The following is a 72089-nucleotide window of genomic DNA, read 5'->3' as shown; positions in this document are numbered from 1 at the left end:
TACAGACGATAGATGGGGCATCCATCTATTAATATCATTTTCTATTTTCTTTAATATAAAGCTATAATTAATTTTGGCAATAGCAGACACAGACGATGTTATCTGAACACCTAGATAGGTCACCTGGCTAGCTACAACAATGTCTGTTGGGAGAACCAGCTCACTTTCGTCCATATTGAGGAGCATGAGAGCAGACTTCTTTAAGTTGGTTTTGAATCCTGATAGTTTACCGAAATTGCTCAAAATATGCATGATCTCTTGTAATAAGGATTGAATATTGGATATGTAAATCAATGCATCATCAGCATACAGGGATATATAATGTTCAGAGGAACCTTTTGATATTGGATTTATAATATTATTTTGATGTATACACTGGGCCAAAGGTTCTATAGAGAGATTGAAAAGAAGGGGGGGGGGGGGAGTGGACACCCCTGACTTGTTCCCCGTTATATCCCAAATGCGTTAGCAGACACGCAGCTTGTGAACAGACAAGGCAGGCAACTGCTTCGGGCCCCCTGGCCCAGGGGCCCCCTGAGAGTCGGGGCCCGAGGGCTTATTTATTTTGTTTTTTATTGTTTTTATTGTTCTTTACCATTGTATTTTCACATTTGGAATTTAAAATGTTTCCAAGATGGCGGTGCGCACACACGCAGCGGCTCCTCTCTGTCCCGACAGAACAGTGTTTTCGTTTTTTTGTGTGTTTTAAAACAGTGTGTATCTGTTTGTCTTTAGCCCTATTCGCACGGGATAAGTATTACCTATGGACCTCTGGTAATTTGCAATTACCCCCGCACCTCTGTGTTATTGTGTGGCGCATTCGGACGGGATAAGCAAAAGTCTGTAATTCACTGAATTTACAGACATTGTGACCGGTTTTCCAGGCCACCCAACGTCAAAATCCATGAATTTGTAGTTGTGGTCAACAAGGCCTTGAAGTACAACACTATACCACCCTTTCCTATTGTAGTAGTCGGTGGGATAGTTCTGCGGAGCAATGATCGGGATGTGTGTCCCATCCAAAGCACCAACACACATGGGGAATCCGGTCTTCCTCTCGAAACAATTGATGATTCCGTTGACCTCCGGAACAGATTTTGGCCCCCTCACAAACACCTTCCTGAGATCACTCAGCGCCTGACAGACCTCCCAGAAAATGTTGCATGCTGTGCTGGTCCCAATGGCAAACAAGTTGGCAACATCGTGGAATTCCACATTACTTGCAAGCCTGTAGATTGTGAGTGCCACCCTCTTCTCAACAGGTATTGGTGCCAGCATGTTGGTGGTTTGGGGCTTAATGTGTGGGCGCAGGTGTTCACACAGCTTCTCAAAGGCCTCTTTGGGCATTCGGAAGTTTTGGTACCAGTCTTTCTCCCGAAAGTTCTCCAGTACCTCCACTTCCCAGAAGGACAGGCCTCTCTCCCTGGGTCTTCTATCAGGGTACCAGATATCAGCTATAAACAAGGTTGGGTAGGTGGTTAGAATAAAGGCGCGTTTGGCAACAATCAATACAGTTGTAGCATGTTGGAAGTACCAACATATTACTGTAGTACATTAATGGTGCATTAATAAGGTAGGATGAAAACACAGTAGGCATAAGAATAGCACTGTATCCAAATTAAGAGAGGGGAAATGCATATGATAGGGATACAGTATGTTTGCTCCACGCTCTCAAAATGAGAAGGCGGGGTCACTGCAAATGAAAACAGTCTTGAGATGACAGGCAGTTTGTGGCGCTGTTTACACATAGCCGGGTATTTTGCTAAACGAACATTTGTCTTCCCTCCGTTAACCAAAATATCTTCGTATTGCTGTGTCATGGGGGTTAGTGTGGCTCCTTACCATATGCTGCCACACAAGCCATCCAGTTGAAGATTCTTCTTACTTTCTTCTTGGAGTTCTTCTTGGAGCTGTTTCTGCTTATCTGGTTCAAATACGGGATAGGCCTACTACCACTTGCCCCTGAAATGCTGTTTATCAAAATTTCGCCCATATCCTCCATTATTCACTCCAGAAAAGTACAAGAGACGCGCCTTTAATAATTACAAACACAGACATGTGCATTCACACAGGACTTGTATTACCACTGGATGTCTGTGTTTTGCCAAAACACAGTAGGTAATTCGCGGTGGAATTATTACTTGGCAAATTACGGACATGGTGCATTCACACGGGACTAAGAACTCAGACATTCTCTGTAATTATTCTGAATTACCAGAGGTCCACAGGTAATACTTATCCCGTGCGAATAGGGCTTTTGTCGCGTCCATTAGTCTCAAGGCGCACATACTCCCGTGAGTTTCTGCTCGACATCCGCAGAACTATATTCATGGATATAAATCCAGTGGACATGGAAGTGCTATGCAGCTACGGTTTGCTCTGGAGGCCTGCTCAATCACCGACCCCCACTCCTGCATCCAGCCCGCAGTGGAAGCACCACAGGCGGAACATGCGGAAGCAGAAGAGAGTCAAACGCGGAGGTATCCGAGCTAGGCTAGCAGCTAGCCCTCACCGGCCGGCTATCCCTACCATCACTGTGCTCACTCTAGGACCCAAATTGTTTTAGCGAAAAGTGCTAAAGACTCAATTTTTTCTTTAGCAATTTGCAATTTCACTTAGCAAGAAATGCTAAAAGAACAATTTTCTTTTTAGCAAAGTAATTTTTTAGCAAGATATGTTATACTTCTAAATGTTTCTTGCACTGACATAATATTGAAAAATGAATTGTTATTGTAGTTTGTTGGTGTTTCAATAGTGTTTGCAAGCTTGTTTCCTGCCTTTGTCTTTCCGTGTTCTTGATTTATGTTCATAGCATGCTTATTTATTCTTGAATCCTCTTATTTTGGTCATTTCATCAACTGTATATATGTAATGAAATTGTGTGTTTAATTTAACCCGCTTAATCTGGTTTACGGAGTCCATATTTTTCATTATAATTATATCTAACATCTGGTGTGATGTGCTTTGCATTCTTTGCTATCTATGCACCTTTTAGCCCTTAGTTACCCTCTATGGAGCACTTGCATGTGACGTCACAGCCGATCCAGATTGTGACAGACGCCATCTTGTCGGTCAAACGCCATATTTCCGCCTTCTACTTCTGGTTCTACTTCTGCTTCTTCTGGAAAACCCTACTATATACAATTTTACTACAACGGCTGCGGCTACGAGCTCTCCCTACCTGTGCACGTTTTTTATGTTTTTTGTGTGTATTTTTGCGTGTTGTTCGTCTGTACCGGACTTCAATATCCACTACAACCGTATGGACTTACTGGACATTGGTTTCCAGCAGAAAATGACGGTTTGTAGCGATTTCCATCGCATGCACAACATTCCGGACGAGATAGCGAGACCAGCGGGGTCTCCGTGGATTGTTATCAGAAGCAAAGCAAAGGAGGCGGCGTCGGGAGCGGAAGCAAAAGCGAGGCTGCAGGCAGAGCCGGCCTGTTGACTAAGCTCAGAAAACAGCCACTCAAACCTCCACTGCCAAGCCTCTACCTCTCCAACGCCAGATCCATGGTAAACAAGATGGACGATTTGGAATTACAGCAGGAATTACCTTATTCTATTCTATAATCGGCTGGTCAGTGCTATACTCAATACTTAAGTGACTTACCCGTCCAATGAGGATTCTTTTCTTGTTTACAAGATGCCACATCTGAGTCGCTGACAAATCCTGAATTTCTGTAAAGATAACTGTCCAGAGATTTATAAGCATGCAGTGCTTCACCACTGAACAGCGAGGAAAAGTTAATGAGGTAATTATACACGTCTGGGTATTCCACCTCTGGCAGTTCAATATCCACTGACACGGTCGTGAAAACTACGTCCGGTAAGCCATAAGGGTCACTAATCTGTAGATCGTTTATTTTAGACATATATCTAGTTATCTCTTCATTAGAAAAATGAGCCATGTAGTCCGTCGGTTGAAATTGATCCATTCTGTACACAAGTGCAGCAGTATTCAGCTGTGTTTTTTACTGACAAGATGGCGGCTGTTAACTTTCCGGTCACGTGACTGCAAGATCTCTATAGTATGCTAACTGGCCTGTGTGGGTATGTGTGTGTGTGTGTGTGTGTGTGTGTGTGTGTGTGTGTGTGTGTGTGTGTGTGTGTGTGTGTGTGATTGAGGAACTTTATTAATCCCCAAGGGGGAAATTGAACGCCACCTGACCATACATACAACACATAACAGTAAGACAGGACAACCACATCATAAATAAAAGGAGAAATATAAATAGATAAAAATATAAAAAATAAAAAAATAAAAACAGTTCATCATAAAACTCCCAAAGAATCACAGCAATTTTCTAAAACTGCCATTAAAAGCGCAGTTGAATACTTACAAGATTAAAAGTACTTAGCAGTTTTGTTAAGAAGTCTTATCGCTGCAGGAATAAAAGACCTCCTAAACCGTTCAGTGGAGCAATTGGGTAGAAGGAGCCTTTGACTCCTACCACTCCTCACAAATAGGCTGTACAGTGGGTGATCATCTTTCAACATAACACTGTTCAACTTCCTCATCACCCGCTCCTCTAGAATTTGCTCAACTGTACTCAAACATATGCCTGTGATGGACCCTGCTTTCTTAATAAGCTTATTTAATTTGTTCCTGTCCTCCAGTGTCATGTTTCCTCCCCAGCATACAACAGCATAAAATAAAACACTTGCCACAATTCCATGATAAAATGTGTTTAAGATTGGTCTCCCCAAATCAAAAGATCTCAACTTTCTAAGAAAAAATAGTCTGGACTGGGCCTTCTTAAAAATAACATTACTGTTCATCTTCCAATCCAGTTTGTTATCAAGGTGGATGCCAAGGTATTTATATGATGTCACAACATCTACTGGGCGATCATTAATAAGTATTGTGACTGGCACATTTCTTTTTTTCCTGAAATCAATGATTAGCTCCTTGCACTTGTCAACGTTTAAAATAAGATGGGCAGCTTCACACCAGCTAACAAAGCTATCCACCTCTGCCTGGTATATTGCATAATTGTCTTTATTAATATATCCCACCAAGGCAGAGTCATCTGAAAATTTCTGAAGATGACAAGAGGAGCTACTGTGTCTGCAGTCAGAGGTGTATAAAGTAAATAAAAAAGGAGATAAAACCGTTCCTTGTGGTGCCCCTATGTTTGTCTTAATAGTCTCAGAAGTGCTATTTTGTATTCTTACATATTGCGGTCTACCTGTGAGGTAGTCAGTGATCCAACCTACAGTGGATTTGTGAAGATTAAAACCATAAAGCTTTTTGGCTAAAATGTGAGGTTGTAGGGTATTAAAAGCACTAGAAAAATCAAAAAACATTATTCTCACAGAAGCAGCAGAGGTCTCCAAATGGCTGTACACCCTGTGCAACAAATAAATAAGAGCATCATCCGTACCAACACCCTCCCGGTAAGCAAATTGCAGCGGGTCCTGAAAGGCACTGACCTGTGCCCTCAGGTGCCCCAGTATTGTCCTCTCAAAGCACTTCATGACATGGGAGGTCAAGGCAATGGGTCTCAAGTCTTTAAGAGCCTTGGCATTGGGTTTCTTAGGCACTGGTACAATACAGGATGTTTTCCATATAGCAGGGACTTTTGAGACAGACAAGGACAAGGTAAACAAGTAATGTAAAACATCACACAACTGATCAGCACATACTTTAAGGACACGTGGCATGATCCCATCTGGACCAGGGGCCTTATTTACATTGAGCTTTCTTAGCTGAGAGCGTACCTCCTCAACAGTAATGGTTACTGGAGGATAGAGAGATGGATGCCCCTCTTCCTCCTGTAAAGGTGTAATGTAATGCGCTGGTATGTGATGATCAGTTGAGTTCACAGTGCAATCAAATCTTGCATAAAAAAGGTTAGCCTCATCAGGTGTGAATGTTTCCCCATTCAGGTTGCTAGTGACAGGACCAAACCCTGTTATTGATTTAAGTCCATTCCATAAACCTTTGGTGTCACACTCCTGTAGTTTATTCTCAACTCTGTCCTTGTATTTATTCTTTCCTTGCCTAATGGCAACCTTTACATTCTTTTGTGCCACTCTGATCCTGTCCTTATTCTTACTCATGAAGGCAGCTTTCTTTTCATTAATTGCATCCTTAATGTCCTTAGTAATCCATGGCTTATTGTTAGAATAAAGTTTTATAGTTTTACATGGGATAAGCAAATCCGTACAGAATTTAATATAATCAGTAACACAGTCAGTCACACAATCCACCTCTTTAGAGTCTTCATCATAGAAAACAGACCAATCAGTACACTCCAGACAGTCTTGCAAATCCTGACACGCCCCCTTTGACCATACATGCACTGTTTTTGTAGAAACAGGCTGTCTACGAGCCAAAGTGGTGTACTTGGAGGAAAGGAGCACTAGATTATGGTCCGACGTTCCAAGTGGAGGGAGGTCAGTAGATTTGTAGCTGTCTTTAATATTTGCATAAAAAAGGTCAATAGTTTTTTCGCCCCTCGTTGGGCAGTTGACAAACTGCCTAAATGAGGGCAGCGACGCGGAGAGGGTACAGTGATTAAAATCACCATTAATCACAACGAGAGCGTCCGTTGTGTGACTCTGAAGTTCATGGACAACTCTTGATATCGAGTCAGTTGCCAATTTAGCATTGGCAGATGGGGGGATGTATGTTACGATTACAATGACATTCGTAAACTCCCGTGGAAGGAAATAGGGTCTGCAACTCACCGCCAGTAGTTCAATGTTTGGGTCACACACTCTGTGCTTTTCCGTAATGTGTCCAGGATGACACCACTGATTGTTAACGTACAGACAGACACCACCGCCTGATTTCTTGCCTGCCTTCTCAGGATCCCTATCATGTCGGATCATTGTAAATCCATCCATTTCCATATAAGCCGTAGTAATGCAATCCGTAAGCCAAGTTTCTGTAAAGCACAGAAGGCTGCACTGTCGGTATAGTCTGTCATACCTCACCAGCGACGCTAATTCATCAACTTTGTTGACTATGGAGCGCACGTTTCCCATAATCACAGACGGGAGAACAGGCTTGTGCTTCATGTGTCTGTTTCGAACCTTTACACCACTGCGTCGGCCTCTTTTCCTCCGTTTCATCTCCGGGGGTAAATCCCATTTTGGACAGTCATCGTTGATCATTGTATCCCGAATGCTGCACAACTCTCCCACAGTGTAGGAGACAACCGCGGCCGTATCAGCCACTCCGAGACATTGTATTCCAAAACGGATACATCCACTCCACAAAATAAACCACAGTAGCACACATATGTTCACCTTAAGTCCAAACATGTTGCTTGTGATTTTTGACGTTAAACAATGAACTGTGTTTGAGAAACAAGACTGACAAACAAACGATCACTCTACAGGTAGCAAGTCGCCGACAGGGCAGGCGCCATATGTGTGTGTGTATAATTGGGATCCATGTGTGTGTGTGTTTAGGGGGAGGGGGGTGTCTTTATGGGTAGGATGAAGGGAGCTCAGGGAGTTAAAATCAATGGTTGTTTCTTATAAATTAATCTCATAACCCAAATATAACAATATTCACCATTAATTTCTCAAGTGAAACTTGCAGTCAAAACTTTGAACCATGTGCGTCAAAACGCTCTGAAAACAAGGTACACTTGGTCGATATATCCTGGTTCATCTGTGAGTTCTTCCAAAGTTCTGTCAGGGTTGATATGTAGAAAATACGTCTTTAGAATGGTTATATCGTGTTTTTATCCCTAACTGAGAAAGCTAACAGAATATTCTAATGTTATCTCACTTTTTAGATAAGTTTTTGTCATACGTAAAGTCGGATAATTTATTTTAAACAAACCTCGCTATAATCTTGTTCACTAATGAGCGAGAATTGGCGACATTATCAGCGCAACTCAGAAATTGATCATTTTATATGTAAGGTCCGATGCTATTGGAAGACGTAATTTGCGGTCAACCAATAAGAAGCTTCGAAACTCGGGGGCGTTGGTTATAAATCAAAACATCAAAGATGGACACGAAAGGCAGGGCCTGAATTTCATTTTTCAGAATGGGGGGAATTCCCCCCCTCAGTGACTCAAATGGGGGGGATTTACACAGTTTGGGGGGGATTTATACAGTTTGTGGGGAACGCTACTTGTGGGCTTAAATAGCTTAGGTCTTACCTTCTGCCACTACTCAGATTGAAGATCTCTACAGTATGTAACCTTTTGTCACCATTTGAGGTATCCCTTTTAGTAGACTTTTCATTTTGATATCTCCAAATTTGGATAGCATTGTCAGACAAAGGGTGGATAAATGCAAGTATTATTCCCACCAGCCGTCTAAGATATGGACTGTTCAGTTTTGGGTGGAGGGTAGAAAACCACCACAAAATGAAAGAGATCCTTTACAGCATGGCATTGCTGACTGACTGTTATGCCATCAAACACCAATAGCCTTTTTCTAGCAGTGCGAGTAAGGCTCTAGGAAGAGTTTGGAAGGTTGTGTGCCTTTTAGTTAAGCTAATTTTACAACCTCCTTAGTGTTGCTTTACACAGCTGCTTCTTCCTCATCTTCATGCACTATTCTTTAAGTGTCACTGCTTCGTTTAATTATAAAAAAAGAAAAATAATCAGTCTGTTCTTAATAGCACTCAATGAATTTATTGACACAACAAGTCTAACTTAAAATCTAACTTAAACCAGTCTGCTGACTTTTCAGGATTCTCTTAACTATGTTTGTGTTATTTGTCTCTTCTTTTAGTGGCCATCTCTTTAATCAGTGACCTTTGCTTTTTCCTTTTATAACATTTTTATATCATCTTTTTTTTTATCAACTTTTATATCATTTTTCTATTCTCATGTCTGATCTGATCATCCCTGTCCTCTGTTTAATGTCTACAATTAAAATAAGAAAACACTATCAAACTGTTCTTAACACTGAATGAATTTACAAACTTTGTTTCAGTCCACATATAGAACGTTAACATGACAACAGTCTTTGTTGACTTTTCAGGATTCTCTTATACCATATAGCCCTGTCTCCTGTGTCATATGCCATCTATAATTTAAAAAAAATCAAATTGTTCTCAACACTGAACAATTAATCTTTGCTGAGTGCAGGATTCTTGTACATATGTAGTCTTTCCTACTCTTTCTCCTAGTGGTCATCCCTTTTGTCAGCATCAGTGTCCTTTGCTTTTCCTTGTAAATACTTTTTTCTTATCCATGCTCTGATCTAATCCCCTTTGCAACGTCGACGTTAATGTTAGCTGTCTCGTCCTGTGTATTCTCAGCAGTATTCTCAACGGTATCACTCACACTGCTATTACCACCATTGGATTCAGGAGTTTTCCTCTTAGCAGGGGAAACTTCTGCCACTGCACTTGTACATTTTAGCCAGCGGTCCATGTGTTTTACAGCGAAAGTCCGAGAGAGGAAGAGTGCGCGCGCTGTATCTGTGTGTGTGTGAACTGTCTGTGTCTGCTGTTTTTTTTCTGAGTAGGCTACAGGGGGAGAGGGGGGTCAGTCAGTAAAAGGAGGGTTAAATTCAAGTAACCTTGAGAACAGAAGGTAGTCACGCATTCACACTGATCCATTATTAGATTGACGTTGTCAGGCAATGCAGTAATGTGTGCAGGAATCTCTCGCATTAGAATCGTTAAAGGTGCGGGAATTTAAAAAAATATGCGCGATACCCGCAATCCCGCGCCCAAATTCAGGCCCTGAAAGGTACTGTTTATCTTGAGAAATCGCAATTGTTTGATGGATTTTGCTTAAACTTTAAACGACTTTCGCATAAAATGCGAATACAGATGATTTTCTTTTCGCAAATTGGAATAAAACTTCGCAATTTGCAGACGTGCGAGTAGCTAGCGTGAGCCCAGCATCACTCTGGCCAACATACGCTCGCTGGACAACAAGCTGGATTATGTCCGCCTGCTCCGCTCATCTTTTAAGTCTGTGAGTGAGTGCTGTGTCCTTGTGTTTGTGGAAACATGGCTTAACGACAGCGTCCCAGACTGTGCCATTCAGCTAGCCTGGCTAACATGCTACCGGTCAGACAGAGCGCTAGTCAAGGGGGGGAAGACTCGTGGCGGAAGACTCTGTGTTTACATCAGTGATGCCTGGTGCCGCAATGCTGTTGTGGTCTGCAAACACTGCTCACCACTGGTGGAGTTTATGATTATTAAGTGCCGGCCATTCTATCTGCCGAGGGAATTCACAGCCATATTGCTGGTAGCAATATACATCCCTCCCGGCTCCAATAACAACAGGAGTGAAGCACTGAATGAACTCTATCAGCACATCAGTGAGCAGCAGACAGCCCACCCAGATGCTTTCCTCATCCTGGCTGGGGATTTCAATCATGCAAACCCCAAAAGCGTGTTTCCAAAACTCTATGGACATATCAACTTTCCTACACATGGAAACAATACTCTGGACAATGTTTACACCATGCACAAAGATGCCTACAAAGCCCTACTCCTCCCCCACCTTGGGGTCTCAGATCACTCCACTGTTATGCTAATGCCAGCATACAGGCCTCTGGTTAAAGTCACCAAACCAGCTACAAAACAGATACGTGTGTGGCCAGAGGGGTCCTCAGAGGCACTCCAGGACTGTTTTTCCACCACTGACTGGAGCATGTTCAGACAGGCGGCCACCTACAACAACACCACAGATCTCCAGGAGAACACGGAGACCGTCACTGCCTACATGAGGAAGTGCATGGACGACATTACGGTCACCAGAACCATCTCCATTCGGGCCAATGAGAAGCCATGGGGAAGTCTATAGGCTCCTGTGGGCTCGGAACGCCACCTTCAGAGCTGGGGACGAGGTGGGCCTGAGGACAGCTAGGGCCAATCTGTCACGAGGCATCAGGGTGGCCAAGAGACAGTATTCCAGGCACATTGCTGACCATTTCAACGACAGCAGAGACACTAGGAACCTGTAGCGGGGGATTCAGACCATCACAGACTACAGACCTGTGACAACTCCACGTCTCTGCTGAATCAGTTGAACGACTTCTTCGCTCGCTTTGAGGCAGACAACAGCACCACGGCACAGAAGACCCCACCACCTCCCGGCGACCATGTGTTGGCGCTGTTCCCAGACAGCATGAGGAGAGTTCTCAGGACGACAAATGCACGAAAAGCCCCGGGTCCTGATAACATTCCTAGTCATGTCCTGAGAGACTGTGCCGAGGAGCTCACAGATGTCTTTACAGACATCTTCAACATCTCGTTGAGCCAGGCTGTTGTCCCCAAGTGCCTCAAAACCACCACCATCATCCCGGTCCCGAAGAAGCCGTCTCCCTCCTGCTTCAATGACTACCGCCCTGTCGCACTCACTCCCATCCTCATGAAGTGCTTTGAGCGGCTAGCCATGAGGCATATCAAGTCTGCCCTCCCCCCTGCCCTGGATCCTTTCCAGTTTGCATATCAGTCCAACCGTTTGACAGATGACGCCATCTCCACTGCCCTCCACTCAGCCCTCACCCACCTGGAGACAAAAGACTCGTATGTCAGAATGCTGTTCATAGACTTTAGCTCAGCATTCAACACAATCATTCCTCAGCAGCTCATTCACAAACTGGACCAGCTGGGACTCAACACCTCCCTGTGCAACTGGCTGCTGGACTTCCTGACGGGGAGACCACAGACTGTACGGGTTGGCAGCAACTCCTCCAGCACCATCACACTGAACACGGGGGCCCCCCAAGGATGTGTGCTAAGCCCCCTCCTCTTCACTCTGCTGACCCACGACTGCACACCAACATCCAGCTCAAATCTCTTCATTAATTTTGCGGATGACATGACTGTGGTGGGTCTCATCAACAATGGTGATGAGACAATCTACAGGAGTGAGGTGAGCCGCTTGGTCATGTGGTGCAAGGACAATAATCTCTGTCTGAACATGGAGAAGACGAAGGAGATTGTTGTGGACTTCAGGAGAGAGCACACCCAGCATGCTCCACTATCTATCAACGGTGCTATAGTGGAGAGGGTGAGCAGCACCAAGTTTCTGGGTGTGCACATCTCTGAAGACCTGTCCTGGAGCAACAACACCGCGTCACTGGCCAAAAAAGCCCAACAGCGTCTGTACTTCCTCCGCAAACTGAGGAGAGCAAGAGCCCTGGCCCCCATTATGCACACTTTCTACAGAGGCACCATTGAGAACATCCTGACCAGCTGCATCACCATGTGGTATGGTGCCTGCACCGTGCCCTGCTGCAAGTCTCTGCAGCGCATCGTGAGAGCAGCTGAGAGGATCATTGGTGTCTCTCTCCCTTCTCTAATGGATATTTATAACTCCCGCCTCACCCGCAAAGCCATCAGGATTGCAGGTGACCCCACCCACCCATCTCACAGCCTCTTCAGCCTGCTGCCGTCAGGGAGGAGACTGCGGAGTCTCCGGGCCAAAACCAGCAGGCTCAAGAACAGTTTCTTTCACCAGGCAGTCAGGAGGCTCAACTCCCTCCCTGTTCTGCCCCTCCTCCCCCCTCTGCCCCCTGCCACAGATTCTGCTCGCACACCCCCCTTCAGCATCTGACATGTCATCCTCACAGTTTCCCCCCCCAACACACACACACACACACACACACACACACACACACACACACACACACACACACACACACACACATATCTCATCGTTCATTAACACACTGAACTCAGGGACCACACATCTCACTTTACCTCACTCATTTGCACTATTCCGCACTACCTCATCTTAACAGCTGCTAGTTTGTTTATACTGTTTATTTCATGTTTCATGTTTACCTGCTATACCTCAAGTGCCCTTGACTGTTTGGTTATTTGAACCAATTTATGTGTGTGTGTGTGTGTGTGTGTGTGTGTGTGTGTGTGTGTGTGTGTTTAGTCTACGTCTAGTTCATATCTAGAGTGTTTATACTGTTTATATTGTCTGTTTGAGTGTTTAGTCTGTGTGTAGTTCTTATCTAGTGTTTACACTGTTTATATTGTCTGAGTGTTTAGTCTATGTCTTGTTCTTATCTAGTGTTTATACTGTTTTTTTATACTGTTTATATTGTTTGAGTGTTTAGTCTATGTCTAGTTCCTATCTAGAGTGTTTATACTGTTTATATTGTTTGTTTTTTTCAATTGGGAAGCAGCTGACAGAGCCAATACCTCTACAGGTGGGAATAAAAACAGGCTGCCCCTGGAGTGCTGTGAACTTCATCCTGGCCATCAACCAGTGGCTGAAGTGGCTCTGCCAGTGTGCACCTTCCCAACTAAGGTCCCCAAACCCTGTGCAAGGATATGCTGATGACGTCCAGATATCATCCAGGGATGAAAGTGTCATCACAGACATGCTAGCCCGCACTGACAAATTCCTCCAGTGGTCAAAACTGGAAGTGAAGCCCTCCAAGTGCGCAGCTTTATACGAGCGCCGCAGCGGTGGCAACCGCTGGTATAAATCCAAGAGCGACAAACCCCCCTCCTTTACAATCACAGGACAGACCATCAGAGTGTACTCACGCCATGAGACATACACTTACCTTGGCCACAAGTTTAACATCGCAGGAGAGTGGAGTGAACAGGTACAGGAGTTGTCCTGTGCCTATAAGACCCGAATCTCTTTGATTGATTCCTCCCCACTCCCAATTGTTATGAAAGTACAGGCCATTAGGGAGGTGGCCCTCGCAAAGATTCAACACCTGTTTGCTAATGTCCACATTCCCCAAAATGTCCTGAAAGACCTGGACAATACAACTGTGAGTGCTGTCAGGAAATGGCTGGGATTAAACACACACACCACGCGGGACATTATCCATCTGTCTCACAGGGAGGGGGGCTTTGGTGTGCCTAATGTTGAGTGGATATACAGTGCAACAAGGCTGACACATCTCCTCAGCATGCTCAACAATGATGATGCTGCAGTGAGAGAGTTAGCAAGATCCTCCCTCCTCCTGGACCTACGGAAGAGAAAGGTGCCCCCAGCTATGGGCAGCCAAGATGGCTTCCTTGGTTTCAGGAGGAAAAACAATGGGAAACTTGACACACAGGTCACAGGTTTTGGGGTCCGCTCTGACTGGCCGGACCTAAATGACCTGTGCAACAGGATGGACGTCAACCTGAAATGGACAGAGGGTATTAACAACCAAGCTGGACCACCTGACACAGTGGTCACAGACCCATCCATCTCTGTGGAGGCCTCTGTCTACAATGATGGATTACATCAAATTCTCCATACAACATCAGCGAGGAGAGTTCTCCTCAACAACAAGCAGATGTCAATAAAACAGCGCTGGGCAGGATTGAGGATGCAGGGAAAGCTGGCTGCCCTTGACTCTGCTGACCACTCTGTGTCCCATTGTATGTACAGGAACGCCTCTGTGGGGGAGGACATCCTTTGTTTCATAGTCAAGGCCAGGCTGCAGGTGCTACCAACAAAATACAACTTGGCAGTGTGGTATCCAGACCACCATCAACCACACTGCATTATGCACCCTGGGCATGACGTGCACCCTGAATCAGTTGCCCATATCATGAATGGATGCAGCATGTATAAACTGCTCTACATTGCACGCCATGACCGCATTGTGGATCTTATTGCCAGTGCTGTTGGACCACTCTTCCCAAGCAATGTTGCCATGCATAAACACTCACGCATAATGGCAGAGTGGTTCAACAGCACTGAAGATGTGTTTAATGACATCCCTAACACACCAGACATTGTGTTTCAGGATATGGACAGAAGGCAGGTTGTACTACTGGAAGTAGGTTGTGTCTTTGACACATACATGGACATGGCTTTTCAGGATAAAATGGCCAAATATCAGCCCCTACTGACAACCATCACCAGTAGTGGCTACTCCTGCAGACTTATTGTCCTAATATTTGGTAGCCTGGGGCATGTGTATAAACAAACTGTAAGTGGACTGAGAATGGTGGGGCTTCCTAAAGCAAGAGCAAAACAGCTTGCAAAATTTTGCTCAATATCAGCTGCAATAGGTAGCCTTGCTGTGTGGCGTAGGCGATGCTATTTGTACCCATGATTTCCTGTGTGTTGCCTCTGACAACTATTTGAATCCTGTATATATATTTTAAATTGTGGGTTCAAATAAAATAATTCAAATGTGTGTGTGTGTGTGTGTGTGTGTGTGTGTGTGTGTGTGTGTGTGTGTGTGTGTGTGTTTAGTCTACGTCTAGTTCATATCTAGAGTGTTTATACTGTTTATATTGTCTGTTTGAGTGTTTAGTCTGTGTGTAGTTCTTATCTAGTGTTTACACTGTTTATATTGTCTGAGTGTTTGGTCTATGTCTTGTTCTTATCTAATGTTTATACTGTTTTTTTATACTGTTTATATTGTTTGAGTGTTTAGTCTATGTCTAGTTCCTATCTAGAGTGTTTATACTGTTTATATTGTTTGTTTTTTTCAATTGTTCTATTTTTATTTATTGCATTGCCTGTTTGCACCGTGGGTCAGAGAGGACTGATATTTCATCTGTGCTGTATGTCGAGCATGTATAGCATATCTGACAATAAAGTTGACTTGACTAAAAAACTTTGGTTTTATACATTTTTCGTTGGTGTCAGATTATTTATAACATATTGGTGATGAACACTGGTCAGAAGGGCCCCCTGGAAATTTTTGCTTGGGGCCACAACAGACTCTAGAATCACCTCTCTGCATTAGAGGAAACTCTAGCCGATGGGTTAAGGATTTGTACCATTCTAATAAAATTTTGGCCAAATTTGAATTCCTTTAGAACTCTCCATAAATATCTCCACTCTAATCGATCAAATGCATTTTGTGCATCTAGGAAAAAAAGTTCATTAAGCACGCCACTCCTTTCTGCACCATCAATTATATGAAGAAGCCGCCTTATTGTCAGATGATAGGTGTCCCGCCATGAAACCTGTCTGATCCAGGTGGATCAATTTATTAACCACTTTCTCAAGATGCAAAGCTAGTGCTTTGGCATATGGGACGATAATTAGCACACTCCAAGTGGTCTTTGCCTGGTTTTGGCAACACAGTTATGAGTGCAGTATTAAGGTCCCTAAAAAGGCTACCATTGTCTAGTGCAAAGTTAAGTGCACCAAGCTATAATGGACCCAACATTTCCCAAAAATTCAAATATAACTTTTTGGAAGAAAGAGTCCAGTTGGTTTGGAGTAGGAAAATATTCAGAGGTATATAGGTTAGTGAAAAAGTTCTTAAAGGTATTATTTATGTCTGGTGTCATTGTCACTATCCCTGCATGAGGGTCACGAACAGTAGAAATAGTCATGTTTTTCTCTTGTTTTTTAAGTGTCAATGCAAGGAGTCTGCTTGGCTTACTACTCTCAGAATAGTATTTGTGCTTAGTTATGTGCATTAAGTATTCAACTCTCTGCTTAACCAGATCATTCAGTTCTGACTGTTTAAGTTGATATCTTTTTCTTCAGAGTAGTTAGAATTCAACTCCTGTTCAAGGTTATGACACTCTTATTCCAATCCCTTAATTTGTTTTTCTTTAAAAATTTTTAGATGAGTACAAAAACACATGGTGTTATCCCTTAAGAAACCCTTGACTGCAGCCCATACAAACATAGGGTTAGAAACGCTATTGATATTTATGTCAATGAATTCTTTCAGTTTTAACTTTAGTTGAGCAACATATTCCTCATTTTGAAGGAGTGTGGAGTTGAATCTCCATCTTGTTGGTTTGCTATGCATGGGGAAAAGGTCAAACATTAAAATAATTGGATTATGGTCAGATAGGTATCGTGGAAGAATATTGATTGATTTAACACAATGGGCTATTTTAGCAGATGACAGGAAATGTCTATTCTAGAGGACATTTTATGTGCAGCAGAGAAATAGGTAAAATCCTTGGTAGTAGGGTTATTTATCCTTCAAATGTCTATTAAATTCAGGCTTTTCGAAAAGTGACCTAAAGCCTTATGCAGCACCCTGGATTGTTGATACTAAACCATGTGACCTGTCCATGTGTCTATCAAAAAAGGTATTCATATCAGCCCCAATAACTAATAGATGATCAGTCAAGGAAAGTAGCTCTTTTGCTAAAACTGGAAAAAATTTTGCTTCATATATTGTTGGTGCATATACAGTTACAAATGCCACCTTTTGCCCCTGTATAGAAGTACAACAATAGGCTAACCTCCCTGATTTATCAGTGCTAATCCTCTCAATCTGAAGGGCTATGTTCCTTTTCATTAAGATCATCATCCCTTTGGTGTGGGAGCCATCTCCTGAGGCTACAATTAGTTTGTAATGTCTGTTTTGCATTCTAGTTACATCTGCTGGTCTCAAATGGGTCTCCTGCAGAAGTGCTACGTCTATTTTATGTCTGTGCAAAAAATCTAGAATACTGGTGCGCTTGACAGGAGAATTCAGGCCCTTTACATTTAGGGTTAATATGGTGTGGCTACCCATAATCATTGAAAATAAAACAAGACAAAAGGAATACACTCCTAGCTAATACATTGTATAAAGAAATATCCTGATTAGAAATGAAAATTACGCGTTCAGTGAACTGACACCGAAGAAAATACAAGTGTTGGTTCATGTGTGGCCACTACCACACCCCCACCCCTCCCTTGACCCCCTCAATAGCTAACGTCCGTGACATTCATGAAGCGAAGTCTATTAATAATGAACTTATGCCTCCTTCCTTGAACAAAACACACAAAACTGACCAAGTGTATTCTAATTGTACCACAAAATAAAAAGGCCTGGCGGGGATTAAGATCCTGCTGCTTTAACAGAACATAAAACCATCGATCCAAAGACATTTTGTTTCACTTCAAAATTAAACGTAGGCCAGGCATTTCAATTCGACACTAAACAGAAAATGATCTCTTATTAATATGCAAATACCTCAAAATATTCACTATGACCAATTGTAAAGTTTAGTTACACTATATTCGCCGTTCAATGTGCAAACTGAACACGCACATAGGATGCATCAAACCTTAGCTCTCCATTTCGGCAGATGATGTTACTCTATCAACCGTTGGTTCATAGTCGGACAGAAACTGTTCTGCTTCTTCAGGGGAGTTGAATGATTTGTTTGTTCCGTGGACTTTGATCTGCAGTTGCCGGGTATATCAAAAAGGTGTCAATTCCCCGCTGGCTAAAACAGGCTTGTACGCCTTTGAAGGCGTTTCTCCTCCGGGATGTGCCTCCGCTGTAGCCGGCGTAAAATTCCAAGCGTGTGCCATCTGGGATGTTTGGCCTTCCTTGCGCCTTGCAAGCTCGCTTGATGGTCAGGATACCGAAGAAGTAAGAAAATCATCGTGCTGGCTTGGGAGGACTTTGCAGTGTACACCTGATGGGCTCTATCTATCTCCAAGGGTATCATGCCACCCGTCTCCAGCCCAGGGATCCACCTCGGCAGCATGGCTTTCAGATACCCAACGGCATCATCTTTCTCAACACCCACAGGAAGGCTGACTATTCGGATGTTGTTTCGCCTCCCTCTGTCTTCTAGTTCGTCAGTCTTTAATTGCAGTTTGTCCAGCTCATCAATGCAGTTGTTAGCATCTTTTTTAACTTGACGCACTGACCCCTGAAGAGTGTCCACTTTAGTAGACAGTGCTTCAACTTTAGCAGCCTGACTGTTAATATTGTCTTGTAAAGAACGAAGTAAAGCTCCGTTTTCGGACACACAGGTGCTGAGAGGAGACAGTGCTTTGTCTAAAGTATCTGTTAGCATGGCACTCACCACCTGGAGTAGCGTTTCTCTTTTGGCTTCCACCGTCTGTTTGATTAGCAATGCTACATCCTCGTGTGGCAAACTAGCCTAACGTTTACTTATCAAATTCTGTTGCTTTTGCGGAGAACTCGCAGGAATTTTGTTGGCCATTGTTGAGATAACTTAAAGTATCGTATACACAATCAAAACTACACTTGAAAGTATTTAAAATAACAAGAAGAGAAGATTTTGGCAGGAGCTCAGTGTGGCAAGACCATTTCGCAGCGTGGCTCACCGGAAGTCCCTATTTTTGGTTTCTAAACCTGGGCTGCCAACTCTCACACAATGAGCGTGAGACAAACACATTTGATTGTCTTCACACGCTCACACGCCATACCTCCGATTTCTCATGCTAGAAAAAAATCTAGTTTATCTATCTAATCTAGGCTACCCATTGCGTTGCGCCAACCACTTGCGATTGATCAATTACGCCTTACGCATGGCTAAACAGGCAGATAGGTGTTCCCTTCTGTACACACTCCCCTATGGTAGGTGGCGCATCTAATGATGCTGCACTCGCCGGAAGTTGGATAATTGCCTACCATCAATTTAGAGGAAGAGGAGAGAGAAGAAGGTATCCGAGTTGAAGACGGGTGTCTCAGACAGGTTTGTACATATGCACGCCAATGTGTGGTGTTACTGACGTAATTATGAACTTATATAAAGTTTCTGAATCGTTTTAGCCTATAAGTGTTGTGAGAATATTTAATGCCATATCAAGAGCTGTGTACTAGGCATGCTAAATCATTATAGGCCTACTGCCATGCCACAGCCTCTATCTTCCCCAACAAGCAGCACGGGAGAGCACTAGTGATGGGAATTTCGGCTCTTTTTCAGGAGCCGGCTCTTTTGGCTCTTCTTACTATAAGGAGCTGGCTCTTTCGGCTCCCAAACGGCTCCCAAACGGCTCCTGAGATTTTATTTTTGATTTAATTGCTGCAATTAACTAGTTAATTAATTACATTATTATTTACATTTTATCAATAGGATGTTTTCCATTTTATTTTTTAGTTTTTGTAGCCATTGTAAAGCTTTGTAAAGTATAGCAGTGTAACAATGTTCTAGCTATAGAAATAAAACTTACTTACCAATTAATAAATTATTTTCTCACAAACATAATGCAAAACTGTGTTATATTACCAATATAAAATACACAGAAGACATCAACTGTTTATCCTTTATGGCTTTATTTCACACTCGACCTTGAACAAAATGCCACAAAATAAATTATGAAGTATAAATCAGGCCTAAGAAACTATGAAGCAAAGTTGGAAATTATTTTAACAAACACAGAACAATGTGCAACAAAATATTTTATTAAATAAAATATTAAATAAAATATTAAATAAGTATATAAAATAAGTATAAAAAGTATAAAGTACAATGAACAAAGAAGTAAAAATTACAAAGAAGTGTCAATAACAAAAAACTGCACAAACTCCCAGAATAAGTCTTTAGTGGAGATTGGCATTGAGGAAAACCAAGTGTCTCAGCTTGGAAGGGCTGATTCTATTTATCCTCTCAGTTATAATCTGTCCTGCTTTTGAAAAGATCCTCTCTGAGGGGACAGATGTTGCCACTATACACATCCTCCGTGCCATCACGTGTGTAAGCCGTGGATAGAGTGCAGCCTTGGTCTCCCACCAGCTTAGTGGGTCTGCGTTTCGCTGTAACAGGGGCTCCTCAAGATAGGACCGTACTTCCATTATGGAATCTGCCGTGGGATTCCTGCTTGCAGTGTCTCCACTGGCCCGCTCTTCAAAAAACCTCCACACAGCAGATGCTGGCTCCTCCGCCACATCCTCTGCTGCTTCTTCTCCCTCTTGGCCCCCTTGTAGTGACTGGCCAATTCTTGCAGCTGCTGTGGTTATTCTTTGAAGAGCTTCATCGAGTGCTCTGTTGTCATTAAACGCCACTTTTTTGTAACGGGGGTTTAGGATGGTGGTTTCAGACAGAACAGTGTTATATTCCATTCTGTGGAACTTTCTGTCCATGGAAGCAGAGAGAGACTGCAATAGCTCCTTCACGATCTCTGTGGAAATCCGGGTCTGGTGCTCTGCTGTCACTCTCTGCAAACCCCTGCACAGTATTAACATCTTAGAGGCTGTAACAAACCTGAAATGAAAAAAGAGGTGTCAGGATATTTTTATTTCATTAGCAATATTATTTTCAGTCATTTCTAATCTGCATGTCATCCCAAGAATTATGTTATTCATTTACCAATATTATTCTCAGTCATTTGTAATCATCTTGTCATACTAATAATATACATACTAAGTGTGTATTACATCACACTTAGCTGGCGCTTTTTTACAAAGCAACTCGCCATTATATTACAGGGTATTACAGTCCCTGGAGCAATGTGGGGTTAGGTGCTTTGCTCAAGGAGACTTCAGCCATGGTATGTGGGGATGGTACGGGTTTCAAACCTACAACCTTACGATTGAAAGACCACCTCCCTAACCATTAGGCCACAGCTGCCACTGATGTACTCCCTACCCCTTTAGCAGCACCCCTGGTCTACACAAGCAAGCTTCCAGTGCCTGGCTGCCACCCAAAGCAAGTAGTCACATTAACCAATTTAACGCAAATACACAATGTAACAACTAATTGTAACAACTAATTGTTGTTATTGACATCAGTATTATTATTGTTATTATTACTAATAATAATATTCATTACATAAAAAGTAATGGTAAATAGCAGTATTATAATGGTAAACTACAATAAGTGTAATATGAAAACATTTGTACACTGTACCTGTCTGCACTGATCTCCACAGTGACCTGCTCAAATGGCTCCAGAACAGTGCATGCCTCCTGCAGTACGTCCCATTCCTCTTGGTTCAGAGGATCAACAGATGCATTTATGACAGCCAGTGTAGAGATGACTGCATCCTTGGACTCCAGTATGCGTTTAATCATATAAAATGTGGAGTTCCACCGAGTCACACACTCCTGTTTGAGCTTGAGCTCAGGCATGCCCATCTGCCTTTGAGTGGATTTCAGCTTTTGTGTGGCTGTTGTGCTTCTGTGGAAGAATTCCACTATTGCCTTCACCTTGTCCATACTAGGTTTCATGACACTGAGAGCATCCCTCACCAACAGGTTAATTGTGTGAGCAAGGCAGGGATGGTGGGTCCATTTCAAAATCTTGATTGCTTTGGTGATATTGGCTGCATTGTCAGTCACACAGCAAACAACTTTTCTGTCCACCTCCCACTCCTTTGCCACTCTCAGCAGTTCTTCTGCAAGATTTTCCGAGGTGTGTCTGGCACTAAACTCAAAGCAATCAAGGAGACACGTTACCATTTTATAATTTTCTACGAAGTGGCAGGTGACTGACATGAATGCCATTGTGGCTCGGGATGTCCAGCAGTCCGTGGTTAAACAAACAGCAGTGGCTCTCTTAACCCTTTCTTGCAGAGACTCGCAAGTTGCCTCATATAGGCCTGGAATTATTTTTTGTGACAGTGTTTTTCTGCTGGGGAGGGTATACATAGGATTTAGTGCATGGCTGTAATTTCGGAAGCCTTCATCCTCAACAATTGAAAAAGGCTGAAAATCAAGTGCTACCATCTTTGCAAGCTCGTCATCAATGGAGTTCTGCCTTGATGGGGTCAGAGACATGAACTGCATGATTGAGCTCTGGGTAGCTCTCGGTTGCTGAGGTGTAGGCCTGGGGGGAGATGATGCGGCAGCTGCAGCAACAGTACTCACAGAGGCACCTTGTGTAGAGACAGGCTCCCTTGCCTGTCTCACCTCCTCCAATTGTTCTGTGGGGTGCATGGTCCGAAGATGTCGATGCAGGTTATTTGTGGAGCCTGCTCTATAAGAAATGCTGGCTTTGCATAGCCTGCATTCTGCTTTTGTACTGCTGGTTGTTTTGAAGTATGTCCAAATTTTACTTCTTTTTCTGCTTTCACTCATTTCTTCTTGTTTGTGTTCGTGTTTAAACTCTGTCACTGTTCTCTGTGAGTGTCCTGTGCAATTGTGCTTGGGTGACAGCGGCTTTCACAAAAAAAGTTGTTGTTCTTAAGTGAACGTGGTACGTGATTGGTCAAGATGTGTGTGGGGAGCTGTGGAGCGCAGGAGAGAGGAGACGGTGAGGCACCAGGGGAGGGAAAAAAATCAGCTGTTCGTGGTCAAGCCACACGTCATTGGTAAAGATGCGAGGTCATCTTCAGGGCACACGTGTAACTTGAGATGAGAGGAGACAGTGAGGCTCCTGAAATGGGAGGGGGGCTGGGCTAAGTTAGCCTGGGCCCGCCCATCCTAAGCATGATGCAACACGAGGGGCTGTTCCGAGGCTCCTGAAATGCTCGGAGAGCTTTGAAGTCACGTTAGCCAGGCTAGGGCTGAGTGGCACCTTGAGCGCATGTAAAAAGAGAAAAACGTGCCGCACTCTGCTCCACCAGTAATGAGAAGCCGCTGGAACAGCAAATATGCTCCTGTTATAATGACTGCGGTCTCGTTGTATACCGCAGATTAATCTGGCCATGCCAAGGCGGTTGCTGACCGAACCTGTCAATTTATGAGCGACAATTTATATCATGAGCTTTAGGAATTCACGGCAACAAAACAATGATCATGGTTGTCAAATAGACAATCATCCTTCAGCTGAGCTGAACTCTCTCTCTGTCTCTCTCTCTCTCTCTCTCTCTCTCTGAGGCACCTAAGGACAAAAAGCTAATTCGGCTCCCCAACTCGGCTCCCACCGAAGACCCGGCTCCCGTCGTTCACTTCAAAGAGCCGGCTCTTTGAACCGGATCGTTCGCGACCGACACATCACTAGAGAGCACCTCCTTAGCACACGTTTATTAAGGCGCATTTTTAGTTTGTTTACTGTATGTTATCATACTTTATGACTTTATTTGAAGCCATACTGGAAATGTTGTAAAATAAAGCAAGTAAGAGATAATATTACAAATGCAAGAAGAGCCATTAGCCACCATACCTACTGTTTATTTACAGGGTATTTATTTTTAATTATTTATGATGTATGTAATTGCTCAGTTAAAGTAAATAAAGCATGGTCACCTGTAATATCAAAGAACTTGAACTTGTGAATAATTAAAAAAAAAGACAGAGAACAATATACTGAGGAGACAGGGTTTCAAAGAGGGCAAGACAGGTAGAGAATATTTGTCAGATAACAGGCCCTGACGAATGCGCTATTACTAATAAGAAACATAGATAAGAAATAAATTAATAAGAAATATATTAATATAGGGCGGCACGGTGGTGTAGTGGTTAGCGCTGTCGCCTCACAGCAAGAAGGTCCTGGGTTCGAGCCCCATGGCCGGCGAGGGCCTTTCTGTGCGGAGTTTGCATGTTCTCCCCGTGTCCGCGTGGGTTTCCTCCAGGTACTCCGGTTTCCCCCCCAGTCCAAAGACATGCAGGTTAGGTTAACTGGTGACTCTAAATTGACCATAGGTGTGAGTGTGAATGGTTGTCTATGTGTCAGCCCTGTGTCTATGTGTCAGCTTGCCTGTGACCCTGTAGAAGGATAAAGCGGCTAGAGATGATGAGAATGAGATATTAATATAGCTTATTTAAGTATGACCAAAATTTTTAAGCCCAACTTTGTGTGCACATTCCCACCTATGGCCAAGGTTCAGCTTTTTGTGTTTCAATACTGTTCAAACTTAATCATTTTAATGTTTCTTGTAGCACATGCACATTTTGCTTACTGTTTAAGCATTTTATTTGTTCTTTTGCTGTTGATATTTTTCCCCATGCCAATCTTCTGCTGAACCCAGTGGTGGGGAAAGCCCTTAAATGCATAATGAATATTCAGTGAGGGACAATCTTATTTTTTGCAACAGTTATTAAAAACTTAACATTTAGTTTCAATTCAGAAGGTATTTAGGCTTAGCTGATGAAATATTTTCAAGCATGAACTTGCCTTTAAATCTGAAACACAGGTCTATAGGGCTACAGGAACATTGGCAGTCATCTGTAGTTTTCTAGTGTGGGGGCTTTTAAGCCAAAACTTGGTGCTTTTGTTGGCCACAAGCTGAAGGCCTGGCAAGTCAGGGTGTGTAAGAATGTAGGTATGGCACAGCAGACCACTCCAAAAATCCACCAGAATGCAGGAACATCTACTAAATCCAAAATCTCAAACCCCCTCCCCCCATTGTCCATCTCCGGCTGGACGACCCACAAACAAAACACCAGAATGCAGGGGGACAAGTGAATATCAAACTGAATACAAAATTCCCACTTACTGCATGGTGTGCGGAAAAATTTTGCAGTCGACCCCCCCCCCAAAAAAAAAAAATCTCACTCCAAGGAATTTCGAAAAGTTGGCAGCCCTGTCTAAACAGGGTGGCATGGTGGTGGTGTGTGTACACACACACACACACACACGAGGGAAGGTCAGGAAGAATACAATGTTTTCATCTTTTTTAGTTTCTCAAAGGACATACCCCCTAGATTATATATGTTTAGACAGGGCTGCCAACTTTTCGAAATTCCTTGGAGTGAGATTTTTTTTTGGGGGGGGGGGGGGGGGGGGGGGGTCGACGGCAAAATTTTTCCACACACCATGCAGTAAGTGGGAATTTTGTACAATTACAATTTGTACTTTGTCCCAACTTTGTTGGAATCAGGGTTGTATATATATATATATATATATATATACAACCCTGATTCCAACAAAGTTGGGACAAAGTACAAATTGTAAATAAAAACGGAATGCAATGATGCAGAGGTTTCAAAAATCCATATTTTATTCAGAATAGAACATAGATGACATAGCAAATGTTTAAACTGAAAAATGTATCATTTAAAGAGAAAATTTAGATGATTTTAAATTTCATGACAACAACACATCTCAAAAAAGTTGGGACAAGGCCATGTTTACCACTGTGAGACATCCCCTTTTCTCTTTATAACAGTCTGTAAATGTCTGGGGACTGAGGAGACAGCTCAAGTTTAGGGAGAGGAATGTTAACCCATTCTTGTCTAATGTAGGATTCTAGTTGCTCAACTGTCTTAGGTCTTTTTTGTCGTATCTTCCGTTTTATGACACGCCAAATGTTTTCTATGGGTGAAAGATCTGGACTGCAGGCTGGACTGTTCAGTACCCGGACCCTTCTTCTACGCAGCCATGATGCTGTAATTGATGCAGTATGTGGTTTGGCATTGTCATGTTGGAAAATGCAAGGTCTTCCCTGAAAGAGACGTCGTCTGGATGGGAGCATATGTCGCTCTAGAACCTGGATACCTTTCAGCTTTTTTTTTTTAGATACCTCAATACCTTTCAGCATTGATGGTGTCTTTCCAGATGTGTAAGCTGCCCATGCCACACGCACTAATGCAACCCCATACCATCAGAGATGCAGGCTTCTGAACTGAGCACTGATAACAACTTGGGTCGCCCTTCTCCTCTTCTCCTCTTTAGTCAGAATGACACGGCGTCCCTGATTTCCATAAAGAACTTCAAATTTTGATTTGTCTGACCACAGAACAGTTTTCCACTTTGCCACAGTCCATTTTAAATGAGCCTTGGCCCAGAGAAGACGTCTGCGCTTCTGGATCATGTTTAGATACGGCTTCTTCTTTGAACTATAGAGTTTTAGCTGGCAATGGTGGATGGCACAGTGAATTGTGTTCACAGATAATGTTCTCTGGAAATATTCCTGAGCCCATTTTGTGATTTCCAATACAGAAGCATGCCTGTATGTGATGCAGTGCCGTCTAAGGGCCCGAAGATCACGGGCACCCAGTATGGTTTTCCAGTCTTGACCCTTACGCACAGAGATTCTTCCAGATTCTCTGAATCTTTTGATGATGATATGCACTGTAGATGATGATATGTTCAAACTCTTTGCAATTTTACACTGTCGAACTCCTGTCTGATATTGCTCCACTATTTGTCGGCACAGAATTAGGGGGGTTGGTGATCCTCTTCCTATCTTTACTTCTGAGAGCTGCTGCCACTCCAAGATGCTCTTTTTATACCCAGTCATGTTAATGGCCTATTGCCAATTGACCTAATGAGTTGCAGTTTGGTCCTCCAGCTGTTCCTTTTTTGTACCTTTAACTTTTCCAGCCTCTTATTGCCCCTGTCCCAAATTTTGAGATGTGCTGCTGTCATGAAATTTCAAATGAGCCAATATTTGGCATGAAATTTCAAAATGTCTCACTTTCGACATTTGATATGTTGTCTATGTTCTATTGTGAATACAATATCAGTTTTTGAGATTTGTAAATTATTGCATTCCATTTTTATTTACAATTTGTACTTTGCCCCAACTTTTTTGGAATCAGGGTTATATATATATATATATATATATATATATATATATATATATATATATATATATATATACACACACACCATATATATATATATATATGGCTGTATATTTTTTGTGGCAGACAGATTTTTGCATGAATTTTAGTTAATCTAGGGGGTATGTCCTTTGAGAAACTAAAAAAAGATGAAAACATTATATTCTTCCTGACCTTCCCTCGTGTTGAAAAGTACTTATGAGAAAATGAAGTAGTTTCTCTATTTTTATATTTCTAATGTAAACCATAATGTGTATTATTATTATTATTATTATTATTATTGCAGCACGGTGGTAGTGGTTAGCACTGTTGCCTCACAGCAAGAATGTTCTGGGTTCGATTCCAGTGGCTGAAGGGGGCCTTTTTGTCTGGAGTTTGGATGTTCTCCCCGTGTCTGTGTAGGTTTCCTCCCGGTGCTCCGGTTTCCCCCACCATCCAAAGACATGCAAGTTAGGCTAACTGGTGGGTCTAAATTGACCGTAGGTGTGAATGTGAGTGTGAATGGTTGTTTGTCTCTATGTATCAGCCCTGCGATGATCTGGTGACTTGGCCAGGGTGTAAAACTGGTTGTAAAATGTGAAAGATTGCTAAATAATTAAAAAAAAGTAAAACTTCTTTGAGAATGTACATAGAAATGTATAAATTATAAGGAACACTCATGTATCAGAGGAAAGGAATTGTTGATGGATGAAGTTTGAATATTCATTGGTCAACAAACCTGCAGGTGGTGCTCAATACTGCATTTAGGAATTAAGCAATACACCACATCAGAGTAGCACAGCCCATGTCATGGAGTCACTGCTGTCCTGCACATTTTCTTTCCACTACTGGTGATTACTTACTCAGCTGATTATTTGGATCAAGTGTGTTAGAGCAGGGAAAACACTAAAATATGCTTGAGGGGTACTCCAGGACACAGGGAACTTATTTTATGAAAACACAGTACTTTCGGGGAATTTTACCTCGTTTTGAACCAACTAATTTATTCGTATATATGGGGCAATTTATTGCCACAATGGCATATTTTGTGACAAATATAAAAGTAAAATATGTTTAGATAGCAGCCTTTCTGTATTCTTCACAACCAAATTTTTGTTGGAATCTCACCCAACCACTCACCCAGAGATGTTCGTGACAAGCAGAAGTGTGTGCAAAGCCACACACCACAGCCTAAAAATGTTCAAACACACAGTCTCAATATGTACCAGCCTCTGGTGGGTTTCCCAAAAGCCTCTTAACGCTAAGAGCATCTTAACTACGAGAGAGAATGTTCATTGTGCTGCTCGTGCAACCATTTAATGATGATCTTTGTGCTGTGATGCTTTTGAGAAACTCGGCACTGCTGGGTTCCAGCCAAAGCCAAACTTGTTTGGCGTCAGTGCAGGTGTATTCAACTGCATGTGACTGCCATCCAGTATCTGTGTTTAACCTTTAATGACTCATAGTTGTGGGCGGCGCGGTGGTGTAGTGGTTAGCGCTGTTGCCTCATAGCAAGAAGGTCTGGGTTTGAGCCCCGTGGCCGGCGAGGGCCTTTCTGTGTGGAGTTTGCATGTTCTTCCTGTGTCCGCGTGGGTTTCCTCCAGGTGCTCCGGTTTCCCCCACAGTCCAAAGACATGGAGGTTAGGTTAACTGACGATTCTAAATTGACCGTAGGTGTGAATGTGAGTGTGAATGGTTGTCTGTGTCTATGTGTCAGCCCTGTGATGACCTGGCGACTTGTCCAGGGTGTACCCCGCCTTTCGCCCGTAGTCAGCTGGGATAGGCTCCAGCTTGCCTGCGACCCTGTAGAACAGGATAAAGTGACTAGAGATAATGAGATGAGACTCATAGTTGTAGCCTATTACAAATGAACTCAAGCATGATGTGAAGCTTAGGGTGTATGATTGCTTGCAGGTCTATGCAAAGTTTCACACAGAGGACAAAAAAAAAACCCTCCTACATATGTCAGAACTGTACACATAGGCAACAAAAACCCAATGTAGTTAAATGTGCTTTGTCATATTTTATTACATTTTGGAAGGCAAAGCATACATATGACAATGAATTAATAGCACATTCTACACTACACAACAACAAATCTATTACAATTTCATCCAATCACCAAGACTGATGACAGTTCAAATAAGAAAAATTATTTCCCAAATTATACTAAAAAGAAACCCCCCACACCTCAGAACCAACAATAGCACCTCTGTTAAATTACTGATAAGTACATATTTGATTAATATATTAATATTTGTTTAATTTTTAATGTGAGCATAAAAAACCTAAATACATTTATAATGTATGATTTCAAAACAAACTCATGCATAACCCACAATTCAAATAACATTTTAGAACCTCTCGAATCAGAGAACAGTTTAACATAACTATATTTCAGTTAACTAAATTAATATTGCTATAATCTTAGACAAAAAAAAATTTCTAAAACACTTAGGGGTTCTTCAATTCGTCCTTCTTGGGCACAGGCTTCCAAAACTAGTCCTACACATTTTAATGTTTTCCCTGGTCCCAACCCACCTGATTCAAACCAGTAACAGGAGCTAACAAATTCACTTAAAAGTCATTCCTGAGATGAAGTGAGTGTGTAGAATAGAGGGAAAAAATGCAGGACTCTAGGATTAGAGTTGGGAACCTGTGTCTGGGGGAACCCTTAAAGGTTCCATATAGACCCTTACAGCAATAAGTGAGAAGAACCCCTTTAAAGAACCAGAAAGTAAAGCACCATTAACTATCCAAATAACCTTTGAAGATCCCTTTTCTGTATCATAAATAAAAATATTCTATCATAAATAAACCTCAACACCATAATGTACCGGTATATGTGGTTTGACAAAATTGCCATTGGTGTGAAGACATGTGTGCATGTGATGGATTGATGTCCCATCCTGACTCATGCCTAGTTTTCCTGGAGTAGGCTTTGTGTTCACTATGATCCTCACCAGGATAAAGCGCTGACTGAAGATGACTTCATTGTAACAGGTCACTTGTGCACATCAAAAGGAACACTTGTACACCCACTCATTTGTGCAGTTATCCAATCAGTCAATCATGTGGCAACATCACAATGCAGATACAGGTCAAGAGATTCAGCTAATGTTCACACCAAACATTAGAATAGGGGAAAAATGTGATCTTGGGCGGCACGGTGGTGTAGTGGTTAGCACGGTCGCCTCACAGCAAGAAGGTTCTGAGTTTGAGCCCAGCAGCTGGTGGGGGCCTTCCTGTGTGGAGTTTGCATGTTTTCTCCGTGTCTGCATGGGTTTCCTCCAGGTGCTCTGGTTTCCCCCACACTTCAAAGACATGTGGTTAGGTTAATATGGGACGGCCTTGGGCTGAGGTGCCCTTGAGCGAGGCACCTAACTCCCAACTGCTCCCTGGACGCTGTTAGCATGGCTGCCCACTGCTCTGGGTATGTGTGTGTGCTTATTGCTCACACATGTGTGCATGTGTGTGTTCACTGCTTCAGATGGGTTAAATGCAGAGAGGAAATTTCACAAGTGTGTGATGAATAAAGTTGTGCTTTCAACAATGGGATGGTTATTGGTTGTAGATGGGCTGGTTTAAGTATTTCAGAAACTGCTGATCTCCTGGGATTTTCACACACAACAGTCTCTAGAGTTTACAGAGGATGGTAGGAGAGCAGAAAAGCATGTCAGAACACCAACAACAGGAGGCCACATCAAGTTCTACAAGTTCATTCCAAAAAAGTTTGGGCACTGTGTGAAATGTAAATAAAAACAGAATGCAATAATTTGCAAATCATGGAAACCCTATATTTCACTGAATTACATTACTGCATCCACAAATGCAAGTGAAAACCATATATAAGCAAAATCCAGAAACACCGCCACCTTCTTTGGGCCCGAGCTCTTTTATAATGGACTGAGGTGAAGTGGAAAATTGTCTTGAGGTCTGATGACTCAAAAGTAGAAATTATTTTTAGAAATCATGGACACCACATCCTCCAGGCTAAAGGAGGAGAGGGACCATCAGGCTTGTTATCAGTGCACAGTTCAAAAGCCAACATCTATGATGGTTTGAGGGTGCATTAGTGCACATGACATGGGTAGCTTGTACATCTGGGAAGGCATATCATTAATGCTGAATGATATATACATGTTTCAGAGTAATATGCTGCCATCCAGACAAAATCGTTTTTCAGGGAAGGCCTTCCTTCTTTCAGCAAGACAATGCCAAACTCCTTTCTGCACACATTAAAACTGCATGGCAGTGTAGTAAAAGAGTCCACGTGCTAAAGTGACCTGCCTGCAGTCCAGACTTGTCTTCCACTGAAAACATCTGGCACATTATGAGGCACAAAATACGACAAAGGAGACCCCGAACTGTTGAGCAACTGAAATTGTATATCAGGCGAGAATGGGGCAACATTTCTCTTTCAAAACTACAGCAATTGGTCTCCTCAGTTCCCAAACATTAACAGAGTGTTGTTAAAAGTAGAGGTGATGCAACACAGTGGTAAACATGCTCCTGTCCCAACTTTTTTGAAACGTGTTGCTGACATCAAATTCAAAATGAGCATATATTTTCCAAAAAACAATAAAAATTTTCAGTTTCAACATGTGATATGTTGTCTTTGTACTATTTTCAATGAAATACAGGGTTTCCATGATTTGCAAATTATCGCATTCTGTTTTTATTTCCAGTTTACACAGTATCCCAACATTTTTGGAATTGGGGTTGTACTCTTGTCAGCCAAGAACAGGAATCTGAGGCTATTATGAATGCAGATTCACAGAAACTGTATAGTGGAAGACTGGAAAAAGACCAGATTATTTTTTTCTAACTTCACTGTAACTTTCAACTGTCCAATTTGGGTGAGTCTGTGCCCATGATAGCTGCAGATTCCTGCTCATAGCTGGCAGGAGTTGAACCCAATGTGTGCTCATCCACTTCAATATGTGATGTTCTGTACATGCTAAGATGCTTTTCTTCTCACCAAGGTTGTAAAGACTGATTATATGTGCTACTGTGTCCTTCCTGGCAGCTCGAGCCAATCTGGACATTCCCCTCTGACCTCTCTTATCAGCGAGGCATTTAAACCAACAGAACTGCGACTAACTCAATAGATTTTTGTAACCATTCTGTGTAAACTCTAGAAAGTATTGTGTGTGAAAATATTATACGTGAAAGATCAGCAGTTTCTGAAATACTCAAACCTGTCCGTATGGTACCAAAAGATTACACTTTCCACCATTCTGATGTTTGATGTGAACATTAACTAAGTTCTTGATAAAATAAATAAAGTTGGCTGATAAAGTGACTGCATGAATGTGCAGGTGTACAAGTGTTCCTAATAAGGTGGACACTGATATGTAATGTATCATTTTACATTTAATAACTCAGAAACATATACAAAAATATATTTAATTAAAAAAAACTGTTTAACACATGGGCTTACATAGTGAATGCCATTGTAATAATTTTGGACACACCAAGAAATAAAGCTGAATTATGGAGTAACCTGAGGCACATCATTTACCTTGTGTTAGGTCATTTATCACTATAGTAGCCATGTCACTAATTTTGACCAAATGACCTCTATATGATACTCATCAAACTCAGCTAACATTCAAAGTAATAATTCACAAACCCCCCAAATAAAGAAATACACTTTTCAAAAGCATCATTCATATGTTTAAATGCTATTCTAAATATATAGATATATGTAATTTTTTTCAATTACACAGTTCAGTATAGGACAAAATGCATTTGATTGATTATGTATTATTCATTATGTACTATTTAGCCTTGAAGCAAGGCTTTACACATTTAATTGATGATTAGTGTCTAAAAGTGTAAGTAGCACTTAGCAATGTGAAAATATGAAAACATTATACATTATTATTATCCCACTATTCAAATAACCTTATATTTTCACTTTAATAAGGATCTGTATTTCTGTAGAAAACAAATGAACATATTTTTGGTTTTCACCTAAAAAAGGGGAAACTAACAGACTTACTGGTCACTACATATAACTTTTTAAAACTGTTCTGCTATTTTAACATAACAAACGGTGGAAGTTTCACAGAAACCAGCTGACTCACAACCATTTATGTTATTAGATAACTAAAGGGACTCAAAGGACCCCTTGTCACAATAACTCCCTTTGGTTGCATAATACATAGCTTTAACCATACCATGATAAAACCTAAAAAAAATACCTGTTTTTCTGTGGCTGGTTAAAACTTGTATTCACCCAAAAACTTTTACCGTCAGGTAACAGCACTGCCTTGTTTGACAGACACCCGCCATTCCTGCATGAAGTAGTTGTGTAACTGGACAAACCACTTGACAAGGAGAACAAGATGTCACAAGCAGCAAAGCTCAGTTTCTTCATTTCTGTACAGGACAAAAGAACAAGATCAAATGCACAAGATTTGATGAGTGATTAGTGAAGGAAGCTTGTAAACAGCTTTCTATACCTGCTAATCCTAATCCTGTTACCGTTGATTCAGTGAACACAGTTCTAAGTGTGTAAATGTTTTATAGCTTTTAAAATGTCTCTTTCATATTACTTACTAAGTAACAAGCTAATATGACTTCATATCAAATTAGCCAATAGGCAGATAACTATATGGTAAATAAGTCTTTTGTCTTTACAGTGAATTTAATTACTGTACAGTTCGTGCCCAGTGTGTTAGATCTGCTACAACCGAATTTCTGATTAATTTTACCAGTGATGGTTTATAAAACATCTCATCTCATCTCATTATCTCTAGCCGCTTTATCCTTCTACAGGGTCGCAGGCAAGCTGGAGCCTATCCCAGCTGACTACGGACGAAAGGCGGGGTACACCCTGGACAAGTCGCCAGGTCATCACAGGGCTGACACATAGACACAGACAGACAGCCATTCACACTCACACCTACGGTCAATTTAGAGTCACCAGTTAACCTAACCTGCATGTCTTTGGACTGTGGGGGTAACCGGAGCACCCGGAGGAAACCCACGCGGACAGGGGGAGAACATGCAAACTTTGCACAGAAAGGCCCTCGCCGGCCATGGGGCTCGAACCCAGGACCTTCTTGCTGTGAGGCGACAGCGCTAACCACTACACCACTGTGCCGCCCGGTTTATAAAACATATGATTGGTTTACATATTTTATATTGTTGTACTGACAGTCTGTGATGAGAAGCTGTTGGTTTGTAAGAATGAGGTGTGTTTTTTTCCAAGCCAAATGAGTCACATAAACTGAAAGGTCATAGATAATTGGTGATTTTCTCAAATGTATGACTCATTTGGGTGGCATATACCACCCAATCATGCCTTACCAGGCACTGTAGGTTGCATTCCATCTGCAGGAGACACTTAAGAGATTCCATCACCTGCTCTTTACGTAGGGAGTGCACACTGGCCTGGCCCACTTTCACGCTCTTCTCCAAATCGCCCACTATGCTCTTCAAAGCTAATGATGCAAGCTGCAATGCACTGAGCCCTGGACAAGAAGTATCACATACCACATTCATATTACATTAAACAGGTTGATTCCTGCATTTTAATTTTGCATGAACAAGGAAAACATGGACTCAAGACAGACTAAACCAAAAGTGAATGACACACAGCAAGGTGAAACACCATTAATTTGATTCTGGCTTAATCTTTATTTATTAATTATTTATTAATCTAATAATTACCTTTAAAAACCCTTTAGCCAGAGTAGCTCACTCTTTAATGTTGTTTTAAATTTTAAACAAACAAACATACAAACAAACAAAAATTACTTCACTTGAGTTAGTATTGAATAGGTAAGCAATGAATGGTTAAATTATTGTGCCAGTCTTTAATCAATATTAAAGACTGGCACAATAATTTAACCATTCATTGTATCGGTGACAAATATATTTTAAAAAGTGACCTTTCAGTATGAGGGTAGAACATGATCATGTAACTGGTCTAGTGCCAGACACTGGAACACTAAATATCTTCTGTGGTGCTTTATGAAAATATTCTTAATCTAGGGTAGGCTGGATATTCTTAATGTACATGTTGATTTAATTAGTATGATGGAAACCATTAGAACATACCATTCACATCTCTGGCATCCAAATCTATATATATTCCATTTTTCATGTAGCTTTTCAGCACCTGTTAAGAGCAAAGTCTGACACTGAATCTGTTTCGGTTAAAATCCCAAAGTCATGATATAGAGTACTTGCACACAATAAATAATATGTTATCATGCAAATTAGTTACCTCTAAAACTCGAATGTATCCATTTTCTGCACTGTGATGGAGGCATGTTTTTCCATATGTATCCCTTTCGTTGATATTTGCACCAAGGGAAATTAAATCAGCAACCATGAGGTGCTGATTCTTCTGTGCAGCTAAGTGAAGAGAAGTCTACAAAGACAGATATGATATGAGAGATATGGTGATAATGCGATATATACTCCAGACTCTAGATAAAAAAAAAAAAAATTAAATCAGTATATTGGAATGTCCAAGTCAAAATCCAGACGTCAACACCACTGAGATACTGTGGCAGGATCTTAAGCAATCTGTACATAAACAAATGCCCTCAAACATCCATGAACTGAAGCAATGCTAATAAATATGTTCCAAAATTTCTCTAAAATGATTTGAGAGACAAATAAATTCCTACAGAAAATGTTTACATCAAGTTATTGTTGCTAAAGGTGGTTCTACATGTAACCGAATTATAGGGTGTACTTGATTTTTTCCCACCAGGTTCCTGAATGTTTGGGGGGTGGGGTGGAGTGACTACATATTGAAATCTGTTATTTTTGTTGTTGTTGTCATCGTCACCTGAGGTCAGCTGTTTGTTTATAGAAAGTACACATTCTTTCAATTCTGTTTTTTAAGGGCCTAAATAGCAATTGGGTGGTGAGCAGCCATCCAATTGAGACAGACAGACAGACAGACAGACAGACAGACAGACAGACAGACAGACAGATAGATAGATAGATAGATAGATAGATAGATAGATAGATAGATAGATAGATAGATAGATAGACAGACAGTTGTGGTGCTGACAGTTGAGGAACTGGATGGCTGCATTAAGCATCTAAATCACTGTGCATAATGAGTTGAGTAATTCACGGTTGTATAATGGATAAAGCAAGCTTATTTCCTCTGCGCCATAATAACTGACATCAAAGCATTTGTTTAATTCTGGCATAATTGACAATTATTTACCGAAGTGAATATCATTGAGCCTGAGGCAAAAAAATTCTTTAGTATAAACAAATAGGTGATTATTTTTAAAAAATAATTTATTTCAAACTTCAAAAGTCGCATGCAAATGTAATAATGGCACAGCGCAGACTTGTCATTTATCTATGCTGACTCACATAAAAATACTTTGTTTTGAAATAGATAAAATAAACCACAATTCCACCTTACCTTAGAATAGTTTTAGACCAAACTTCATAGTATCTTTAGTGCTTTTTCTTTCATCATTTGTAATACTTCCTCACTTACGGTGACGAAGTGATTGGAGCCATTTTGCCGAGTTGCTTGAGGTGATTATTGAGAAATAGTCCAAATTTCTCAACCAATCAGTATGCACAATTTTCTATTTGTATTGTATTCTTTGTATTTATACTAATAAGGTTTATGATTTTTTGACAGATTTAGATTTTATTCATATTACATGTAAATACAGTATGTGGTAGTAGAGCCATAGGTAATCTTATTCCCTCTTTAGCTAACTCACTGTAAACTAGCAAAGTAGTTAGTGGCAGGCAACGTAGCAAGGCAGTTGTACGTCTTAGTAACGTTAGCCACGTAATATTGCTTGAGCAAATTGAATCATTTGTCTCGTTTCTTGTTTTTTTCAGTACTTCAACACAATTTGTAATTATTGTGCTTAGCATTTTACATGTTTAATGTGTACTGAGCACCTGTTTTAAGCAATAGAGCCTTAGTAAAATCACCTTTTCAGTCACGTGACCTTCGTAAACGCGACCGCCATTTTGGACATGTAGTGGACTTCGGCTCGAATCAGTTTGAATGCGAGGAAGGCGACAAACGAAAAACATAAAAGAAAAAGGAGCGAGATGCAGAAAACACCTTCACTATCCACTGGGATGTAGTGGTGCGTAAACGCACATAAATGCCGTTTACCCACCTCCAGATTTTAGGAAATAGCGTTTATGAACCTCTAAATATAGTTTACGCACGTCCAAGCATAGTTTACCCACCTCTAAATACAGTTTACGCACGTATGTCTCTTGTTTTATACAGATATTAAAACAGCTTTTCCGTTATTTTTCAATTGCCTACACCTAGTAGATCCTGCACAAGTTCTTGTGGGTTTTATCAACACTGCGTAGCCTACGCGTAGTAATTGTCTGTCTACCGCTCGCCCTCTTGTGGGAGCCAGCAGACTGCGAGATTCATTAGTCACTGATTACGTGTGTGAAGAAATGGTGAAGAAATGGATATTAGGCGATTTCTGAAGCGTCGGAGCATCACCCTTCCAGCTGATACCAGCAAAACGTCTCGACACAGTGAGTCCAAAAAGAATCCTAAACTTCACGTTTTTAGGATAAACTCCCCATCGTTTTGGTTTGTGAACCATGCCACTAACTAACGTTAGGTTGTTAACTTGTGCCAACAAATTAGCCTACCTTTCTGGCAGACAAATGACGTTGTTAGTGCAGTCTAAAGTTTTTGGTAATTATTATATCAACATAAATTCAGTATTTGTAGCGCATTGTAAGACAAATAGTTGTCATTTCATGTTAATCTCGAAGTCATGATGACAGCATGCTAGCTTCATGTCACGGACATAATATAGAGAACTTAGCCTAAAGTAACGTTAGGCAAGTCACTCCTCCCCGCCCTTCTCGGTGTGTGGGTGTGTGTGTTTATTTTTTAAAGAAGGCTATAGCATTCAGATTGGGCAGAAATACTTGTCCACATGACTGGTGTACTTAGCCGTTTTAATTTAATTTTACAGATAGTGGTGGAGAGACAGACAGTGTTGCGGGGCCAGGAGAAACAGCAGGAGGAGAGACAGAAGGAGGAGAGAGTGAGAGGAGGAAAATAGGGCAAAGAGAGGATGAAACAGGATCAACTACAAGAGGAGAAAAGGGAGGAAAAGAGAGAAGGCAAATGGATGGAGAATCAGATAGGCCTTTAAGAGAAACTTTGATAGAGGAAACTGAGGGAGAAACAGAGAGAGGAGAAAATGAGGGAAGAAAAACAGAAATAGATGGAACAGAAGGAAGAGAAAATGAGGGAGGAGAATCAGACAGAGAAGATGCAGAGACAGACGAAATGGAGGCAGAGGAAACTGAGACAGTATCAGAAAGCATCAGATGCCATCCACACATCTGGACTGAAAGTATGTGTAATTTGCCATTCTTACACACAGTCTTTATTTTTCTCTCTTTATTGATTATTTAGATTTCATAAACACCACTCTACTTGGTGTCACACACACACACACACACACACACACACACACACACACACACACACACACACACACACACACACACAAATGCTTGGACTCACTCACACATGCACACAAGTAAACACACATGCACATTCACACACACACACACACACACACACACACACACACACACACACACAAACACTTTCATACACACACATACAAAAGTTAACATTCTTCTAGTGCAAGGTCTACTGCTGTGATATATCTGTCAGCTTATGGATTTCATATGGCCTACTGTTGGTATGTGTAATTTGCCATTCTTTCACACTGACATTATATTTCTCTTTATTAAGATTTAATAAACCTCAAACATACTTATTGTGTATCTTGTTTTATGAATGATATAGAGTAGAGACCTCAGGGAACCCTTGTCACACACATACATACATGCACTCACACACACAAGTACACACACATGCACATTCACAAACACTCTGTCATATACACACACACACACACACACACATGCACTGTCATGCACACACACACACACACTCCTATGTGTCAGAAAAGTTGTTTCATACAATACGCATCGTAGCATCCTTGCGTCATGCTTGCGTCGACTATGAATTGGCCCTTACAACGTCGTGGTCCCCCGATCCCAAAATTTATAGTTTACCCACCTCTTTTTTTACCACTACACCCCTGACTATCCAGTGACGTAGGGCATTTACAGGGCGAGCAGAGGGAGAGATATTTGCAAAAATTGAGGTTAGCAGGCTTAGAGAACGACGTTTACCTGCTTCCACCAGGATTGTTCACTGACGTACGGAAGTACACGAAGCCCTCGTCTTTACCTGACTTCGGTCCACATGATCTGTATACCTATGTCGTTAAAAACCCATCGCCATACACATACACGCCAACGTCCGAGGTTCCGGAGCGCGCTCCGGCTTGCTCCAGGAGTGCTCCGGCCGAGGTTCCAGAGCGCGCTTTGGCTTGCTCCAGGAGTGCTCCGGCCGAGGTTCCAGAGCGCGCTTTGGCTTGCTCCAGGAGTGCTCCGGCCGAGGTTCCAGAGCGCGCTCCGGCTTGCTCCAGGAGTGCTCCGGCCGAGGTTCCAGAGCGCGCTTTGGCTTGCTCCAGGAGTGCTCCGGCCGAGGTTCCAGAGCGCGCTTTGGCTTGCTCCAGGAGTGCTCCGGCCGAGGTTACGGAGCGCGCTCCGGCTTGCTCCGGAGCAAGCCGGAGCGCGCTGCTTAATTTGAGGGCAACCTCGGCCGGAGAGTGCTCCGGAACCTCGGCCGGAGCACTCCGGGAGCAAGCCGGCGCGCGCTGCTTAATTTGAGGGAGAGCAAGCCGGAGCGCGCTCCGGAACCTCGGACGTTGGCTCCGGCAGCTATTTATACTGGATCCGGTGTAAATAGCTGCCGGATCATAATTACAGTAAACTAGTAAATACAGTAAAGGAAAAACTTGAGACTGAAAGGTTTTAACAGTCATCCAAATGACTGAACGTAAACATTGCTCGGACCTCGGAGTGATTATTGACCCCAGTCTTTCATTCGAAACTCACATTGATAACATCACCCGGATAGCTTTCTTTCATCTCAGAAATATTGCAAAGATAAGAAATTTAATGTCATTGCATGATGCAGAAAAACTAGTCCATGCTTTCGTTACCTCCAGGTTGGATTATTGTAATGCCTTACTGTCTGGATGTTCCAATAAGTGCATAAACAAGCTCCAGTCAGTTCAAAATGCCGCAGCAAGAGTCCTTACTAGAACTAGAAAATATGACCACATCACGCCTGTCTTATCCACACTGCATTGGCTCCCAATCAAATTTCGTATTGATTATAAAATACTACTATTGACCTTTAAAGCACTAAATAGTCTCGCACCACAGTACCTGAGTGAACTTCTGCTCCTCTATGACCCGCCACGCCTACTTAGATCAAAAGGTGCAGGCTATCTGCTGGTACCTCGTATAGTGAAGGCTACATCAGGGGGCAGAGCCTTTTCTTACAAAGCCCCACTGTTATGGAACAGCCTTCCAAGTAATGTTCGGGAATCAGACACAGTCTCAGCATTTAAGTCTAGGCTGAAAACATATCTGTTTAGTCAAGCCTTTTGTTGATGGTGTTTATGAGGTAAAGGAGTAGATCTGGAGGGTCCTCAGACATAGAGTGTTTTGGTAAACTGGGATGTATGGATGCTGTCAGTCCCCACTCGCTTGCTTACTCGAGTTTGTTGACGGTGTAGTGGCTGGCTGCTTTATGTCCCGGGGCTCCCTCATGCCTGTGTTACCTTCTGGCTCTCTCCTTTTAGTTATGCTGTCATAGTTAGTTGCCGGAGTCCCTGCTTGTACTCGGTGCAATATGTATACTGTTCCTACTTATTCAGGTGACATTCGGCATACCTAACCACCTGTGTTTTCTTTCTCTCCCCCCCACCCCAAATCTGTCCCTCTGAGTTACATGGAGTCAACAGGAAATCTTTTGGTGGAGACGGTGGGGACCTCGACTGGCTATCGTAGCCTGCAGGGAATCGGCCGTCAGACATTCTGTCGCATGTCCCAGACCCGGTGAAATGTAACTGAATTGTCTTGGCCAGGCCTAAGGGTCCCATCTGCATCTCATCATTGCTGAGGAGTGTGCTCCCATCACCCAATCAAGCATCCAGCCAGAGCAGGTCATGATATATTTTTTTACCATATTAACATGCCATTGTGTGTTATGCCTGATGTAAAGACTCTCGTCTCTGCGAGCCTACCACACAGATTTAATACTTGTCATTTTTAGTGTTTTCTTTCTCTCTCTCTCTCCCCCCCCCCCCCCATCTGTCCCTCTGAGTTACATGTTGATCTTGGGATTGAGATGCTGGCCTCTTCTGCCCCTCAGACCTGCTTGATCCATCCTGGTGCCCTGTGTCTGGTCGGAGTTTTATCGCCCCACTCCTGTGAAGGACGGCCCCATGAGGACAGTTGAGGGTTATACCTGTTAAAACTGTTAATATTATAGTCAGGCTGTCTGTTGTTGCCCAAATGAGGATGGGTTCCCTTTTGAGTCTGGTTCCTCTCGAGGTTTCTTCCTCATGTCGTCTGAGGGAGTTTTTCCTTGCCACCGTCGCCACAGGCTTGCTCATTGGGGATAGATTAGGGATAAAATTAGCTCATGTTTTAAGTCGTTCAAATTCTGTAAAGCTGCTTTGCGACAATGTTTATTGTTAAAAGCGCTGTACAAATAAACTTGATTTGATTTGATTGCTACAGTAACATACCAGCTACTATGTTGTTGACATTAGCTAGTCAACAATAGCTACTACAGAAGAACAAAGAGGTTACAATGGGTTATTTTAGCCTATTTGGTTACACACTCGCTGCCACAGAATGTTAACAGCAATGTAATGCCTTTCCTGGCTAATTTTATTCGTCTTACCTCCAACAAAGTGGTCACTACACAAGCGTTGGTATGCCGAGGGCTGCCAATCTGTTAATGGCCGCTATCCATCTTCTCCGTCGGGATCCGATAAAATGATAACCCTTGCCTTGTTTGTTGATGGTTACTACATCCAGGTGCACAACAATATAGTGGCATGATGGAAGTCTTGCTGAAAGTAAAAACTTTCTTTGCTGCCGTTCCTCAATGTTGGCTGTGGTAAACTACTGGTAGTACACGTCCAAAATGGCGGCCGCGTTTGTCGTGACGTCACGTGAAAAGGGTCCATATCTGACTACGATGACATTCCAGTTGATCTGAAAACTTCCCTTTACTAATGTCAACAACATAGTTATTGAACTCAACTCATCTCATCTCATTATCTCTAGCCGCTTTATCCTTCTACAGGGTCGCAGGCAAGCTGGAGCCTATCCCAGCTGACTATGGGCGAAAGGCGGGGTACACCCTGGACAAGTCGCCAGGTCATCACAGGGCTGACACATAGACACAGACAACCATTCACACTCACATTCACACCTACGGTCAATTTAGAGTCACCAGTTAACCTAACCTGCATGTCTTTGGACTGTGGGGGAAACCGGAGCACCCGGAGGAAACCCACGCGGACACGGGGAGAACATGCAAACTCCACACAGAAAGGCCCTCGCCGGCCCCGGGGCTCGAACCCAGGACCTTCTTGCTGTGAGGCGACAGCGCTAACCACTACACCACCGTGCCGCCCCTAGTTATTGAACTATAAAAAAGAAAGTGTCTAATCAAATGCTAATCAATGCATTTGGATATGCATTGCAATGGCAATGGATATGCATGCCAGAGGTATGTATATCCAACTGGTCCAAGGAGTGAAGTGAAAGAGCATGGAATGGAGAGGTAGCAGACCAGCAATTACTGAAAGCTGATTATAAACCGAAATGACTTTGATGAGAATTGTGAATATTGGAAGAAGACTGGGCATTGTATTTAGCAATTTTTAATAAAGAATGGTTATCTGAAGACAGTGTAAATAGTTGTGGCAAGAACAAGTTAGAAGACAGGAATCCTATCACCATGTACCCTTCAGTAGACCACTACAGAGGGTGGTGGGAAGATGTTATCCATGACTGAAGTCCAGTAATGAGTAGAAAATCAGATAGAAGTGGAAGATATTTAGTATGGATTAATGAAATAGTAGAATGGGACAGTTTTGTTCAATTAGGAAATGGCTGAGATGAAATCCTTCCATCCATCCATTATCTATAGACACCTTCAAGGTTGAAACTTGGCCATCACATGGTTGCCAGTGGTGACTAAAAACTGACCAGGGCGACTAAAAGTTGAGGTTTGGTCACCCGAAGGGCAACTACAATTTGAGAAGTACAAAAAAAATTACAATAAAAATTAAATAAAATGTTCCTTCCTTGGAGTACCTTTATCTTCTTTGCTTTCATTTCCTCAACTCTAAGTTCGTGAATTCTAGTAAAAGTTTAGTTCTAAAGTGCAAAATTCAAAGCCATTCGTGAGTTTTCAGATCGCTCCACGATATCCACTGCTGTGCCCAAAATCACTCACTACTCACTATATGTGAGTTTGCCATTTTGTAGTGCTGTCCAAATGTATCGTGAGAATTATTATACCCTATATAGTGGACTCATAGTATCCCACAATGCATCATGAAAAATAGTGTACAACCGATGGTCACTAACCAAGCAATATATACCATCATGCATTGCAGTCATGCTGATTTCATGAGGACTATTAAGTATTTTAGATTGAGTATAGCAGTAGTTTGTTTTTCCTTATAAGAACGGGCATGAGACAAATTTATGGTGCGAAAATGGCAATAATATTGTAGTGTGTTGGGATGAATGGATGGAGAAAGAAGCACATTATAAATGGACATTCAAGTACAATTAAAAAATAGTAAAAGAATAGAAAATAAGCTAAAATAGAATAAGACAGATAAAATACAAGAATAAAAGTTACAGTGCAGAGCAAGGAATTAATCAAAAGCCTCAAATTTAGAATACACCCACTTAGTGCTATGAGACAGCAATGCATCACTGTTTTGCCCACCAACATGTAATCTGGCTATATTTTTGCTCCAAATGCAGACAAGCTGATTATCTTAATAGCTATATCTGCACATGTGGAAAATGTGTTAACTAGTATAAATGAGCTGTGCTGTGCACGATTGCAGCTACATTTATGAGAAAAGTGCTATCTGATTTGGATAGTGGAAGAGGGGAGTGGGGTAAGCAGTGGCTCATTATCATTTAAAGGAATCAGCCATTTTGAACAGGACTGTTTAGAAAGGGTGAGAAGGGTGCTGTGGTGCTTTATCTTTGTGGTATTTTGGCCAAAGCATGTCACAGACATTTCATTGAGACCTCAGGGAACTGTGTCAACTTGTGAAAAAGGGGTATGTCACCTTTAAAAACTACCATAATCATAAACAGACCATCCCTGTCCTTGTCCAAATACATGAATGGTAATCATTAAAGCATCCAAAAATTTGGGTGTCAATGGATAAATTAAAATCTAATTATCCAAGTATAGTTTGGGTGTCTGTACACAAGTGTTTGTGAGACAAGCGTGTACATGAGTCTTATAAAATGTGTATGAGCTTGTTGTGTGTCATAACATTACCCTTCCCTCTGCATCTTTGCTGTCCAGTTTGTTTAGATCTGCCATCCGCCTGGCAATAGCATACACAAGAGATCGTTCCCCCTCATCAACAGCTCGGTGAAGGAGTCTGTGAGGAAAGAGGTGTATACAACTAATGTTAATATATTGAGGAAACACTGACAATATTAATCTGGAATTGCATGATTCACTCAATATCAATACTAGCTATATATGAAAAATCAGTCATTTTTAAAGAAATGCAAATTCTGCATATTTCAGGGTGTATTGGTAATGTGATCTTTGAAAGAATAATATTTTGTGTGTTTGCTTAGTTTGTGTAATCAAAGCTCAGGATCTAAGGAAGGATCAATATGTACATCCTGTTGTCTTGCTTTATGAATGGAATTGTTCATGTAACATAATCTGGACTAAGGATCTGTCATGCTATCACTCATTGCGATATGGAAATTACATAAGCATTAAAGAATGGGCAAGGAAGATCCACATCATTACAATTTCATATGTGCCCATGAACCATTAAAAATAATTCTAATTTTAAATACAATTAAACAGAACAAGTATAAATCTTTAATTTGAATTCAATTTCAATCTTGTAAAATTTCCAGCAATAACGACTGATGGATGGGGAGCAGTCATAGCCTTTCTCATAACTTCCATTTTATAAAATTTGATTAAGTACCTCTTGCTCTTTTGAAATCTGGTTGGAAAAAACATATTAAGATGAAGATCAAACAAACTTACGTTCTTCCCTTCTCATCCTGAGTAAGCAGCTCTTGGTTGGAGATATCATTCAGTAGATTTGCCTCTCTTTCCATTTGGTTCCAGAAGTATGTCATGCTGTTCCACTGCTCCTGCAGTGAGAGTGAATATGATGGACTTCCTATTTCATGTGGTGAACCCCACCAGTCCATCTCAGTGCTGAAATGAATTGCTTGTGGGCATGGGACATGCACTTTGCTGTCACTTGGAGAGCAGGTCATTGCATGCTGCCTTCTGTGTATATAGTAATCTAACTCACCACTGCTGTTTTTAACCTCAGCGTCTGTGAAGAGAGAATCAACCTGGCTATAAGCAGAGCCATAGATTCCCACAGACTCCATAGGGGAATTTTTAGTAGCTGCAAAGCAACTTGGAGTTGGAGGTGACTCATCCAGATGCCCTTGCTGAGGTATATTCTTAAACCAGAACTTGTTTCCCAGCTCTGGGGCAAAAGTGGGCAGGTGGTTATTTGACTCTCTGGAGGTACTAGTCTTAAGGTCTTCTTCCAACACCTCCACTATAAAGGCAAGCTCTTCCAAGCTCTTTGTTTGCCATTTTTTCTATAATACAGACATATATCATATGTTGTGTAGCAGTACACCAATATTTTAAACAGGGCAATAAGCACAATCAACTTAGAATTTATGAAGCATTTACCTACCAGCCTATTTCTCCGATCACTACTTATATTCGCTCGTTTTTTATCCCCTAAAAAGAATTTTAGACTTAATTAATAAATGCTTCAGGTGGAAACATGTATTAACTTAGTGTACACTGTGAATTTATTCTAACCTTTTGATCCTTTCTTTTCTTTCTTCTAGAAAAAAGGGGAAATAGCTAAAGTGAGATGAATATGTCATTATTCAAGTTTATTTGATAGTGTTGTAAGTAAAGGGAGTTATTAATACCTGTATATCTTTGGGATCCATGCCCTTGGCTATGCGAATATCTCTGAGCATATCTTTTACTGGCATTCTTACTCTGACACCCAGATACGTCCGGTTAGTATTTGTTCTCTGTGTTTGTTTTTCCTTTGTACCTAAAAGAATATGTTTGTTAAATGTTGTATTCAGTCTCCTCACTTTTAATAGCAAATTCGTTATCAGACATCACTCTTAATGAGTCAGTGGAAAACAGCAAGATATTTTGTCCAGTTATATAGCAGACTTTTCTAACCAGACACTGACCAGAGTTTCACGTATGCAAAATAACTTGTCATTCCATTCACATTTTAACCACATAATAATGACTGATATCAATATCATGAAAGCAAAAATTAAAAGTAGCATTTTAATCTAGACAGCCCATGTGCACTGAGGAAAACTTACATTTTTTACCTACCTTTTGGCAAAGATAATGCTTGCTCAGTATTTACAGCAGTGCTACATACTTCCACATTCAGTGCTGTAAGTGCTGAGATTGGTGAATTTGTTCCATTCATGTTCAATGCCAGCACACCGGAAAGTGGTGAATGGTTGAATGCACAGGCTCCATATTCTTTCTCTTTTCCCTCACAGCTTATTGGTATCCTATGACATCCAGTATTCTCGTCTCGACTCCTCACCATGTTAACTTATCTCTACAGTGTTAAGCAAAATTCTGGGTTTCTTTGACGCAATATAAATAGTAATCTTTCATTAAGTTTTCTTAAAAAACTAAAAAAAAAAAAAAACACGGATCAGTATACTGGAAATGCATTTATATGGCATTAGTAGTGTGTGTATGGTGTGTGGGTGCATGCATGCGTGTGTTGTGTGTGTGTGTGTGTGTGTGTGCATGCATGTGTTTGCATAACCACATATTTATGAGAGGTTGGTACCTGCCTGGAATGACTTGTGAAGGTGTGACTGAAACATAAATCTGAAAGAATTCCGAGCAGTTGCAGCCTGTCTTGTCATGACAATGCACTGAAATAAATAAATAAATAATATATCTGAGCAACTTTGACAAAGGCCAAATTGTGATAGCTAAATGACTGGGTTTGAACATCTCCAAAATAGCATATCTTGTGGGATGTTCCTGGTATACAGTAGTTAGTACCTACCAAAAGTGGTCTAAGGCAGGACAACCAGTGAGTCAGTGGCAGGGACATGGGTGTCAAGGGCTCGTTGATTCACACAGAGCATGAAGGCTAGCCCATATGGTCCAATCCCACAGAAGAGCTACTGTAGCACAAACTGCTGAAAAAGTTAATGCTGGCTAAAACAGAAAGGTGTCAGAATTAACTTTTTCAGTACTTTGTGCAACAGCAGCTCTTCTGTAGGATTGGACCATATGGGCTAGCCTTTGTGCCCCGTGTGAATCAACGAGCCCTCGACACCCATGTCTCTGTCACCGGTTCACTGGTTGTCCTTCCTTAGACAACTTTTTGTAGGTACTAACTACTGCATACTGGGAACACCCCACAAGATGTGCCATTTTGGAGATGCTCAGACCCAGTCATCTAGCCATCACAAGTTGGCCCTTGTCAAAGTCACTCAGATCCTTACACTTGCCCATTTTTCCTGCTTCCAACACATCAACTTCAAGAACAGACTGTTCTCTTGCTGCCTAATATATCACACCCCTTGACAGGTGCCACTGTAATGAGATAATCACTGTTATTCACTTCACCTGTCAGTGGTCATAATGTTATGGCTGTGTAGCAAGTGTTCTAGGTGGGTGGAGCACAGAAGCACGGCAGGCCAGAACTGAGTTCTCAAAACTCGTTTATTGTAGCTTTTCAGCTTTTAACTATACACGCACGCATGCACACACACAGGTATCCAGGTCGGGAGTAGCCCCCTCCCTCCGCGCTCGGTCACTGGGGAAGACACACAAACACAGGTTAATTCCCGTCAGGTGCAATGATTCCGCCACTTACCTTCCCTGACTCCGCCCTCCATTCACAGACCGATGCTTGACCACGCCCCCGCTGCCACATACCCCCACCGCCTGACTCAGGCTGGGCAGCCGTCCGGCCTGCAGCCGACTCCCCCCCCCCCCCCTTGACGGGAGAGGAAGTCTGCCACAACCATCTGCGCCCCCGGCCTGTGGACCAACTCAAACTTAAACGGCTGGAGTGCCAGATACCAACGGGTGATCCACGTGTAGGCATCCTTCATGCGGTGGAGCCACTGCAGGGGCGCGTGGTCCGAACAGAGGGTGAAAGGGCGCCCCCAGCAGATAGTAGCAGAGGGCGAGAACCGCCCACTTGATGGCGAGGCATTCCTTCTCTATGGTGCTGTACCTGCCCTCACACACTGACAGCTTGCAGCTGATGTACAGCACTGGACGGTCCTCCCCCTCCACCTCCTGGGACAGAACAGCCCCCAGCCCTCTGTCCGATGCGTCCGTCTGTAACACAAAGGGGAGTGAAAAGTCAGGGGAGTGTAACAGTGGCCCCCCACACAGTGCAGCCTTTATCTTAGAGAAAGCCCGCTGGCATTGCTCCGTCCACTGGACCGGATCTGGTGCCCCCTTTTTAGTGAGATCAGTCAGCGGGTTGGTGACATCTGAATAATTAGGTATAAACCTACGATAATAGCCAGCCAGCCCCAGGAACTGCCTCACCCCCTTTTTGGTCTTAGGCCTCGGGCAGGCCGCAATCGCTGCTGTCTTACTGATTTGGGGACGCACCTGCCCATTGCCCAAGTGGAAGCCCAGATACTGTACTTCCACCCACCCAATCGCACACTTCTTCGGGTTGGCTGTGAGACCCGCTCGCCTTAGCGACCCCAGGACGGCCCTCAGGTGTTTTAGGTGCCGCAGCCAGTCATTACTATAAATAATAATGTCATCCAAGTATGCGGCCGCATAGGTGGCGTGGGGGCAGAGGACCCTATCCATAAGCCGCTGGAATGTAGTGGGCGCCCCAAACAGCCCAAACGGAAGTGTGACGAACTGGTGTAAGCCAAACGGTGTGGAAAAGGCCGTTTTCTCTCAGGATAGTGGAGTCAAGGGGATCTGCCAATATCCCTTTGTCAAATCCAGTGTCGAATTAAAACGAGCCGTGCCTAGTTGATCGAGCAACTCGTCTATATGAGGCATTGGGTATGCGTCAAATTTAGACACCACGTTGACTTTTCTATAGTCCACACAGAACCGGACCGATCCGTCGGCCTTGGGAACCAAGACCACCGGACTGCTCCAGTCACTGTGGGACTCCTCGACAATGCCCATTTCGAGCATGGTCTCGAGTTCTTCCCGAACCACCTTTTTCTTGTGTTTGGGCAGTCTGTAAGGGCAGCTGTGCACTACCACCCCCGGGGGTGTCTCAATGTGGTGTTCTATGAGGTGGGTGCGGCCGGGCAGGGGCGAGAACACATCAGAAAATTCTGTTTGCAACTGGGCGACCTCTACGAGCTGGGTTGGGGAGAGGTGGGCTCCACAGGGGACCGGAGCGGTGGGTGATGCCAATTTTCCCTTTTGAACCTCCGGCCCCAGCTCTGCCTTCTCGGGAACCACCAACACCAGCGCCACGGGGACCTCCTCGCTCCAACATTTTAACAGATTGAGGTGCATTTTTGGTGTAACGCCCCACCCCTGTCCATTCGCCTCACCTCATAGTCGACGTCCCCGACTCGCCATGTGACCTCAAAGGGTCCTTGCCACCTGGCGATTAATTTAGAGCTCAACATGAGCAATAACACGAGTACTTTGTCTCCCGGTGTGAATTCCCTAAGGCGCGTGCCCCTGTTGTACAGGCAGACTTGACGTTCTTGAGCCTGCCGCAAATTCTCCTGGGTTAGGTGTGTGAGCATGTGGAGTTTTGCGCACAGGTCAATAACATATTGAATTTCATTTTTGCACGGGGAAGGTCCCTCCTTCCAATTTTTCCGCAGCACATCTAGGATGCCGCACGACTTACGCCCATATAATAATTCAAACAGGGAGAACCCCGTGGAGGCTTGTGGGACCTCTCGTACTGCGAAAAGCAGGGGTTCGAGCCATTTATCCCAGTTACGTGTATCCTCGTTTACAAATTTTTTAATTATGTTTTTGAGGGTGCAATTAAACCGTTCGACTAAGCCGTCCGTTTGTGGGTGATAAACACTGGTGCGGATCGGCTTGATTCCCAATAACCCATACAGTTCGTGCAGTGTGCGTGACATGAACGTAGTGCCTTGATCAGTTAGAATCTCTTTGGGGATTCCGACTCGGGAGATAACGTGGAAGAGCGCTTCCGCAATACTACGTGCGGCGATATTGCGGAGTGGCACCGCTTCCGGATATCGCGTTGCATAGTCCACCAGAACTAAAATAAAGCAATACCCTCGTGTTGACCGATCTAATGGCCCGATGAGATCCATCCCAATTCTTTTGAACGGGGTCTCGATTAATGGTAGAGGGCGCAAAGGCGCTTTTGGGATGGCCGCTGGATTTACTAACTGGCATTCGCAGCATGCCGTACACCACCTACGGACATCACCGCGAATCCCTGGCCAATAGAACCGGGCCATTATTCGGGCTAGTGTCTTATCCTGCCATAAGTGTCCAGCCATGGGATTAAAGTGAGCCGCCTGGAATACCAATTCCCGGCGGCTCTTTGGGATCAAAAGTTGGGTTATTTGTTCCTTAGTTTGAGTGTCCTGCATCACTCGGTACAATCTATCCTTAATAATGGAAAAATAGGGGAAGGACAGGGTGAAGTTTGGCTGGAGCGTTTGACCATCGATTACTCTCACTTGGTCAAACGCATGCCACTGCTGCTCTGAAGTGCGACCCACGCGCTGGAGGACGGCCCTGCGGAGGTCTGCATAGACCAGCCAGCTGTCGGCGGGGAGCTGTAGCGTGGCCAGCTGCGCCTCGCCCGTGAGCAGGGGGAGGAGGCGCGCCGCACGCTGTTCCACCGGCCAACCCCATGCCTCTGCTGCCTGCTCAAAGAGAGCGAGGAAGGCCTCGGGGTCATCGTGCGGGTCCATCTTCGTCAGGGTGAGGTGGGAAGGGCCCGCGGCGGTGGAGGTGGTGGACCCCGCTGACTTGAGTAGGTGCCGGAACGCCTGGCGATCTTCCTGCTGCGCCAGCACCAGGGCCTCGAACCTTTGCTCCTGTTCTTCCCGGAGGGCGACCAGCACCTGGTGCTGGCTCTGTTGGGCCATGGCGAGGGCATGGATCAGGTCCTTGAAGGGGGAGGACTCCATGGGGCTGTTCTCTCCTGCGCTCCGTCCCGGGTTCCGGCACCACTGTAGCAAGTGTTCTAGGTGGGTGGAGCACAGAAGCACGGCAGGCCAGAACTGAGTTCTCAAAACTCATTTATTGTAGCTTTTCAGCTTTTCAGCTTTTAACTATACATGCACGCACACACACACAGGCATCCAGGTCGGGAGTAGCCCCCTTCTTCCGCGCTCCCTCTCCTCTTATAGGGCACGGTCACTGGGGAAGACACACAAACACAGGTTAATTCCCGTCAGGTGCAATGATTCCGCCACTTACCTTCCCTGACTCCGCCCTCCATTCACAGACCGCCGCTCGACCACACCCCCGCTGCCACAGGTTGATTGGGTTTTAGAGAGACATATTCATCAAGGCAACATTTCTTCCTGGGAAGTCGATGCTTATTTCAGCAGGACAGTGCCAGGCCTCATTTTGCACAGGCTATACCATTGTGGCTTCATTGTGCATGTGCTTGACTGGCCTGTTGCCAGTCCAGATCTGTCTCCTACTGAGAATGTATGGTGCATCATGAAGATGAGAATCAGACAATGGAGACCATGGACTGTTGAGCAGCTGAAGTCTTGTATCAAGCAAGAATGGACAAAAATTCCAATTGCAAAATTAATGGCAACAATTAATATCCTCACCTTCCATGCGATTAAAAAATGTTATTAAAAGGAAAGGTAATGTAACACATTACATTACATTACATTACAGGCATTTAGCAGATGCTCTTATCCAGAGCAACGTACAAGTGCAAAAGTCAGGTACCAGAAGTGCTGAAATTCTAGATAAGAAAGTTCTAATGCCAAAGGAAGAAGTGACAAAATAACACCATGTGTCATATTCTGTTGAAATAATAACAATAACACAATGGTAATAATGCCTCTGTCTCAACTATTTTTGAGTGTATTGCAGGCATCAAATTCTAACTTCATTTATATTTACAAAATACAATTAAGTTGGTCAGTCAAACTACTGAAAATCTTTTCTTTGTAGTTTTGTCAGTTAAATAAAAGTTAATGTGAATTAACAAATCACAGATTTTTGTTTTTAATGCATTTTGGAAAATATCCCAACTTTTCTTTGAATATCCCATAGAGCACCATTAAATCCATTAGAGCAAAATGGAAAGAATACGGCACCACTACAAACCTGGCAAGAGAAGGCCGCCCACCAAAACTCACAGACCAGGCAAGGAGGGCATTAATCAGAGATGCAACAAAGACACCAAAGATAACACTGAAGGAGCTGCAAAGATCCACAGCGGAGATGGGAGTATCTGTCCATTGGACCACTTTAAGCCATACATTCCACAGAGCAGGGTTTTATGGAAGAGTAGCCAGAAAAAAGTCATTGCTTAAAGGAAAAAAAAAGAAAACATGTTTGGAGTTTGCCCAACAGCATGTGGCAGACTCCCCAAACACATGGAAGAAGATTCTCTGGTCAGATGAGACAAAAATTGAACTTTTTGGCAATCATGGGAAACGCCATGTGTGGCACAAACCCAACACTTCCCATCACCCTGAGAACACCATTCCTACAGTGAAGCATGGTGGTGGCAGCATCATGCTGTGGGGATGTTTTTGATCTGCAGGGACAGGAAAGCTGCTCAGGATTGAAGGAAAAATGGATGGCACTAAATACAGGGCAATTCTGGAAGAAAACCTGTTTGAGTCGGCTAGAGGTTTGAGACTGGGACGAAGGTTCACATTCCAGCAGGACAATGACCCTAAACATACTGCTAAAGCTGCACTGGAGTGGTTTAAAGGGAAACAATTAAATGTCTTGGAATGGCCTAGTCAAAGCCCAGACCTCAATCCATTTGAGAATCTGTGGCATAACTTGATTACTGTACACCAATACATCTAACTTGAAGGAGCTGGAGCAGTTTTGCCTTGAGGAATGGGCAAAAATCCCAGTGGCTAATTGTGCTAAGCTACAGTAATAGAGACATACCCCAAGAGAATTGCAGCTGTAATTGCAGCAAAATGTGGCTCTACAAAGTATTGACTTTTTTGGGGGGGTGGGGGGGGGTTACCTATGCATACTCAAGATTTCTATTTTTTTCATCTTAATATTATTGTTTGTGTCACAATAAAACAACAATTTGCACCTTTAAAGTGGTAGGTGTGTTGTGTAAATCAAATTGTGCTAACCCCCCAAAAGTCCATTTTAATTCCAGCTTGTAATGCTACAAAATAGGACAAACACCAACGGGGATGAATACTTTTGCAAAACACCACACACACACACACACACACACACACACACACACACACACACACACACACACAGTTTCTAGATAGTTATGCTAATCTAAAGTGAACTGAAACTGAATTAAGCTGGATACACTATTTCTAGTTGTAATTCAGTTTTGCTTCCTCTTGAATAATTCGAATGAGAAAGTGGTCTCTACATGCCTTGATTTGTAACATGTGTTTTTGCTTGTTATTTGTTGGAAATAACAAGCATAATGAGCGAGCATGTGCTGCTCATTCCCCACCGCACATCAATGGCTCTACCGTTGAAACAGTCAGCAGTGTGAAGTTCCTGGGAGTGCACATGGAAGACAATCTCTCATGGACCCTGAACACCATCGCCATCACCAAGAAAGCTCACCAGCTTCTATACTTTCTGTGAAAGCTGAAGAAGGCCAGCCTCCCTCCTCACATTCTTCTACTGGGGGACCATTGAGAGTGTTCTCTGCTGTTACATCACTGTCTGGTTCTGGAACTGCAAAATCACTGAACAAAAGTCCCTGCAGCGGATAGTGAGGATGGCAGAGAGGATAATTGGGGTTCCTCTCCCACCTATCTCCCAACTCTTTAAGAAGCACTTCGTCTGCCATGCCAACAGCATAGTGCAGGACAAGCCCCACCCATCACATGCACTGTTCTCACTCCTGCCATTTGGCAGAATTTACCAAAGCATCTGAACTGTGACTGCCAGACACTGCAACAGTTTCTTCCCCAGGTAGTCAGAGTCCTCAGCTCACTGTTATCTGTGAAGAACAGTGTGAAGAAGTAGTCAAACAGTTCAAACTGAAACTAGTTTCTCATCCATTTGCAGTACACTGTACATTTGCACAATGTTCAGTGTACACAGACATGCACAATGCTTAGTTTGCACCTGTCTTGTCTTGTTGTTGATATCCTGGTAAAACCTGAAATCTTCAAACCGAACTGCAGTCTCTTGCATTTTTGCACTCAAATGAACATTGGCACATGAATGCACAATGTCACTTTGCACCTGTCTTTGTTTTGTCATTTAAATTGTTTAACAAGGGCGGCACAGTGGTGTAGTGGTTAGTGCTGTCACCTCACAGCAAGAAGGTCCGGGTTCGAGCCCTGTGGCCAGTGAAGGCCTTTCTGTGCGGAGTTTGCATGTTCTCCCCGTGTCCGCGTGGGTTTCCTCCGGGTGCTCCGGTTTCCCCCACAGTCCAAAGACATGCAGGTTAGGTTAACTGGTGACTCTAAATTGACCGTAGGTGTGAGTGTGAATGGTTGTCTGTGTCTATGTATCAGCCCTGTGATGACCTGGCGACTTGTCCAGGGTGTACCCCGCCTTTCGCCCGTAGTCAGCTGGGATAGGCTCCAGCTTGCCTGCGACCCTGTAGAACAGGATAAAGCGGCTAGAGATAATGAAATGAGAAATTGTTTAACATACTTAGATAGCTAGATATTTGCATAGCTAAATATTTACCTAGATAACTATAGAGTTATTTCTATACCTTGTTTTGTAATATATTTCTCTATAAATGCATTATGGGGAGCCTGAGGGAAACAGTGTTTCAGTGTACTGTATACTTATACAGTATATGGATGTATTAACAATAAAGCTCTTGGACCTTGAACTTTGAAATACTGCCTCATCTTGTTGTGCTGCCAGGACTTGTGAAGATTTAGATTAATGTATGGATCTCACATTAACCATGATAAAGGTGTGTTCTTATCCAATTTGTTGTCAACAAATACACTCGCTATATACCACATGGCATTGTATTTTTGATCTTTCTTATTTTTATAATCTTTTTTATGAATTCATGTCAGAGAAAAGCAAAGAAAATGAGATGGTTAAAGCAAGTCACATCATGACATCTAGTGGTGGGCCATATTAAAATGCTAATTGGTGTCGGAAATAAAATACTTTTGACAGTTTCACTGAAAATGATTAAAATTACATGCTAGCAATACCTCATAAAACCAGATATAATGGTAAAAAATTATACATATTTAACACATATTAAACATATTTAGAATGTATACACTATGTATACATACGGTATAATTTACTCCTGTAACTAAATAATGTTACAGTGGATATAAAAAAAGTCTACACACCCCAGTTAAAATGGCTTTTTTTAAAAAAAAGGAACTAAGTTAAATCATGTCAGAACTTTTTCCACTTTTAATGTGAAATTGCAAAGTATACAAATAAAATGAAATATGATCAGAAACTTTTCAGGGAAAAATAAAATACCTGAGTTGCATAAGTGTGCACAGCCCTAAACTAATACTTTGCTGAAACACCCTTTGATTTTCTTACACCACTCAGTCTATTTGAGTAAGAGTCCATCAGTGTGACACATCTTGGCTTAGTAATATTTTCTCACTCTTTGTTCCAAAAGCATTCTAGAACCATCAATTTGTGCACAGTTTGCTTCATGTCAGCCAACAGATGTTTAGTTGGATTCAGGTCTGGGCTCTGGCTAGGATATTCAAAAACATTTATCTTCTTTTGGTTACACCATTCCTTTGTTGATTTGGATGTATGCTTTGGGTCATTGTGCTGAAAGATGAAATTCCTTTTCATCTCCAGCTTATGATCAGATGCCTGAATGTTTTGCACTAAAATAGATTGGAACTTGTAGCTATTCTTATTTCCAACACCTTCATAATCTCACTTCTGGCTGAAGAAAAGCAGCAATACAGCATGATGCTGCCATAACCATGGGTATGGTTTTCTGCACCAAAAATCTCTTTTGGAATTATTATACCTTTTGGAATTGTTCTCATCAAACCATAACACATTTTTCCACATGGTATAGGTTGATTTAGTTGGGCTTGGATATTTTTTGAAAAAGCATCTCTGTCTAGCCAACCTACCCCATAGGGTAGAAGAATACAAGGCATTGTTGTTACATACAGAGAGTAATCGATACTTGTCAGATATTCTTGCAGTTTCTTTAAATGTTGCTGTAGGTCTCTTGGCAACTTTGCTGGTAAGTTTGTCTCTTCTCCTTTTGTCAACATTACAGCAATCTCTTCATCTTAGTAATGTTACTGTAGTGCTCCATTTTCTCCACTTGTCAATAATGGCCTTCTTGGTCTTCCATGGTACATCTGACATTTTGGAAATTCTTTTACACTCTTCTCCTGGTCCATATCTTTCAACAAGTGAGATACCATACAATCTTTATAGACCATGGCTTCAGCAGTCAGATGAAACCAAGATTAAAAAAAAAAATCAGAACTGACATCAGGTGAATGTCAAGGATTATTCCTGAGACGTTTAATCACGTATAAACTTTACTTGGAACTTCTGTGGCAACACGTATACAACAACTGCATCTCCGTCTGTTCATCTCCCTCTAGTGTTCACCCCCCGTATACATCACAGTATATGTGCACACACATTTCAACTACCGTACATGACATCTCCCCCTTAAAATAGGGTTTTCCCCTTGACACAAACCAACCTCAATACAGTTGTGTCATGACATCTCCCCCTTCAACATGGAGCATGTATACTTAACACAAATCACCTGACCTTTATATAAATCTGGCCAATAAACTTTCTTTTACAACATAAATCAGCATTGTCAGCATTAATGCCATTTCAATACATTTCTTTTTTCACATTTCTTCTTTTTTTCACATTTCTTACTCCCCCCCCCCTTTTTTTTTATTCCTCCCCAAAGGCCATAATGCTCAATCTACAGGTCAAGCCTGTTGACTGGCTTGCACACCCGTCCAGATCTGGTCACAGTCTGACCGGGCATAGGGCTTGCTGGCGTAGCCTCACTCTGACTGGTGGGAACAGTTTCTAACGTGTCAAAGTTTGTCCCCGTGTTCTCGCTGGTTGCTGCTGAGGAAGACTGAGAAAGCTCAGGATGAAGGTGACGGCGATTCCGCCGAAGCTCAGTTCCCTGCTGTGTCTTGAAGATGAAAGATCTTGGAGTGATGCTTTCACTTGATATTACCGCTGGTAATGACCATGATTTCTCGTGGTCCAACTTGGACCTCACTGCATCACCTGGCTGCAGGACAGGTAAGAGTCGGGCTCCGTGGCGGCGATTGTAGTAGTAGGCCTGCTTGGCCTTCTCTCTCTCATCCTTCTCCTTCACCGCTGATCTGCTGGGCCATTTCGGTTGAAGATTCTTCTCCAAGGTAAGGAGTGTTGTCCTAATCTTTCTCCCCATTAACAGCTCTGCAGGGCTGTAGCCGGTGGAGGAGCATGGAGTGGACCTATAAATCATTAGAGCCATCACAGGATCAGCTTGCATGAGGATCTTCTTGGCCATCTGAACGGCTCTTTCTGCATGCCCATTACCCTGCGGGTGATGGGGGCTGGACGTGCAGTGCCTGAAGTCAAGCCGCCTCGCAAACTCCTGAAACTCAGAGCTAGAGAACTGTGGCCCATTATCAGTCACCACCTCATCTGGAATGCCAAACCTGGCGAAAATGGCCTTCAGCTTGAGTATGACATGTGCACTAGTTGTTGAGGGCATGTGGATTATTTCTATAAATCTGGAGTAATAGTCTGGGATAACCAGGTAGTTTTGGTGATTCGACACTGGATCTAATGAAGGGATATTGGCAGATCCCCTTGACTCCTCTATCCCAAAAGAAAACTGCCTTTTCCACACTGCTTGAATTACACCAATTCGTTATGCTTCCTTTTGGGTTATTTGGAGCTCCTGCTATGTTCCAGTGGCTTATGGACAAGATCCTCTGCCTCCACGCCACCTATGCAGCACCTTGAACACCTTAGGACCATCCTAGAGTTGCTGAGGCGTGTGGATCTCACAGCTAACCTGAAAAAGTGTGCAATTGAGCAGTTGGAAGTATGGTACCTGGGTTTCCATTTGGGTCATAGGCAGGTGCATCCCCAAATTGACAAGACTGCAGTGACTGCGGCCTGCCTGAGGCCCAAGACCAAAAAGGGGACACTGCAAAAAATGATGATATCATAGCCAGTGAAAATATCTTGAAAATAATTGAAACAATCTAGCATTTCCTATTAGAAGAATACAAGGCACCAATTCTGAGAGTATTAAACCTAGTTTTAGATTGCAACCAACTTATTCTAAGATGTCTTATCAAGTAAAATATCTGTCCATGCAGCAAGATAATTTCACTAGTATTAAGTAATTTTCTCCTCAAATTCAGTTTTAAATTTTTTGCAGTGGGTGAGACAGCTCCTGGGGCTGGCTGGCTACTATCGTAGGTTCATACCTAATTATTTGGACGTCACCAGCCCACTGACTGATCTCACTAAAAAGGGAGCACCAGATCCAATCCAGTGGACTGAGTAGTGCCAACAGATTTTCACTAAGGTAAAAGCTGCACTGTGCGGGGGGCCACTTCTACACTCTCCTGACTTCTCTCTCCCCTTTATTTTGCATACAGACACATCGGACAGAGGGCTGGGGGCCATTTTGTCCCAGGAGGTGGAGGGCGAGGAACGTCCCATGCTGTACATCAGTTGCAAGCTCTCGATGCATGAAAGTTAGTACAGCACCATCAAAAAGGAGTGCCAGGCCATCAAGTGGGTGGTACTCACCCTCTGATACTACCTGCTGGAGCACCCTTTCACCCTTTGTTTGGACCATGTGCCCCTCCAGTAGCTTCACTGCATGAAGGATGCCAATGTGCAGATCACTCATTGGTATCTTGCCCTCCAGCTGTTTAAATTCGAAGTGGTCCACAGGCCAGGGGTACAAATGGTGGTGGCAGACTTCCTGTTCCATCGGGGGCGAGTCCACTGCAGGCTGGATGGCTCCCCGGCCTGAGTCAGGTGGTGGACTCCCAACTGTGGCAGTGGGGGCATGGACAAGCGTCAGTTTGTGAATGGAGGGCAGGGCCAGGGAAGGTGAGTGGCAAAGTCAATACACCTATTGTCAATTAATGTTGGGTGTGTGTTTGTTGCAGTGATGGTGGAGGATAGAAAAGGAGGGAGAGAACAGAGAGAAGGGAGGTCCTTGGACCAGAACATGACTTTTTGTGTGTGTGTGTGTGTGTGTGTCCGTGGCTTAAAGAAATGGGTAAGTATGAAGCTGAAAACAAACCTAAAGGAAAATAAACGTGTTAATATCATTTCCCACCTGCCGTGCTTCTGTACTCCACCCACATCAGGGACTTATTACAAGTGGATATTCATGAACATCCTCGTGTACAAACAAAACTTTCACCACTTGTGCTCTCCCCAGTGCTTCAACTTACACCAGGCTTTGGTGGGGGAATGGGGCAAGGATGGGAGAGGTAAAAAGAGAAGAAGGAGAAGGAGAGAGAGCGAGAGAAGAGGCAGAATGTTTGCCTGCCACTGGAACTGCTGCCAAATGGTCCTCCGGCAACTCAATGGCTTGATTCAGTGACACTGGACCCACTCTGCTGTCCCTTCCCGCAGTTGCTTGATGAACTGTTCCAGTGCCACCATGTCAATGATCCCCTTGGCGTCACGGTCATCTGCCCTCAGCCACCATCTTGCAGGTGTCCTGGAGCTGTTGGCCGAGCACAAATGGCCAGCCAACTTCTTCCAGTGTCAGCACCAATGGTGTTGTTCTGGGGAGCGGCCAACACACTGCAGGATGGCTCACTTCAAATTGGTGTAATTGAGTGGACTGTTGGTGGGGAGCTGTTGTGTGGTGAGCTGGGTCTCTCTGGACAGCTGTGGTAGTAACCTGGCCACCCGTTGCTTGACCAGCCACCCCCACACCTTGGCTGCTTGCTCAAAGAGTGCGGTGAATGCCTCTGGATCGTTATGCGACCCCATCTTCGTTAGCATGACGTAGGGTGGGTCTGCTGTGGTGACGGTCAAGGAACCCGCTGACATGAACAGGTGCCGGAACACCTGGCGATTTTCCTGCTGGGCCAGAAGCAAGGCTTCGAAGTGATGTTTTTGCTCCTTCCAAAGGGTGATGAGCGCTTGGTGCTGGCTTTGTTGGGCGGCAGCGAGGGCATGAATGAGATCCTTAAGTGGGGAGGACTCCATGGGGTGGTTGGTGGTTCCCTTCAGTATCCCAGCTTTTGGCACCACTGTAGTATGACTCTAGTGTGGAAGGAATACTGAAATGTGGACAGGTGGGGAATGGTGTCAACACAGGCTTTATTTTCATGCTCTTTTTTCTTACTACTTTTCAGCATTTATTCAACTCATTTGCACACACACACACACACACACACACACACACACTGTAGGTGCTCTGGTCAGGTGCCCCCTCTTTGCGCTCTCCCTCCTTTTCTTTGCTCTGTCGTCACTGCAACAGACACTCAACTTTAATTGACAACAGGTGTAATGACTTTGCCACTCAACTTCCCTGGCCCCGCTCTCCACTCACAAACCGACACTTGACCATGCCCCCACAACCATAATGTATGACGAAGGTGTGGCAGGATAGCCACAGCAGCAGAGAAGACAGAGGAGACCAAATAGTTTTCAACGAAAAGGCTTTGTTTACTTTTTTCTTTCTTTTTCTCTTTTTTTTTACAAATGTGCAAATATTTACAATGACAAGTGTGCATGAAAAAATATACAAAAACAAAAACTGTACAAAACTAAAATAAACAAGCATAAATAGCCAGGCTAAGTTCTCAGACCCTGAACTACTATCAAGAGCAACTTCACTTAACAAGACACGTTCATTTCACCACCAACTCTCACCTACTGAGGCTCTTGGGCCTAATATAGAGCATTGCTAACTGTAGCCCCACCCACCGGATAGCCCCACTGTAAAAAATAATCAATTAACTAAACAACAACATAATTATTAACAAATAATAAATCAAATAAGAAAACATATAACACAAAAATACATACAATAACTGACATGCACAAAAATATCTTATTGAACCCTCAAAATGGCTTTTAAGTCATTACCCCTAAAACACCCCCATCACAATGGGTTGCCTCACAAAGAACCCGGGAAACCTCCCCCAGTGGAACAGTCCATCTGTTTCCCCAAACAAGACACGGAAGTACGTTTTGAATGCCGGTGAGTGAATTGCTACCGGAGTTGTAATAACAAAGGTTTTAACCAATAAATGAAGTTTTTAACAGCCAGTGTGAATTATTTTACTTTTTGATACTAGACAAAGATTATACAGATGAAGAATGAAAATGACAATATTTTTTAAGCGAATATTTTGAATGAGTCAGATGCACAAACAATAGCCATCTAGAAGTGCCAGTAGGCCTTTCCCTGCACTCTAAAAACTAAGTTTGGCCCTGCGTAATTAATCTATGGCAAATGATGATTAATGACAATATGAAAGAGATCTTAAACAGTACATACAGTGGTGGCAATGAGAATAGCGACAGGACAGCAGTGATTTAAAAATGCCGGCAAATGGCTGCCTGCGTGCTGCGCGCTATGTCAGCGTCACGGCTCAGCCTGTGACAGAAGGTTTTGGCTATTTTGTGTACCCTTATTTGATACTTTAGTAGGATGGACAGAGGTTTAATTTAGCCTACTGATGGTACTTTTGATGAGAGCTATTTGTTGGTTTGATTGTAAAGGTTGGAATTTTGACGAGACAAAGCATAGTGTGAGTGCTTGGCATGATCAGAAACCTGACTGGATCATGCCCATGCCTGTGCTCATAAAAAATGTTTATAACAATGACAAAGACAAGAGTAACAACTCGAAAAAGGGTGAAATTGACTAAATCTACAGTACCTTGGTGGTGTGCCCGTATTGTCTGTAAATGCATTTGTGCAGACTTAATGTTCTCATTAAGCTCAGCCGTGTTATGTTTACATCTGTGAGTTATTCAGTGCATGCTGTCTCTCCACAGACTAACTCATATGTGGAAGTAGTGAGTGCCTGTGCTGCAGTCATTATCAGTCCTATCCCGAGTGGACTCTGAGACGACTCTCTCTTCCTGCACTGGTTTCTTGTTTCTAAACTGCTTGGAACAAGCATGCATGGCTGATATCTGATTTTTTTTGGATGGTAGGTATTTCACGATGCTTTTCATGACAAGCTTTCTGAATAACTTCCTTCCTGAAAATGATTGTGCCATTCCTAGTTCATCTTTTTAATCTATTAGGTCATGATATTTTGACTAAGCTCAATTGTTCCATTTCCTTTGAACAGGGCTGCACTGTTCTGTGCATACCAGATAACCTATTTTATTTTCCTTCTTCTGTTGTTCTTGTTGAGTGCAACCTGAAAGATGACACATATCATCTGTTCCACAGATTTTGATCCAGGTGCCTCAGTCTCTCTGTGTGTCACACTTCAAGGAGGTCGGACATGTACAGGTACCCATACACTGCCAGGTTGAAAACATCTGTTCCTGTGTATTGTAAACAATCCATACAATATCCTAGTTAATCCTGGAAAGAAGTCAGATGGCTAATGGAAGTTTACTAAGGACTTTAGATGCATTAATCAATTGATTATTCCTGTCAGCTATATTGTCCCAGGCATTGCTTACATTTTGTTATCTATTCCTAGCCAACATACCCACTTCACCATCATTGCTCTTTGCAGTGCATTTTTCAATGCCTCATGAGTGTCAAGGCTCAACCTGTACTTGCCTTTACTTTTAACCATTAACAATATACATGCAGAGCTCCCAACATTTCAGAACTGCAAAGAGGGATGCAACTTGGAATGGAACAAAATTAGTTCACGCAGCATAATAAACATGACTGGGGAATCACCAAAATATAAAAAGTATTTTACAATTACAAATAAGGTTAAAAACAAACAAAACAAATAAATTTACAGATTGAAATTAATCATTAAATCAAATCAAGTTTATTTGTATAGCGCTTTTAACAATAAACATTGTCGCAAAGCAGCTTTACAGAATTTGAACGACTTAAAACATGAGCTAATTTTATCCCTAATCTATCCCCAATGAGCAAGCCTGTGGCGTCGGTGGCAAGGAAAAACTCCCTCAGACGACATGAGGAAGAAACCTCGAGAGGAACCAGACTCAAAAGGGAACCCATCCTCATTTGGGCAACAACAGACAGCCTGACTATAATATTAACAGTTTTAACAGGTATAACCCTCAACTGTCCTCATGGGGCTGTCCTTCACAGGAGCGGTGCGATAAAACTCCGACCAGACACAGGGCACCAGGATGGATCAAGCAGGTCCGAGGGGCAGAAGAGGCCAGCATCTCAATCCCAGGATCAACATGTGACTCAGAGGGACAGATTGTGGGGGGGGAAGAGAGAGAGAAAGAAAACACGTTGTTAGGTATGCCCTAAAAATGACAAGTATTAAATCTGTGTGGTAGGCTCGCAGAGACGAGAGTCTTTACATCAGGCATAACACACAACAATGGCATGTTAATATGGTAAAATATATCATGACCTGCTCTGGCTGGATGCTTGATTGGGTGATGGGAGCACACTCCTCAGCAATGATGAGATGCAGATGGGACCCTTAGGGCTGGCCAAGACAATTCAGTTACATTTCACCGGGTCTGGGACATGCGACAGAATGTCTGACGGCCGATTCCCTGCAGGCTACGATAGCCAGTCGAGGTCTCCACCGTCTCCACCAAAAGATTTCCTGTTGACTCCATGTAACTCAGAGGGACAGATTTCGGGTGGGGGGGAGGGAAAGAAAACACAGGTGGTTAGGTATGCCCAATGTCACCTGAATAAGTAGGAACAGTATACATATTGCACCGAGTACAAGCAGGGACTCTGGCAACTAACTATGACAGCATAACTAAAAGGAGAGAGCCAGAAGGTAACACAGGCATGAGGGAGCCCCGGGACATAAAGCAGCCAGCCACTACACCATCAACAAACTTGAGTGAGCAAGCGAGTGGGGACTGACAGCATCCATACATCCCAGTTTACCAAAACACTCTATGTCTGAGGACCCTCCAGATCTACTCCTTTACCTCATAAACACCATTAACAAAAGGCTTGACTAAACAGATATGTTTTCAGCCTAGACTTAAATGCTGAGACTGTGTCTGATTCCCGAACATTACTTGGAAGGCTGTTCCATAACAGTGGGGCTTTGTAAGAAAAGGCTCTGCCCCCTGATGTAGCCTTCACTATACGAGGTACCAGCAGATAGCCTGCACCTTTTGATCTAAGTAGGCGTGGCGGGTCATAAAGGAGCAGAAGTTCACTCAGGTACTGTGGTGTGAGACCATTTAGTGCTTTAAAGGTCAATAGTAGTATTTTATAATCAATACGAAATTTGATTGGGAGCCAATGCAGTGTGGATAAGACAGGCGTGATGTGGTCATATTTTCTAGTTCTAGTAAGGACTCTTGCTGCTGCATTTTGAACTAACTGGAGCTTGTTTATGCACTTATTGGAACATCCAGACAGTAAGGCATTACAATAATCCAACCTGGAGGTAACGAAAGCATGGACTAGTTTTTCTGCATCATGCAATGACATTAAATTTCTTATCTTTGCAATATTTCTGAGATGAAAGAAAGCTATCCGGGTGAATGTGAATTTCGAATGAAAGCCTGGGGTCAATAATCACCCCGAGGTCTTTTACTGCTGCACGTGAAGAAACAGAAAGGCCATCCAGAGTCACTGTGTAATCAGAAAACTTACTTCTAGCTGTATGTGGTCCTAGCACAAGTACTTCAGTCTTGTCAGAGTTAAGCAGAAGGAAATTAATAAGCATCCAGTGTCTAATGTCCTTAACACATTCCTCAATTCTATTAAGCTGGTGTCTCTCATCAGGTTTTGCAGAGACATACAACTGTGTGTCATCAGCATAACAGTGGAAACTAATACAATGTTTACGAATAATATCGCCCAGAGGTAACATATATAGAGAAAAAAGCAGTGGACCCAAGACAGAACTTTGTGGAACACCAAACTTTACCTCGGTACGTCTAGAAATATCACCATTTATATCAACATACTGATAACGATCAGTTAGATAAGACCTGAGCCAGGAGAGGCCCATTCCCTTAACTCCCACAACATTTTCTAGTCTATCCAGAAGAATGGAATAATCAATGGTATCAAATGCTGCACTAAGGTCAAGCAACACAAGTAGCGAGACACAGCCCTGATCAGACGCCAACAGTAGGTCGTTTACTACTTTAACCAGTGCTGTCTCTGTGCTATGATGAGGTCTAAATCCTGACTGATACATTTCATGGATGTTATTCCTATGTAAATATGAGCATAACTGCTGTGCCACAGCTTTTTCAAGGATCTTGGAGATAAAGGGGAGGTTTGATATTGGCCGATAATTGGACAGCTGACAGGGATCAAGGTCAGGTTTTTTAATCAGGGGTTTGATAACTGCTAGTTTAAAGGATTTGGGTACATAGCCAATCGTAAGAGAAGAATTTATTATTTTTAGAAGCGGTTCAATTACTCTAGGCATTATCTGTTTGAATAGACGTGTCGGTAAGGGATCTAGTCCGCAAGTTGAGGCTTTTGATGTAGAGATTAATGAAAGTAATTCAGTTTCTTTTAGGGGAGTAAAACATTCTAACTGATGATCTGATACAGTTATATTGTTAACTACAAGGTCACTTTCATTGTCTAACCTTAAATTAGTAGTTTGAATTTTTTGTCGGATATTCTCAATTTTGTCATTAAAAAAATTCATGAAGTCGTTGCTACTACATACTGCAGGTGTGCATGTGTTGATAGTGGACTTATTCCTGGTTAATTTTACTACGGTATTAAATAGGAATCTAGGATTATTTTTGTTATCTTCTACTAGGGAGGAGAAATATGTTGATCTCGCAGCACTAAGAGCTTTTCTATACTTCACGAAGCTCTCCTTCCAAGCTAATTTGAACACTACCAATTTTGTTTGACGCCATTTATGTTCCAATTTTCGAGTGGTCTGTTTTAATGTGCGAGTGTCATCATTATACCAGGGTGCTAATTTTTTTTCTCTGACCATTTTCCTTTTTAGAGGAGCTACATTATCTAAAGTATGGCGGAATGTTGACTCTAAGCATTCAGTTGCCTGATCAAGTTCTGCAGGGGCTGACAGTGACCCAATCAAAGTTGACAGCTCTGGGAGATCATTTATAAAGCTCTGTGCAGTAGTTGACGTGAAAGTACGTTTAATACAGTAGCATGGTGAGGTGCATATATTATTACTCAGACATATTTTGAATGAGATGAGACAATGATCTGAGATAACTTCAGACTGTGGAAGTATGACTATATTGTCTACGTGTAATCTGAATGTTAGTATTAGATCAAGGGTGTGACCACCATTATGGGTCGGTCCTATGACATTCTGCTTAATCCCGACTGAATCTAAGATGGACACAAACGCTGTTTTTAAAGGGTCTTCTGGGTTATCAAAGTGAATATTAAAATCTCCGACAACTAAAGCTTTGTCTAAGGAAATAACCAGATCTGAGATAAAATCTGCAAATTCAGAAAGAAACTCAGAATATGGCCCCGGGGGCCTGTAAATAATAAGCAATGGAATTAACTGGGTAGACTTATTTTTCAAGGCTACATACATTATATGAGTATGAAGAACTTCGAATGTATTAAATTTATAACCAGGTTTGTGTGTTACACCTAGATAATCGTTATAAATAACCGCGACACCTCCTCCTCTGCCAGTTAGACGAGGCTGGTGTATATAACTGTATCCAGGAGGACTCGCTTCATTTAATGCTATATATTCATTTGGCTTAATCCATGTTTCTGTTAAACACAGTACATTAAACTCCTGATCAGTAATGAGTTCATTAACCATTAGTGCTTTAGATGTAAGAGATCTAATATTTAATAGCCCCACCTTTAGATCAAAGGTGCTGGCAGCAGCTGTACAGTCAGTATGATCTAATTTTATATTGATTAGGTTACTGGAACAAACTCTCTGAAAATTTCTACCTTTTTGTTGAGCTCGGGGAACAGACACAGTCTCGATGTAGTGGGCCCTGAGTGACGACTCTGTGCAGCTAGCAGACAGTCGGTTTAGCCTGTTCGTCTGCTCCCTGGCCTTGGCTCTGGATTGTCAGAAATTAACTAGGCCTGTTCTGAGACTATGACCTATGCTGCAGGAAATGAGAGCAGCACCTTCCCAAGTGGGATGGACACCGTCCCGCCCTAACAGGCCAGCAGTGCCCTCAAAATTAGCCCAATTATCTATAAAGCCCACACTGTTTTCAGAGCACCACCTGGACAGCCAGCAGTTCAGCGACCATAACCTGCTGTAAGCTACATCGCCACGCCGCATTGGGATGGGGCCAGAGCATACTACAGCATCGGACATCGCCTTCGCTAATTTAAACACCTCTACAAAGTTACTCTTAGTAACCTCAGACTGACAAAGGCGTATATCATTAGCTCCTGCATGGATAACTATCTTTGAGAACCTGTGCTTGCCTAGGACCCTAAGATTACCTGCTATGTCCAGCGCCCTGGCTCCCGGTATACACCTGACTAAAGCTGCTGGTGCCCCTAAAGGCTGAGCTAATTTCACGTGCCGTATGATAGAGTCCCCTATAACCAGAGCTCTTTCAGGTTTCTCAGTGGGTGCATCACTAAGGAGAGCAAACCTGTTCGACACGTGATGCGGAGAGGAGTGGTGCTCCCGTGGGCGAGCCTCAGCTGTAGCTTTGGCTCTACGCTTATGCCGCCGAGCCATCACCCATTCGACCCGCTGTAAGGGCTCTAATGCCGGAGTTGGGGGATTGCTAACTCCACCTAGGGCGTCCAGACTTTCCCTAACAGAAACTACACTGTTCTCACGCTCGCTAACCTGCTCTAAAGCCTGGACACGCGCTTCTAGCACTGAAATCTTCTCCGTCAGAGAGCTAACTAATCTGCACTTATCACAAGTAAAGCTAATAGAGCTATCGCTAGTGACGGAGGAAGAATGACTAAACATCCTGCACTCAGCACACTGAACAGGCTGAAGGTGTGCCATGATGAAAAGATTCACGTACCTTAAATGAAGATCTGTTGATATTAAAGCAGATCAGAGTAGTACTTGTTATTTGGTTAGCAAGTAAGAAAAAACTGTTAACTGATAAATAGAACTCTTTTATTTGGTGAGCAAAACAAATAAACTTCTGTTAATTGATAAACAGGCTTGTTTTATTTTGTTACCAAAAATGGGTGAACTTGAGCTTTACTGACAAACTCACCAGAATGGGAATTTGATCTGTCTCTGTCAATCACAGGACAGAGTGAGCAGTTCCTCCACTGAATCAAGCTAAAGTTCTCCATCAATAATTACAACTGTGGGCAGTTCCTCCACTTAAATCCTAGCTCAGGACTCCAAGAATTAGAACAGCTAACAGTGTCAATCACAAGACAGAGTGGTCAGTTCTCTTTGTCTAGCAAATTACCAAATTCTAATCCAGCTCATTTTGAAAACTAAAATGGTGCACAGATTTAATCTGAGGTAGGCATTTTGTCCATAGTTTATTTATAGGCCCTTATTCTAGCATTTTACTTCTTGGTACTCTTCAGGTCCATGAATGTAGCAGACTTGCCCTGCCTCAGTAAAGCATCAGATTGCTCAGCCTCATGGCATTTGACACCCTTGGCTAACACGTACTGTTTTTGCACAAGATCACTGAGAGTTTCAGTGGACATGCTTGCTCTGTGGGCTGTTTTGGTCTTTGTGACAAAGCTGAAGTGTTAGGACTAGGACTGTTTTGGCCTCTAGAGGCCGCTGTTATTTCCTTTTCATGTCGTGTTTATTTTGGCCTCTAGAGGCCGCCACTGTTCCTGTGTTTTGTGTTTGTGTTAATTGCCTAATTATCTTCACCTGTGTCCTTAATTAGTTTGTCTATTTATACCCCTGAGTTCAGTCCTCTTGTCACGGAGTCTTTGTGCTGTTATGTTTATCTCCAGTTTCCTTTGTACTGTGTTTTTTGATCTTCTTAGCTTTTGTATTTTTGCACTTTGCTTTTCTTTTGGATTTTACTCTTTGGTTTTTTTTTGTCTTTTGTTTTGCCCTGTATATAGTGTATATAGTTTAAATAAACCTTTTGATTCTTTTTCTACTTCCGCCTCACGCCTCTGCATTTGAGTCATCCCCCTGGTGGCCTAGTGGGGGTTTGCTGGATTATCACACCAACGAACCAGGTTCGAATCCCAGCAAAACCCTAACAGAAAGACTCCGTCATGACCGACTCAGCAGAGGCTGCTTCAACTGTCTACCCGGCCAACCTTCAGGGAATTATGGCAGCTTTGACACGCTTCGGAGCGACCATGGACGCTCATGGACGTACGCTCACCAGCCAACGTGAGGCCCTCGCTCGCCACGAGGAACTGCTTCAGCAAATTGGGAAAACCCTGGCACAGCTGACATCTCTGCCTGCATCTCCTGCTCCTGATCCAGTTCCTGCTCCTGATCCAGCTCCCACTCCTGCTCCAGTGCCTCCTGCAATGCTGCCTTCTTCACCTCGCGAACCCAGCCTTCCTGCACCACAGAGGTATGACGGCAAGCACAGTGAGTGCCGAGAGTTCCTTACCCAGTGTCAACTCACCTTTGAGCTTCAGCCTACCACCTACACTACGGATCGCCGCAAGATTGCCTTTGTGATCACCTTATTAGCTGGTAAGGCGCGAGCCTGGGCTACTGCTATCTGGCAAAGACAGGGACCTGAGTGCTTTGATTTCCAGCTGTTTTCTGAAGAGATGCTTCGGGTCTTCGATCAGGCAGACATCAGTACCGACGCAGCCCGAAAGCTCATGTCCATCCGGCAAGGAGGAAGCGTCGCAGATTACGCCATCTCGTTCCGAACACTCGCAGCAGTAAGTGGATGGAACGAGACTGCCCTGGTGTCAGCCTTCCACCATGGTCTGTCTGACCCCATCAAGGACGGTCTGGCCTCTATTGGATGCCCAAGTGACCTCGAAACCCTCATCTCACATGCTATTCGTCTGGACAACAGGATGAGAGAACGCCACCAAGCCTTGAGCCCCCCCAGCCTCCCTACCTCTACCTGGAGACCGTCTACCTCCTTCAGTGACTGTCCAGAACCCATGCAAGTGGGTCGTACTCGCCTCTCCGCATCTGAGAGGGAGCGCAGAAGGAGGGACAAGTGCTGCATCTACTGTGGCAAGCCTGGTCACTTCCGAGCATCATGTCCCGAACTCTTGGGAAAAGGACCGCCCCGTCCAGCCGAGGGAGGGTTGTGACGGGGCCTACCCTCTCTCCCGGACTCCCTGGCCAAGGAATCTACATCCCGGTCTCCATCTCCTGGGGTGAGTCTGTCCACTCTTGTCAAGCTTTGATAGACTCAGGGGCGGCTGGGAACTTTATGGATATTCACTTCGCCCAAAGCATCAATATACCTACTGCACCTCTTGAAGTCCCTCTGTCTGTGTCTGCCCTCGATGGCCAAGCGTTAGGTGATGGAAGAGTCACTCAAGTTACTTCTCCAGTCTTCCTCCAGTCTCAAGGTCACAAGGAAGAAATATCCCTGCACCTGATTCCTTCACCTGAGTTCCCAGTTATTCTAGGCCTTCCTTGGCTTACTCGCCACAACCCTCGCATAGACTGGGTAACAAGCCAGGTTGTGGAATGGGGCCCTGCATGCCATGCCTCTTGTCTGCTCTCTAGCTCTCCTGTGTCTCCTGCCGAGCCCCCTGATCTCACCGAGTTATCTCAAGTTCCCACAGAGTACTGGGATCTCAAGGAGGTATTCAGCAAGAGCAGGGCCGCCGTTCTTCCTCCGCACCGGGCCTACGACTGTGCCATCGACTTGCTCCCTGGGACTACCCCTCCTCGTGGCAGACTGTTTTCACTCTCTCAGCCAGAACGCAAGGCCATGGAGGAATACCTCAAAGATGCCCTGGTCTCTGGGTTTATTCGACCCTCCACTTCACCTGCTGGAGCCGGCTTCTTCTTTGTCGGCAAGAAGGATGGGGGGCTCCGACCATGTATTGATTATAGGGGCCTGAATAAGATCACTGTGCGCAACCGATATCCCCTTCCGCTGATGTCCACAGCTTTCGACCTGCTCCAAGGCGCCACCGTCTTCACCAAGTTGGACCTACGGAACGCATACCACCTCATCCGTATCCGACAGGGAGACGAGTGGAAGACTGCCTTTAACACCCCGTCTGGGCACTACGAATACCAGGTGATGCCCTTCGGACTCACCAACGCACCAGCTGTTTTTCAGGCCCTAATCAACGACGTCTTAAGGGACATGATTAACCTATACGTTTTTGTCTACCTCGACGACATCCTTATCTTTTCCAAGACCGTGCAGGAGCACCGCCACCATGTCCGCCAGGTTCTCCAGAGGCTGCTACAGAACAATCTGTTCGCCAAGGCCCAGAAATGCGAATTTCATGTTCCCGAGGTCTCCTTTCTGGGATTTATTGTACGGACAGGCCAACTCCAAATGGACCCTGCCAAGACCCTGGCCGTCCGGGATTGGCCTACTCCCAAGTCCGTTAAGGAGGTTCAGCGGTTCTTAGGATTCGCTAACTTCTACCGCAAGTTCATCAGGAACTTCAGTTCTGTGGCAGCACCCATGTCAGACCTCACCAAAGGGACAGGTGGATCTTATGGCTGGTCTCCTCAGGCAGAAAAGGCGTTCAA

At 43.1% G+C, this 72089-nt stretch overlaps 1 protein-coding gene across 4 annotated transcripts; it reads right to left on the bottom strand.

Annotated features, from left to right (window-relative positions):
- Positions 1 to 28967: 28967 nt before the first annotated feature.
- zgc:113279 (uncharacterized protein LOC553749 homolog) lies at positions 28968 to 47004 on the bottom strand. 4 transcript variants are annotated; one of them, XM_060943755.1, is made up of 10 exons: positions 46562 to 47002; positions 46129 to 46259; positions 46013 to 46037; positions 45882 to 45928; positions 45203 to 45780; positions 44462 to 44567; positions 35207 to 35353; positions 35038 to 35098; positions 34285 to 34448; positions 28968 to 33351 (listed from the first exon to the last, which is right to left on the bottom strand). In XM_060943755.1, exons 1-10 carry the CDS (start codon positions 46785 to 46787, stop codon positions 33346 to 33348), a joined length of 1491 nt encoding a protein of 496 aa, XP_060799738.1. In that variant the 5' UTR covers positions 46788 to 47002; the 3' UTR covers positions 28968 to 33345. The 4 variants fall into 4 exon arrangements, with proteins under 4 accessions (XP_060799738.1, XP_060799737.1, XP_060799736.1 ...); XM_060943754.1 differs by lacking the exon at positions 28968 to 33351 and having other exon boundaries at positions 33359 to 34448; positions 46013 to 46034; positions 46562 to 47004; XM_060943753.1 differs by lacking the exon at positions 28968 to 33351 and having other exon boundaries at positions 33359 to 34448; positions 46562 to 47003.
- Positions 47005 to 72089: the final 25085 nt, after the last annotated feature.

Source organism: Neoarius graeffei, chromosome 17 (genome assembly GCF_027579695.1).
Source record: "Neoarius graeffei isolate fNeoGra1 chromosome 17, fNeoGra1.pri, whole genome shotgun sequence".
NCBI lineage: Eukaryota > Metazoa > Chordata > Actinopteri > Siluriformes > Ariidae > Neoarius > Neoarius graeffei.
Note: the sequence above shows the minus strand (reverse complement) of the source record. Positions and strands in the feature narration are given on the sequence as shown.

Coding starts and splice junctions, on each gene's coding strand:
- zgc:113279 (XM_060943753.1), bottom strand. CDS start 46,787: ATGGTGAGGAGTCGAGACGAGAATACTGGATGTCATAGGATACCAATA. Junction 46,038..46,128: donor TGGATCCCAAAGATATACAG/GTATTAATAACT, acceptor CCTTTTTTCTAG/AAGAAAGAAAAGAAAGGATC. Junction 45,781..45,881: donor GTGATCGGAGAAATAGGCTG/GTAGGTAAATGC, acceptor TCTGTATTATAG/AAAAAATGGCAAACAAAGAG.